Raw genomic sequence first — 62500 nt, forward strand, 5'->3', positions numbered from 1 at the left:
ATATTTGATACACATGAAACTTGACATTCCTCAGTTTGTTGCACACAAAAATGAATATATCAATAAAAATGACAATCAGATTTTAGTAGGTTAGGAAGAGGACCACGGTCTGATGGCCGTGTTTAAAGTTGGAAAGGAAGGACAGTGTGTAAAGAAAATAAGGGGAAGACATCCCCCATGTGTATTCATTGGGAGTGGTTAAGCTAGCTAGCCAATTTTATTTTTCATATTTTTTTGTATAGCTCCATTGTAGTTCATTTTGCTTCTGGTTGTGGCTAAAGTGTCTGGGATCTTTGGCCACCATCCTCTGGGGTAGTGGGCTCTTCAAGTAATGTGTCTCAGGTTCGAATCGCCGTACGGTGAAGCCTAATGTTGAAAGGTTCTGTGTTGGTTTCTGTTGTGGACCTCTTCGATTGTTTTGAAAGTTCTGTAGTTTCTGTAGCTGGTTTTTCGATTGTACTGAGAGGGGTGTGTGGGTATATTATTATTGGTCTCACCAATGCTTTGTATAGGTGTCCTATAACTTTCTCTGGCATTGCTTTAAATCGCCTTGGTTTTGTTGCGGTGGATTTTTGCTTCTTTTAATCTGTCGCTCACATGAGTCAGTATGCCCCTCTGGATTATTTTCATTTCCAGCAGTTTGTCAGAATTGGGGTATTCAGTGGTCTCATCTCCTACTGTAACTGGTCTCGAGCTGAACTTGGTAATTGGGATCACCTCGAATTTGGGCTTATTGGTTTTATTTTGCATTGCTTTTCAATGATCCGGCTGATAGCTCTACTTGCTTCGCCATCATTTTGGCCGATTATCTTGGATAGGTTATGATTTGTGTTATGCCATCCGTCTATATTATGTAGTCGCTGTTTGCTGTTGTGTACACCGTATATAGTGTCGGTGAAAGACACGATCCCTGAGGTACACCACTCTTAAGATGGGATTGATGGTTTTTGTGTTCTTTTAGTCCGATTCTCACTGTGCGCCCTGTTCTGAATCCGCAGTAGAGTCTTCCTAGTTCTTCTGGAAGCTGTAATCAGACTATTTTGAGCTTCAGTCCATCATGCCATATCTTGTCGAACGGCATGCTAACGTCATGAAGTACTACTGTACATAGGCGACGTGCTGACTTTGCATTTGCTACCTGTTCACACATTCTTGCAGTGGCTGTGGTTGTTCCACTGTGTTATCGGAATCCATATTGCCTGGAGTTGTATAGTTCTTCCTCTGGAAATTGCAGTCTTAGCCTTACGTTGATTATTTTTAGAGTATGTCTGCTGGTACTTCGATTAGTGAGATCGGTCTGAAATGTTCTAAATTATTTGGTGCTTTTCCCGGTCTTGGAATCAGGGTAGTTGTAGCATTTTTGAATTGTATTAGGAAGAGTCCTGTGGCTGGACTAGCCGTGAAGATGTGGACTACTCTATCGACCATGGGGTTTGGAAGGTGCGCGAGTATATTTTTGTTGTTTTTACTCTCTCTCTCGGGGGTTTGTTCTTGAATCCTTTGATAACTGCTTTCACTTCGTTGACTGTGATCTGTTCTGTGAGGTGGTGGTCGATTGCCAATCGGGTGAGATCTACGCGGTCGTGTGGTTGTACTACAGCAAGTGCTTATGTTTTGCTATTTCCCTTTTACAATCTCCTCTTCTAATTATGCGCCATATTCTAAGTTTTCTTCATTTATGATATTGAATATTTTTGCATGTATCTGCGATGCAGCCGTCCCTCGTGTCTTACGTCGAATATCTTCTTGTTTTGCTCATCAAATAGTAAGAGTAGTGTGTGGTTACTGGTGCTCATCAGTCTTTTTAATACTTACCCAGAATGTTTCTGGATCTTTGTGTTTCCCTGTCGTTTCCTTTACTTGTGTTCCCCGTTTCTGTTCTTATAATTGTTTGGTTTCCTGAAACATATCATCTTGTTGTTTCTTATACTCGGATTGTTTTCCGAGTTCCATATTCCACCTTATTTGATTAACAAGTTGTTTTATATTGTTTTATTAAGTTTGGAATAGAAGTAGCGCATGGTTAATGTGAGGGTGTGGAATTGTTCAGTAATAGGTGATTGGTATGCTACGACCTATTTCCTTCTGTATATTCTCATACCATTCTGTCACCGCATCGTCTATGTTGTAATGAGAAGTAGCGCATGGCTAATGTGAGGGTGTGGAATTGTTCTGTGATAGGTGATTGGTATGCGACGATCTATTTCCTTCTGTATATTCTCATACCATTCTGTCACCGCATCGTCTATATCAGGGGTTCTCAGCCTTACTTGGCCCATTCACCCCTTTCACCATTTGTCAGAATGTCATTCCCCCCCTCCTTTCCAAGATTGTCTGTTTCAAAAGGTGCATTCTAAATAATATGCAAATATTACTAAAAACCCTTTTATTTTTTCCAAATTAGTATATATTTTTACCAAATTAGTATAAATCCAGCCCAGGTGACAGGCCAGATAGGCCAAAACCTATCATTACTTTCCTCACCCCGTAAGCTGACTGTGGTCACAAATCACCCCCAGAAATCCCAAAATTCCCCCCTGGGGGTGAATTTCACCCCTACTGAGAACCCCTGGTCTATATTATTGTAATGAGAGTTCCTGAGATCGGGTCCTTGTATTGTCTTGAAGTTCTCTTTGAATGAGTTTCAGTCTGCATTTTTTTTAAACCGAATCTTGGTGGTGTAGCGAACATGACTGTGTTGTGTGATTACGTCATTATGATTAGAAGGTGGTCGCTAGTGCTCATTATTTGGTCCGCGTGTTATGTGCATGTTCATGACTGCTGCGTTATTTGTAAGTACCAAGTATGGTGTTGTGGCGCTGTTCTGGGCCTGGATGTCCTATCTTCCCTCTCCGTAAGGTTTGACATAGCGCCTTACCGACCTTGTTGTGGTTGGCGTGTCCAACTAATGCATGGCGAGCAATTCATGTCGCCCATGATGTAGATGGGTTTTCTGTGCCTGGGCAATTGGTTTCAGGGAGGTAAGGTCGTCTTGATGGTAGGTACATGGTGCATATTATAATGGAGACTTCTACTTATCTCAATATACACTTCTAGGATAGAGTCCTCAAAGTCTATGAGTGTCCTGTGTTGTAGGCCTGATCTTACAGCAATGGCTACTCCACCATTTATTTCATCACTCATGTCTTACTGTTACACTTTGTACCCATATATCTTCATTCCATTGTTATTCTTAATCCCAGTACTGTTCAGGAGTATGACGATAGGATTTATTTGGTTCATAAAGCCATGGTGCATTTTGAAATACTTGTAGCTTCGTAACTATTCATTATAAGATTAATCTGTGAAAAGAATAAGATAGTTTGATGTTTATAGGTTTTCTGTTCTGAAGGTTTTTTTTATTATCTTTCATTATGCATCTTATTATTTCTTCTATTAAATTTTTCTCTCAATTTCTGAAACTTTAAAATTAGTTATTTTTCAGAAATGCTGATGACCCATGTCTTCACTAGAAGAGAGAGTAAACTGTATTCTTTGGTTAGCTGAGCTGAAATGTACTGTCACTATCCAAAGAAGGTTTATGACCCATTATAATAAAGATACACCACTCACGAAATGCATAGCCGGATGGATGGAGAAATTCAACGAAACATATTCTGTTATTGATAAACTTCGTTCTGGTAGACAATGTGTTGATGAAGGAACTATAGCATCTGTACAACAAAAAATTGTAAGAAGTCAAAGAGTCTAAGACGAACATATTTGGAGATGGGGTTCCCAAAATCTAGTGTGCATAAAATTCTGCAAAAAAAAAAAAAAAAATGGAAGCGTACAAAATACAATTGCATCAAATATTGTTAGAAGAGAATTATATCATACACGACTTTCTGTAATCAATTCGATGAAAGGGTTAACATTGATTATGCATTTTTGACTAATTTTCTTTTCTTTGGTGAAGCAACATTGCACATTAGTGGAAAGGCCAATAAGCAGAACTGTCGTATCTGGAAAACTGAAAAACCAAGTGAAAATGCTGAACATGAGATTCTCCCAAAGCCTCTTAATGTTTGGTGTACTCTGGGAAAGAATCGAATTACAGGACCATTCTTTATGGAAAGATGGTGATAACTTCTAGTAGATAAGTTCCGGTGTCAACACCATGGACACATCACTTCCACATCTCTGCCTAAGCCTCGCGTATTGGAGTTGATCAGCGACCGAGTTCGTTGCCGCTCGTCGTGAGGTTGGGCAGTGTGAGACTGAGGCCAGGAATTTGTCTAGCCTCCGCGCTGACTCCCTTTATATCCTTTATCTCTCTTGGGGGACATTTGAAAAGTCTGAGGCCAGCTCAAGTGAAGCTTTCCGCCTGGATCGTCTTCCGTGGGAGCATCTGCTAATAGACCTTATTTCTCAGGTCCTACCAAACCTGAGGTGGTATCTCCTTTTGGAATCACCTCTTTCTTTTCGTACTATTTAGAAATGTTACAAAATTACAATATTTCCAAGCTTGAATACCTAAAATTGAGAGAAAATGCAGTTTTCAATAAGAGAGTGCAGCTTGTCACTTTTTGTGAAAGTTGGGCAGTTTGTAAATGAAAAATTCCTTCACAGATGGAATGGAAAAGGTAGCCAATTAGAGAATTACTTGACCTCCATGTACACCAGATTTGTCTTCATATATCTTCTTTTTGAGGGGCCATGTGAAACGTATTGTTTCCTCAACTAAGCCTCGATCTTTAGAGGACCTGCAAGCAATAATTGATGCGAAGCTATTACTGAAAACCAGTAATGATGTTGGACAGAGTTGAAAATTAAAAGACAAAAAAAAAATCCAAGTCCCTCTTCCTTCTTAATATTTTTATATGTTGATTTCATCATGTGTAATCTGGAAGCTATAAATATTTTAAAGTGCACCTTGACTTTAGCGACACCCTGTATTTACTACTTTGAAACCGCCCCTGGCATATGTTTACTCAAAGTCACATGACTTTTTTTCAACGAGATACAATGTTTTGATTTTGTTTAAATTTACCTGGCTTCACGAAATTAAATATTTATAGTTTGGTATGTTAATATTAATAATGCTGGACATTACAGAATTATTATGATATTTCATGCCACATTCAAGACAACAAATAACGTAGAACAACAGTAGAGTTGCGAGGTCCGACAAGTGTTGTCGCTGGATTAATGTGAAACTTGAGAAATAAGTGAGGTTACGTTGACTTAGGTTACTACAGACATGGAGAAACCACTGGAAAAATGTCTGGATGAGGTGTAAGTCTTCTTATTCAATTAGTTTCACAAACGTTAATACGTATTTATGGAGGCCTAAAATGATAGTTGCAACTATTTCAATGAATTGGGTTCTTTTTTGGTACTAAAGTTTACGTGGCTAACGCATTTTTTTGCCATATAAATGTGGGTTCCTAATATTTTTATAGTAAATATGTTATATTATGATCGTAATACTCTATATCCTGCATGTAACAATTATCAACAGTGAAAATTGCCATGTCATTTTTTAATAAAATGAAAGAATAGTTACAGTATTCTAAGTTAAAGTTTTCACATTCTTTATTTGGTCATAACAGAAAGATTGGTTCATGAGGTACTTGAGAATTGCCAATTGGGATGTGGTATATTTAGCATACAGTTGTTTTAATAGACCAGTTTCCTTTCCTATTTCCATTGTATGGACTATGGTCACTGCAGAGCACATCAAGTAACTTGATATTTCTTTCCCAGTCATAACATGGAAAATGGCTTTTTCATGTCATGAACTATCAGGGTCAATCACAGTAGGGTACCATTTGAGCCAGAAATGGTGATGACATTATCATTAGGGCCAGATTGACCTACCTGTAGGCCAGTATAAACTCATCAGTGGGTCCCCAAATTGATAGAAACCTAACATGTTTCAGTATCCAATACATATATGTGTGTGTGTATGTACGTATATATTACTGTAATTTAAAACTGAATTTAATAGAGTATTACTACTTTTTGCTAATTTATTGATTTATTTTTTTCGTTCTTGTATGACATTTTAGGCTCAATGTGCCCCTAGACCCAGTTACCTATGGACCATAGGCCAATTGCTATGCCTATTGGTAAATCCAACCCTGATTATAGTCATTGTTATGGACATTTCTATAATTGTCAGGTATTGTTTGTCCACCAATGCCGTAGTGCCCTTGTTGGATCAGTGTTTACACAAGGCATTGTAACTTGGCCTGTGTTTGTAAAAACCCCTTCTTAACCTTGCCTAACCTAACTTTAGTGGATTCAGTAAAGTAAGTGTAGACGCAGTAAGTCTTCTAATAAATCAATTCTGCACTGATTTTCATGCATAGTTTCGGTAAAATTTTACTTTCGACCTTTGTTGGAATACAGCAATGCAAAATTAAATTGTAATTTTGTAAATTAAAATGTATGAACGTAATATGCAATTTTGTGTGCGGAAATGAAAATAAAAATAGTTGCTAAAACAGATTTCATAATTAACGAAGTCGTGTACTACGAATGGTACGCCATGTTTGTTATGGTAGATTCCGACGTCGGAGAAATGAAAGGACGAAATATTTGTCTAAACTAAAGTAAACTAAACTAAATTAAACTAACCTAACCTAACCTAACCTAACCGGTAAAATTTTACTTTCGACCATTGGAGGAATATAGCCATACAAAAGCTGAGAGAGTGATTGAAAAGCCCGCCAACGTCTCTCACGACGATGACGACGAGGACCAGCCGGATGATATCTAATTTGCAGGTAATGATTTATTAAACACAGGTTAGGTTAGGTTAGTTTAGTTTAGTTAAGTTTAGACAAATTTATCGTCCTTTCATTTCTCCGACGTCGGAATCTACCATAACAAACATGGCGTACCATTCGTCGTACACGACTTCGTTACTTAGAAACCTGTTTTAGCAACTATTTTTATTTTCATTTCCGCACACAAAATTGCATATTACGTTCATACATTTTAATTTACAAAATTACTATTTAATTTTGTATTGCTATATTCCAACAAAGGTCGAAAGTAAAATTTTACCCTAGTTTCTTTATATCAAACTATTTGCCATAGCTAAAGAAACCATCTAAAAGAAAATTATCAGTACAGAAAGTAGCATCACCTTTAATAAAAAAAAATTCAATAAAGTAAATGTGAACTTGGTTTGACAAATATTTATTTGATAAAATCTGTGCAAATTATGAATAATGTAATAGTGGTTCATTATAGATAAAAATAAAAAGTTGAATTTGTACTTGACATACCTTGTCATACACTTTAAGTGTTTACTCGTATTTATATGTTTATTTATTTATTATATATATATATATAAGATTGAAGTAGAATGTAAAAATGCATGAAAAGATATGTTTATTATTCAATAAAAGCAAGCATGGGAGATTTACTATCCCAAGATACACTCAAAAATGGAATTGAAGTAATCTGATTTCAAGGGATGAAATAGAAAAAAATGCAGAAAGAATAATACAAAAGTTAAGCTTCTGAAATGTAGATATTTTTCAAAATTTCTCTCAAATAAAGGAGGTTCCTTTCAAATAGAAACTGGCCGGTGACAGGGACCATCTGCAAAATACCATAAAATGTATAGACTAAGAAAACACCTGTGACATTTTAGCTTACCATCTCCACCCTGGGGATGAAATCTCTTCAAAAGTAGACGATTCATGACTTGGGCAGGAAGCCATTGCTGGCTCTTGCCATGTGCTTAAACAGTTTTCCTAATGCGTTCTTAAAAGCATTAATTGTTTCAGTCAGTACTGCCTCCTTCAGCAGATTATTCCATTTGTCTACAACATTTGCAAGAAAAAGTATTTCCTTAGGTTAGATTTGGATCTCTGTAGATCTTGTATTGTTGTCCTCTATTTGGCCCTCTGTTCAGTATGAAGAAGTCTTCAATCTTTAAACCTTCCAGACCATTCATTATCTTGTGTACCTCTATCATGTCAGATTGCATCCTTCAGATCTTTCCTGTTATTGCCCCACCACTAATTTTTTTATTTATTTTTCTGTTGTCTTTGATTTTGTTTATCTTAGGTTAGGTTAACCTAACCTAACCTAACCTAACTCAACCCATCCTAACCTAACCTAAGATAAACAAAATCAAAGACAACAGAAAAATAGAAAATAAATAGTGGTGGGGCAATAACAGGAAAGTTCCCATCCTTCTTATTACTAAAGATAGGAATTCAGTTCTTTGGAGACTTTCTTCATAATCAACATGAACTATGGCTGGAATTGGTTTCATTATTCTTCACTGTATTCCTTCCAGCGGATCTGTCTTTTTTTGCTGCCAGGTTTGGATACTACTCAAGATATGGGCATACCAGAGATTTATAAAGGCATACAGTGTTGTTTGTATTCTTATCCTCTATTATTCTTTTGATGGTCCCCGCAATTTGATTTGCCTTTTTTACAATGCCTTTCTTGCTATCAACATTTGTAATCTCAATATTTCCCATAGTGTATGTCTGTTACCTGTGTCCTAGATGGAGGCATTTACATTTATCCAGGTTAAAATCCAGTTGTTAATTATTCAACATTATAACATGTACAATGTATGTATGATTATTATTATTCATTAAAAATAATTTATCTTTCAACCTTGCAGATCCCATGGTCCTGGTGTTTCGGGTGTATTGTGCACTGATAATCAAGGACTGTGCCTTGGAGGTAAGGCACATCTACATTCTCCTGTGCTGCCTCTGCAGCATATTTTTTCTCCTTTCAAAGAAGAATGACATACATATATTTATATACCAAGGGCTTTTTCCCCCTTACAAGGGAGGTAGCCAAAAAACAAAGGCATAAAAATCATTCCCACCCATTCCATCCCCAATACACTCCCCTCCACCCTCTACCCTCACTCTTATCTTGGCACCTCCTGGATGACGGGTCATCCCTGTGTCTTGTCCACTTCCCTGGGTCAGAAGCAGTGTCACAAGACAGCACATCCACAGCAAGGCTGCTTCATTAAATTGGCGACCTCCCTCTCCATCCCCTCATGCATAAAAGGAGAAGACAGGGAGAAATCTCTTTGGGCTGCATCAAATTTTGCTCACACACACTACCTCATCTTCCATATTCAACCATTCTCCATTCACCCGTCTTCTGTCCTCTCCCGTCCTTCCTCAACAGACATTCCCCTCTTCCCCAAAGCCCCCTTCACCCCATCCATCCATCTCATGTTCATGACAATGACAATTAATTTTTGTTCTCGCCCTGCTTCCCTCCATGAATCTTGCCTGTATTCCTTCATGACTTCATCTTATAGGTGTGTTTTCAAGAATAGAAGTGGTAGTGTTGCCACTGAAATACCCTTTGGAATTTGACTATGCAACTGTAATTTGCTTGCAATACAATCTGTACTTTTTCTGTGCAATCATAATTGTGATGCTCCTGGGTATTAATTGTAACAGAATAATATTTTTTTTTTTTTTTTTTTTTTTTTTTTTTTTTTTCTTCTCCCAAATGAAATAACATCATTGTACCACCATCTAGAAGTGACTGCATTGTCAAATTTAGGAGGAGTATTGGAAGCTCGCTAGCCGAACTAATTAAGGCATTGCCTGTGGCATAAATCGAGGTGATGGCAGTTCAAACCCTGCCACCGACAAAGTTGAACCAAGGACATGGTTCATTAAATTTCATGCTACAAAGTCCTCTGTAAGGAGCACTGTTCTAACCTTCTGATAGGGGGGATTTTGTGGTGGTGACTCTGGTTCATAGGTATGTAGTTTGTCCTAGTGCTGTCATTGTCTTGTATGGGGCCAGAATGAACAGATAAGTGCCAGTTTGAGCAAGATGGGCTTACGAGTACTTGCTCCAGAAGAGGTCATGTAGGGGCCTGTAGGGTGCTGAACAAAAATTCTTGCCACAGCAGCAAGAATACATGTTTTTTGTCACTAACAACTTTCTCCATGCATCATGGCATCATCCATATACAACCATGGGGTGGAATGGATGGGGGATGGGGGGTGAGGGAGTATGTGTGAAAAATAATTTGACATAGCCTGAAGGGATTTCACCCCATCTTCTTTGCATGAGAGGACGGAGAGGGGGGTCGCCAATTTAATGAAATGGCCGTGCTGTGGATGTGCTGTGTCTTGTGACACTGCTTCTGAGCCAGGGCAGTGGACAGGATGCAGGGATGACCCATCATCCAGGAGGTGCCAAGATGTGAGGGAGGGAAGAGGGTGGAGGGGAGTGGAGTATGTAGGGGATGGAATGGGTGGGAGTGGTTTCTATGCCTTTTTCTTTTTGGCTACCTCCCATGTAAGTGGGAAAAAAGCCTTTGGTATATGTATGGTATATATAGTATTTAACAAGTTTTAGTAGTAATTGAATAAAAGTAACTAATGTAAACCATAATTTGTTGGTCAGTTCGAGGCAAAGCAAACTGCAGTGCATCAGGGGTGGCTGCTGCAATTGCCGATAAAGCTTCCAAGTTGGAACCAGAATCCACCATCCAGCCAGTCATAGTACTTGAGAATGACTCGAGGTAAGAGTATTTTGATTTTGATTTGTGTAGTTCAAAAGATCAATCAATCTGTTACTCCTGGTCTCTAGCAGAAGAACTGTGGCCTTCAGGTAATTGGGAACAGCCTCCGTGTGGGACCATAATTCACTCGGGGAAGATATTTTGTGTTGTCTGGATGTTGTTAGTCTTCAAAAGAAGAAATAATGGAGTAATGTCTTGTGCGAATGCAGAACTGCTTCGATGTCGGTTCCTCCTGTGTAATTTGGGGGATTAACCTGAAGACTGCCAATTCTTGTAGACTATTTCTAAGGGGGTTGTTGATGGGCCTTAGAAATTGAGAACAAGGAGATGATCTGTTTTGACACATAGAAGACTGTTGAAATGATAAAAAGTATTCTATCCCAAGTACCTATTTTAGAAATACAGAGCTATTTTATCCTCGCTAAAAGCCAAATGATTTTATCCAGCTTTGTGGTGTTTCCCAATTGACTCGATATAGAACTTTGACCAGTACCCATTGATTTTAATCAGCTTAGGGGCAACAGTGATAATTGCCTTGAGTGTCTATCCATCTATAGGTTTCTTCCCCCTAACACCTAATACCTGCCTACCACCCATCCCACACTCATTTGTATCCTTTTTAAAAGATCTCATAGCCCCTTGTGGATGAAAGGTCATCCCTGCCCCCACACACTACTTGGGTAAAAAATAATGCAAAAACAGACACCACAACCTTAGTAGGGCCCAACAGCTTAAGCAGGTTTACCCCCACAACTTCATTTACATGGCTACCCTCTCCCCTTACCCCCTTTAGCTTCACAGACTGGAAAGCCACAGCCTTGCAGTAGCTGGCAATGGTTCTCGGGGCCCTCCCGTAGATCTCTCCAAGAAATGTTGGACTCTTATCTGTGTTGTATTATGGTGGGACTGTTTCTGTGATACCAGTTTGTAGGAATAGTTTAGCAGTTGCAAGATGTCTGCTTTCTTGATATGGGAGGATGGAAAAAGTAGAGTGGATGGAGAGAGAGATCCTGGGGTTTGTCTGAAGATGAAGTGTCTTACCTTGGGGTTGCACTTCCAGATGAAGGTGAGGGTGTTGATGGACTTTGGAGGCAGTGAGTGGTTCTTGTTGTCGACATTTGTCTTGTTGGACTGCCACCTACCGGCACTCATTATTACTCCCAGCCTTGGGATAACTTTTTAAGGACATGTGTGTTCTTACTGGAATTATAGAGAAGTTTTCTTTTCTTTTTTACAGTCAGTGCTTGATACACCGGTCTAGCAACCTCACTTTAGTGGTATACAAAAGTGCAGATGCTTCGTAAGAAACTAGACACTAAGTGGAGATGAAAATTAACATGTTCATTCATTGGGACACATGATTAAGGGTACATGATGATGAGCTACCAAAGATTTTGCTTCTTCTGTGAGATCTAGATCTAATTGCAAATGCGAATGACCTTCTTCATTTTAGAATTAAGGTGTTGAGAATAAAGGAAGTGATTGTTTTTCTTTGCTTTCATTACCCTTGCTAACCATTTCCACTTAGTCCTCATCACACTGGGCTTCCACGAGGCCTCATCACACTGGGCTTCCACGGGTTTCACCAACACTGACCGTTGAGTTCCTTATAGTAAAAACGACTTCAGTTACAATATTTCAATTTTCAAATCCCCAAATATCAAATTATCTTTGTCATATATAGCAAAGCTGAATAATGAAGTGGGATTGTAAACTTTTATGAATGTTAGATGTACTATTGAAATGTTCCTTGAGAAGTCTAGACTTTTGTATGCAACATTGTATTCTAGTTATGCAAACTGAGTTTGTAGGAAAAATAGCCCAGCGTGATAGCCCCTTTAGTGATATCAATTGAGAGGTTTAGTGTGATGGATTGATTGGTTATGAATTTCTGAAGTTCCTCCAGACTTGAACAAAATTGTTGGGAATTAGTCATGGATGCTCGCTGGCCAAGTGAGTTAGCGTCATTACTTGGGGGCAAATGACTGGAGTGGAGGCAGTTTGATTGCTGACAGCATCAAGTTCGTAGTGGTGATAATGATTTAGTTTAATGTCGCAAACTCCCCCACCAGGAGGCTAGGATGGTGACCCTTACAGAGGACTTTGTACATACATACATACATATACCAAGGCTTTTTCCCCCTTACTAGGGAGGTAGCCAAAAAGGAAAAGGCATAAAATCATTCCCACTCATTCCATCCCTGAAAACACTCCACACCCCTCCACCCTCCCTCCCATCTTAGCACCTCCTAGATGACGGGTCATCCCTGCACCCTGTCCACTGCCCTGGGTCAGAAGCAGTGTCGCAAGACACAGCACATCCACAGCAAGGCCGCTTCATTAAATCAGCGACCCCCCCTCTCCGTCCCCCCATATAAAGGAGAGGACTTTGTAGCATAGAATTTAATGAACCATGCCCTTGGTCCAACTCGCTAGTGGCAGGGTTTGAACTACTGTCACCTCAACCTCTGCCGCAAGTAGCGATGCTTTAACCTGCTTGGCCAGCGAGCATCTAAGTTTGTCTATCCATTTATCTATATACTGAGGGGCTTTTTCCCCCTTACGAGGGAGGTAACCAAATCAAAAGGCACATACCCACTCCCATCCACCACCCTTGCCTTCCTCTCATCCTAGCTCCTTGTGGATGATGGGTCATTCCTGTGTCCTGCCCAATGCCTTGTAAACTAGTCTATATACCAAGGGCTTTTCCCCTCTTACAAGGAAGGTAGTCAAGTCTAAAGCACGTACCCAATTTTGTAGTACTACGTTAAATTGCCTACTTCAAAAAGTCCTCCATGAGGAATTGCTGTCACGGCTTCCTGTGAAGAGGGGAGTTTCACAATGTTGACCAGATCAATGGTTAAAAAGGGACCAATGATGCGTACCTGATTGCACGTGGTGGCTGCACCTCCAAAAAATGGGATGGGGATAGGACTAGGCATTCTTCTCCTTGTAGCCCGAAAGGGGACATTCCTAAAAAAGGTAAAGGCATAAGAGGGTCTAAGAGTTTTCCAACCAGTGCCCTAAGGTTTGGATCTTTTAATGTGCATGGATGTGGTACAGATGAGAGTAAAAGGGAAGAGATAGGCAGTATGTTTGTGAGAAGAAAGATGGATGTGTTGGCTTTGAGTGAAACCAAGTTGAGAGGGAGGAGCAAGTGTGAGCTTGGGAGTGTAGTTGGGAGGTTCTCAGGAGTGAAAAGAGGATGAGGGAGAGAAGGGATGGCTATACTAGTAAGTGAAGAGATAGGTAAACATGTAGTGGAGTGGAAGGAGGTTTCTTAAAGGTTAATGTGGATGACGGTGAAACTGGGAAGGGAGATGTGGGTTTTTGTAAGTGCATATGGGCATGGTAGTGAGAAGAGTGTAGAGGAAAGGGAGGATTTTTGGATGGATTTAAATAAGTGTTTAGGGAGAAAATGTCAAGGTAGTGGTATGGGGAGACCTTAATGCTAGGGTAGGAAATGAACCAATAGACGGAGTGGTTAGGAAGTGTGGAGTTCCAGGAAAAAATCATAGTGGAGAGTTGATGGTGAAGATGTGTCTAGAGAGTTGATAATACAGTGTTTAGGCAGAAAGTCAAGCATAGGTACACATGGGAGAGGATTGGTGGATGGAAGGGTGGTAGATAGTGTTAATGGACTATATAGTGGTAGCCAGGAATATAGTATGAAGAGCTTTGGATGTACATTTTCTAAGGGGAGAGAGTTGGAGAATATCAGATAATTTTTTGGTGGAAGGTAAGTTGAGAGTGGAGGATAGATGGAGAAAGGAAATAGACAGAAGGTAGGGAGATGCTTAGAGTGAAATACTTAAACAAGAAAGAAAAGGAGTACAATAAGAAGCTGAGAGAGGAGTGGGAGGGAGTGAAGGATAGAGTAGAACTAGGAGTGGAGGAGGAATGGGGATGGTTCAAGAAGGGAGTCACAAAGTGTGCATAGATAGTGTGTGGAACAAGGAGGATGGGATGAAATAGAAGGGTAGTGAGTGATGGGATGAGGAAGCAAAGAAGGTTATAGAAGAGAAGAAGTGAACTTTCACATATTTGTTACAAAATAGGACAAGAGAATCACATGAGAGGTACAAAGAAAAGAGAAGTAAAACACAAGATAAAGGAGGGACAGGATAGCAGGTGTGAAATGGGGTAAGAGTATGACAGAAAATTTTGAAAGTAATAACAAATTTGGAAAAAATTAAGAGAGGAAGAGGTGAATCAAGTAGAGAAGAAAAGGTAAAAGATGCAAATGGAGAGATGAAGATGAAGGAGAAGGCAGTAAGAGGAAGATGGACAGAGTATTTTAGGTAGTTGCTAAATGTGAAGGAGGATAGGGAGGGAAAGGTAGTTGCAGTGGGAAGCGCTAAGAAAATGACCATGATGAGTGAGGAAAAATGAGAAGAAATAAGGAAAGGTGAAGAGAAGGCAGTTGTTAAGATGATGAGAGTAGGTAAGGCACCTGGGTTGGATGGATGTCATGCAGAATGTCTAAAAAAAAAAAAGGAGGTACAGTGATGGTGGACTGGCTGGTGAGGTTATTTAATGCTTGTTTATGAGATGGCAGAGGACTAGAGGAGTGCCTGTATAGTTCCAGTTAACAAGGAAATAGGGGACAAGTGTGAGTGTAGTAGTTTCAGAGGGATCAGCTTGTTGAGTGTAGTTGGGTAGGCTTATGGTAGGGTCTTGGTTGAGAGGAAGAGAGGGAGTAATTGGTGGGGAAGTGTGAGTTTAGGACAGATAGGGGTTGCATAGATCAGATTTTTGTGCCAAGACAGATATGTGAGAAAGCCTTAGGAATAGGTAAGGATGTTTTTTGGGCTTTTATGGATCTGGAAAAGGCTTATGGTGGTAGACAGGAAGGCACTGTGGGAGGTATTGTAGATATATGGGATAGGAGGAAAGCTTTTAAGAGCAGTGAGGAGTTTTTATGAGAGTAGTAGAGCCTGTGTTAGGATTAGAAATTGAGAGAGTAAGTGGTTTGCAGTAAAGGTGGGACTTCATCAGGTATGTGTTATGTTGCCTTGACTGTTCAGTTTATACATGGATAGGGTGATGTGAGAGGTAAATGCAAGGGTAGTGGGTCAGGGATTGGAGATGGTTAAAGAAAATGGAGAAAAGTGGAAGATAAGCCAGTTGTTGTTTGCTGATGACACTACGCTTGTAGCAAGATTAGAGGAGGGATTGAGGAAGTTGGTGACAGAGTTTGGAAAGGTGTGCGAAAGAAGGAAGTTGAAGATAAATGTGGGTAAAAGTAAGGTGATGAGATGTACAAGTGGAGAAAGTGGTAGCAGACTGGAAGTGAGTATTAAGGGAGAGAGATTAGAGGAAGTGGATAGTTTTTGATACTTGGGTGCAAATGTGGCAGAAAAGGGAGGAGTGGATGTGGAGGTAGAATGTAGATTGAGAGAAGCGAGTAAATGCCTTGGGGGATTAAAAAGTGTAATGAGAAATAGACATTTGGGAATGGATACTAAGAGGTGATTGTGCCAACAGCACTATCTGGGGCAGTAACATAGAACATAAGAGAGGAGGAGTTTGAATGTGAGATGAGGTGCCTGAAAAGTATGATAGGGGTTATTAGGCTGGATAGAGTAAGAAATGAGGTGAGGAGAACAGGGGTGGAAAGGGAGTTGGGAGATAGGGTTGTTGAAAGAGTATTGGGATGGTTTAGACACGGAAAGAAGAGTGAAGAAAGACTTGTAAAAGAGGTGTGGAAGGAGTGAACATGAGGAGGTGACCTAGGATGAGATGGATAGATGGGGTAAAAGGGGCATTGGGAAAGAGAGGAATGTCTGTTGAGGAAGGACGGGAGAGGACAGAAGATAGGGGTGAATGGAAAATGGTTGTGTATGGATGATGCTGTGATGCATGAGGGAGAGTGGGTGGGGGATGGGGGCGAGGGAGTATGAGTGAAAAATAGATTTATGCAACCCGAAGGGATTTCTCCCTGTCTTCACCATTTCTGCATAAGGGGACAGAGAGGAAGATCGCCGATTTAATGAAGCGGCTTTGCTGTGGATGTGGTGTGTCTTGCGACACTGAACAAGATGCAGGGATGACCCATAATCCAGGAGGTACCAAAATAAGAGGGAAGGGGGTGGATGGGAGTGGAGTACTCGTATATTGGGGATGGGAGTGGATTTTGTGTTTATTTTATTTATCTATTTTTTTCATTTTTTATTATTTATTTATTTATTATTATTATTTTTTTTGCTATCTCCCTTGTAAAGGAGAAAAAGCCTTTGGTGTATATTTTTTCACTGTACAGTATTACCTTTAGCTGAATAAAATGTGCCAGTCAGGAACTTCCTGACAGGAAGTGTCCAGCCTTAATCCAGTAGGCTTTTCATTACAAAGATGCAATAGATATGAATAAAAACTCCTGCCGGCAGATAGAATAATTGGGAAAGCGTCATCCATTTTGAAATGAGTTGTCAGACTTATGATTTAAATTGTTTTACCTTCCACCAGGCGATTTTGATCAACCAAAGAAACCCCCTGTGCACAGTGAGAAAGAGTTGAGTTTGTCGTAGGGGAAACTGGTGACACATTAACAAGGTACAGAAGCCTTATTGGGAGATTGGTGTAACCCTGTTCAACACTGCTAGCTACCGTTATCTACATCAACTGCCTCCATCCTGTGGATTTGGCGATAGAATTGACGCAAATCCATTTCTAATAGATCCCTTCCTCGAGTTAAGACATCGCATTCGTTCCCACTGAACTCAGCATGTTGTTAGTTCCCCGCGACATTTTATGTTGTGGTTGTCATACACATTCCACGTATTGAGATTATAATCAAAAAACGTCACTGGAAAATAAGGTAAAATTCCAGAAACACGCAGGCACCGACATTCATGAAACTTACGTTGTTCAATACCTCTTAACCAAACAGTTCCACAGGAAAAATACACATTAAAAAATAGGTGTTAGAACAAAACCGGAAATTATTCTATTTCTTCATAAGACTAGGCCAGCTTCGTATTTCAAAACTGCTTATCTCTTCGTCATTTTAGTGGCACGCATATACAATATGGCGTGGGAGGGTTCTTATCAGTCGTGGAATAACGATAGTAGTGGAGAGGTCTTGCTGGTTTTCTCAGAGGCGTTCTGTCTGTCTCATTTGTTTCATTGTGAAATACTGGAAATTGCTCGCAGAACGAAGCATTATAATTTGCCGAAATAATTTCATACCGACAGTGTAAATTTGCAGTATGGTTATTAAACGTATCGGTGTGAAGACCCAATGAAAGTAGTGGATGTTTTAGATAAATAGAAAAAAAACTCGTACAATTTTGTAGAAATTTTAATAGACACTTTCCGAATACACCAGTACAATGTTGTGTAAACAAGACCCAGAATTAAGAATATCAAATGTCAGGAAGGTGTTCATCTTCCTGGTTGTTGTTTTTGAATCCATTCTTTTCGGCGGCGCGGTATTTGGCTGGCCGCAGTTGGTACACGTTTTGAAAGTCGAAGGTGTTTATAGCGACTTGTGTCAACATCTACCCAGCAATCTCTCCCACCAGCCCCACGACGTTCCGAGGGTCAATTTCACCAGCATCTTCAACAATTCTCGATGTCACATAAATGATACTTATGAAATATCTCAAACACACGCGGTAAGTTTTGTATATCGGTGTTTTGGTGGCTGTATTTCATATTTTAAATTGTTTCCAGAAGGGGTAGATTTGGCGGGGAAGTAGGCAATTCTGAATGTCGTTACTAGTAACTTCGTCAAAAAATTAACCTTTGATAAAGAATATGAAACTATGGATTATGTCAAGTAGTATATTTTCAAGAGGTAATTGTGCATTGTCAAATATACATTTGAAAATTGGAAGTGCAGATAGGCTTATTAATTTTCACTTGATATTCTGAAGTTACGCAACAAATACTTAGTTGAGATATAAACGTGTATGATAATGCATTGTAACACCCATCCCATGCAAGTGATTTTTTTTTAATTATAAGAACAATAGAGAAGACTGTAAGAGAACATAAGACCTATACTTGGCAATTCTATGCCCTTGCCACCCGTCAGCACTATCCATGTTATTTTTCATCTCTCAAAACAACCAATTGTTTCAGCGCGATCGTTACATGGTTACTAAGTCTATTCCATTCGTTAATTAACCACTGTTCATTCATTTTCCTTCAGTGACCAAGACGCCACGATCCTTATATTCCTTGTCTAACACTTCTGGTCACTTAAGTGTTTGTACGCAAAGCTTGACAAATATAGTCGCAGCTTCTTGTATTCTGTCCATGTTTAGACTTATACTCTGCGGAAACATCATCAATACATGTTCCAATTTAGAGCTGATTGTTAATTCAATGAAATATTCGTCAGTTTGTATCTGTGATTCATCATGGTTTCGGACCAAGAAAGGGAATTGTGATCGACAGTACTCTCCAGGTAGAAGTTTAGTTTCTCAGACATTCCCTGCACCAACATCTATCAACCCTAAATTACCACAAATAGCAGCGTTATCGATGAACATGATTCACACTTATCGACATTTAATCTTGAATGCATCAAATTTCCTTCAACATAACTATTGATTTATTCATCTATATATTGTTATTATTAATTTATTTTTAAGTATATTTATTTACTGTTATAATTTGTTATATTTATTTTTTCTCGTGTGTACTTCCTGGGATGCAGCGCACAGTAGGCTATATTTGTACTCGACAGAAGTGATCAGTTGAGCTGGTAAGGGACTGAATGGCAAACGTTGGCGTGCATCGCCTTATCTCGTGTTCGGATTGGTAGATAACGTAATCTAGCGCCATAGCGTTTGGGATACAGGGCGCCATCGAGACGGAACAGGCGGTGTGATATGGATAGAAGTGCCGATTGTCGACGAAATAAATAAGACGGGTTATTGTTTTATTTCATTTATTTACTTTTATTTTGTCCCATGTTTGTTTATTTATTTTACTCATCTATTTTTGCTATACACACACACACACACACACACACACACACGGCCCGGTGGCGGATTGGAACACGGCCCGGTGGCGGATTGGTAAAGCACTGGCCTCACAAGCCGGAGAACCGGGGTTCGATTCCCCGGTCGGGCGGAGACAAGTTGGGTTTGTCTCCTTTCACGTGTAGCCCCTGTTCACCTAGCAGCGAGTAGGTACGGGACGTTAGTCAAGGAGTTGTGACCTTGCATTCCCGGTGTGTGGAGTGTGAGTGGTCTCAGACCTACCCAGAGATCTGCTAATAATGAGCTCTGAGCTCACTGCCGTAGGGTGGTGTCTGGCTGTCTCGAAAAGAGGCTGCAGCAGATCCGAGGTGAATACACACACACACACACACACACACACACATATATATATATATATATATATATATATATATATAATTTATTTATTTTCTTATTTTTAGCTATTTATTATTTATTTATGTATCTATTTATTTATCTATTTATTTTTGCTGGGCTACCTCTCCGAACCTCAATCTTCGGCGGGCGTTTTGTATTCAAACCTCGTGCTATACTACACGTAGCAAGCGACAAATGCGTCATTGTTCTACGCAAGCACATTGTCAGGCAACACAGTTTGCTCTCTCACCCTTCTCGTGCTAAACGCTATCTATATATATCGGTGTTTCCCAACCTTGTTTTGGCTATGCCCCACCAAATCACCTCTAGAATCCTGATGCCCCCCCCCCCCAATGTGGTGATTGGTGGTGTTTAATTTGGGAATAAGAAAAAAAAATCCTCACGGGCATTTTGGGTGAGTCCGTTTGGAGGGTGATTCAATGTATGAGTGTGTGTGGCTTTGGCCACGCCCACTCATACATTCACTAGATGTGCATACCTATGTGATATACGTATATAATTCTTATTTAAAAATTAACTCCGTTTCAGGTGAAGAAGCTTAAAACACCAATACTTTGATTGAATGTTTAAACTTTTATTTTTACTTAGAATTTAAATTTTGTTAAAGCATAGACATAAACAAAATTTAAAACAGCATGGCATCCATGGAAAAGAAAAATGAAATAAACAAACTACAATTAAAGTTCTGAGCAACAAATTGGCAGTGCAATCGGGGGTAATTTGAAAATCGAAGACAGAATGACGAATGAAATAAATGTGTGATTGCTACATTTTTATTTATTGGAATGTCACGGCAATAGATCACAAGAACATAGACTTTGATTACCTTCCCCATCTATCACTCTCATATATATATATATATATTTTTTTTTTTTAACTTGTGGGAGGAACTCGTTAGGCTTCGCACAACAGGTATAAATTTTGTGATCATGATTTATTGTAGCGAACCCTCCGAAGAAGGTCATAGAGACCGAAACGTTAGGACAATAAACGTATTCTAGGCTCATCTTCGTTTGCCCTTCCCCATCTATCACTCTCATATATATATATATATATATATATATATATATATATATATATATATATATATATATATATATATATATATATATATATATATATGCCGCATGAGTAGCACTCGTGTTGCATAATTAGGGATAATTACATTGGATTGGGTTTGGTCAGGTCACGCTATCACGGGCGTTCAATGTAAAACCCAAGAAACCCGGTTTCAGTCGGGTTTCTATCGGTGGCGGAATAGAAACCTCCAGGAAATCTCTCAATTCTTATCGATTGGCACAGAAACCCGTAGAATAATCAAATGTTATGTCTAATTTACTGTGGTGGAATTTTGAGAGGTTGAAAGTTGTGCAAATGTTTTGGGTTCCTCGCCAGTATTGTATACCGGTTAGACTCATTCGAGTGGTGGCAGCAACGTCGCCGTGACCAACATGTGTGTACAGTAAGGGCGCACTTATAGGCGCATTTAGATCTACTTCCGGGCATGTCAACTGAATAATTCCAACTATGTTTAAGCCGCCAAATAAAAATAGCACATGCAAAGAATCTATAGGGCTAAGCTACATAAACATGATAAATATATGATGGTACAGTAATTTGTCGGAGTCGTTATGCATTATCTTTTTGTACTGTGGCAGCATTCTGCTCTTTCAAGTCTAGTACCATGATCTTTAAATCTATTAAGACAAATAGACTTGTTTTCCTCCTGCCAATTTCGTAACCACGAGGAGGCGGAAGTCGAGACCGTCGTAAACCGAGGACCCCCTGTAATAGCAAGGAAATAAATTGACAGCAATCAGAATAAGAACATAAGAATGAAGGAGACTGCAAGAGACCACAAGGCCTACACTAGGCAGTTCCATGTCCATTACCATCTATCATTCCCATCCATAAAGTTATCTAACCTTCTCTTGAAATAGAGATTGTCAGGAGCATCATTATGGCAAATGGGTTAATCAAGATCGTCTTTATCCTTTTGTCATGTGTTCTGCTTTGGGCTGAACTGTTGTCGTACACATAGCCTTAGTCTTCTCTCATGAATATGAGAGCTGTGGTTTGATCCATCAAGTTTGAAAGTTTTATTCAATTCTGGTGACCCCCAGTGTGTTATGAGATTACATACATACAGATTACATACAGATTGCATACTACGTAAACATGTTTCTGACATGAGTGTATATACAGATCACATAATACAGAAACATATTTCTGACAGCACACATAAAACTACACATGCATAGAAATCACACACACACTAAAAAATAACTTATGATGGACAATTTCTCCTGTGACTTTAGCTAGTTTTGGTTGGTAGGGTGCACAAAAAATATGGGAGTGTATGTTAAGCAAGTAGTTACTAGAAAGTATCTTTAAAGAAAAAAAAATATTTTTATGAATTTAGCTCATTTTAGCAACATTTGGGTGTTTGGTGATGACAGCCATGTGACCTTTGTGTTTGCAGCTAAGCCTCTTAAGTCATAAGCCCCTCCCCCCCCACGCACACCATTGCCCAGATCGGAAGAAATGCATCAAGACATGGCCTGACAGCCTAAGCTGGTTTACCCCCACTGATGTATTTACATGGTGACCCTCCCTCCTCACTTCATGCATAGATAGAGAAGTTGAGGAGAAATATGTAATCTCATGTACCCTATACTGTACATCCTAATAATCTTTTATCTCCTGGAGATGACTTTAACAATGAACAAAATCCCTGAAATGATCTGTTGAGACAGAGTTGTTGTTCTTCTTCCCTAGATTGTTTGGCCAGGCAGTCCTGTTGAGCCTGGTTTGAGAACCCCACTTGTAAGCCGTTGTACATAAATAACTTCTTACGAGACCGTAGACTAACAGAAGAGCTTCGTTTCAGGTTGGTGTGGAGCGGTGCAAGGCACAGGACGAGAGGTTTGCTCTTATCTATGCTGTGGCAGTGGCTGCCCATGGCATTCCCAGCATCCTGGTAGGCCTCCTCCTTCACTATGTGGGACTCTGGGTCACAAGGATAATGGCAGGGTATGTATGTCATTGTTTTTGCCTCCAGTTCCTTGAGGAGCTGTGAGTCGTGTTTTTGTGATAGTATAAGTCAGTCAGTCTGTAGCCTTAGGTCTCTTAGGTCACTGGCATTGACCTCCAGTCAGGCTCATAAGTCACTCAGGGAAGATATGTTGTAATATTGTGTTGCTGTCTAGAGACTGCTAGTGTGGGGCATGGTGAATTGAAATACAGTAAACCCTTAGTATAAAGGACAATATGGGGATGAGGGGTCTGTCGTTATATCCGAAGATCTGTTATAACCGAGGATCTGTTATATCTGATGGAAATACCAGACAGATCTGTTATATCCTGAAGTTTGTCTGGTATTAGAAATTAGTAGGATTAGGAATTACAGTAAACCCTCGATATAACAGACGATATGGGGACAGGGTTGTCATTATATCCAAAAATCTGTTATAACTGAGGATCCTTCACTATGACGGATAAAAATCTGTTATAGCGAGGGTTTGTCCGGTCAGATTTTTTGTCCATTATATCTGTTATCCGGTATATTGAGATCCGTTATATCGAGGGTTTACTATAGTCTGTATTTAGTTAATTGTAGTATACAGGAAAGGAGCTACACTTATGGGCTCCCATCTTCTATTCTCCATTTTATCTATATCCTCCGTGTGGTGGTTGCATGTAGGGCAGTTTGGATCTGTGGCCTGGCCTTTTGTGTGTTGGTGCTGTTGTAATGGGATAGATAGTAAATGGGACAAAATTGTCATATCTTTTGGAAATGAGTGGGAAAAGTTACCAGTATTCAGAAATTTTTGCCTTCAGAGGAGCATATCACAAGAAATGGATAAAAAAATTCTTTCTCTTATCTTGTCATTATTTCAGTGATTTTTGTCAAGGGAACCATACATTTATGTGGTTCATTCATGGCAGAGGGGCCATCATTGGATATTTGCTTCTTGTCATGTGAGATGGACATTTGAGGAATCATCTTTCCGCTGAGAGAGATGAGGACGGAAAGGGTGGTGGACGGAAGTGGAATGGGTGGGAGTAGATATGTGCCTTTGACTTGGCCTTTGACTTGGCCTTATAAGGGAGGAAAAAAAATCTTTCTTTCTTTTCTTTTTCTTTTTCTTTCTTAAAATAGATTTTTTTTTGAGGAAGGTTGTTGGAAGATCTCTCAGACTAAATTCATTCATACTTTCAACAGAATCATGCTTAGTGTGGGCTTCATCTGTCTTGGATTTGTCACACCAGGTAAGTGGAAGCAAGACCCCTAGGGTACCGTAAAGATCTTGAATGGAAGATTATATAAGACACACTTAATATCTACATTATCATGCACACACATCAACAAGGACAGTTGAAAGATTTTTTATTTTATTTTATTTCTTTTTTAACCCAGGGAGGTATCCAAGGCAAAAGGCATATACCCATTCCCACTCATTTGGGTGGGAATAATGCAGTGAATGGCAAGGGAAGATGAAAAACAAACACAGCATACAGATGACTATACACTGTTATTAACAAATGCTCAGAATTTATAGTAACCTGCAATCAGGTTTTGGTTTAGATGTATACTCAGTATATAGATGAGGGGGGCTGTATGTCATTATTGGTAGGAAGAACAAGAAAACATGGTATGAAGTTCCCAAAAAATTAAATGGAAAAATATGGAAAAAAATTAATCTTTCAATAAAGAACAGCCAGAAGGGAAGGTACAAGTAATTAGTTCTTTAATTTTGATTTAGTGTAAGTAAATGTGACAGGATACAATAATTTGGTCTTTCTTGTAAAGCTTACTTTTGTAAGTAAATAAACTAAGGAAAATATAATTTTTTGGATGAGAAAGATAAGTATAGAGATAGGCTAAAAGATAAGGAAGTGTGCAAACTCTCAGAAACAAAAGGTACGAGGAAATCTCCAAGGCCTATTAGGCTCTCAAATTGGGTACATAAGGGGCAAACAAGATTCATATCCTTATTGTGTGTTCATCAGCATAAGGGAGTCTCAGGGATAGAATCTTGACAGAAATTTATTGATGCTGGTAGCGGATATTGCTGGTTTTGTGGATACTGGAGGGTTTTAGTGGCGGTGGAACAATACAATTTTTTTTAACAATTCCAAGTGGAGTATGTAGTGGATAGAATGGGTGGGAGTAGTTCCTATGCCTTTTTCTTTTGGCTACCTCCTGTGTAAAGGGGAAAAAAGCCTTTAGTATATGTATGTATGTATGTAAGTCTTGATACTGCTCTAAATTTCCTATTGCAATACAAGTCCAGTTCCAATACCTGCAATGCATATAATTCATGATTATTTTCAAGCCCTGCAGTTAGTTTAGAAAACAAATATTTCATGAACAAAGTACATTTATTGATAATTAATTGGAATTGGAACTTTAGTGCAGTATTGGAATCTTTAAAAAAAAATTATTGTCCTATCTAGTTTTTATAAATGAGATCTTGATACTTTGAATAGTACATACATATAGTGCATACATACATACATATACCAAGGCTTTTTCCCCCTTACAAGGAAGGTAACCAAAAAGAAAAAGGCATTAAACCATTCTCACCCATTCCATCCCTAAATACATTCCACTCCCCTCCACCCTCCCTCTTGTCATACATATAGTAATGGAGTATTTCTTGTCCATAAAACATAGCCGCAGCTCACTGGCTCTTCCCTGCCATGGTGTTCCTTGCCCTGGGTGGCAACCAGCTCCGCCTGAGTATGCTCCAGTTCGGTGACCTGTTCCCCGCCTTCCGCTCGACAGCCATCTCTCTTCTGACAGGGCTCTACGCTGCTTCTGCCGGGCTCTTCCTTGTCTTCCAGGTGTGTCTGGAGAGCTGAGTTGAAATATCATGCACACACAATCACTCCCCACTCCCCTCCCATCCCCTGCTCCCTCCCTTCTTTGCTTGACATAGAGAAGAAAGAAGACACGAGAAAATCCCATTGGCATGCATAAGTTGAATCATCCATACACAGCCAATCTCCATCCATCCCTATCCCCTGCCTTCTCACTTCCTTTCTCAACAGACATTCCTCTCTTGCTCAAAGCTCCTTTCACCCCGTCCATTCACCTCATCCTTGGTCATCCCCTAATGTTCACTCTATCCCTCTCTGCCTTCCACACCTCTTACTAATCTTTCTTCACTCAATTTTTTAATGTGTCCAAACCATCCCTATACTCTTTTATCAGCCCCATCTGCTATCTCTTTTTCCAACCCCACTCTCCTCCTCACCTCATCATTTCTCACTCTATCCAGCCTTGTAACCCCTGCCACACTTCTCAGATATTTCATCACATACATATACATTGTTATAGCCAACCGTGAATCAAACCACTTTTAAATCGCCCGCCTACTACTCACTGCTTCGAACATGACTCATGGCCAGTATACGTTGCATGAACATATGAGTTCGAACCTTGACATGAAACTTTGGCCCCACCTTCCTCGGGTATAAAAAGAGCCTCCCCGGTTGTCCACCCTCGCACACTCTCACACAACCCCAGGTCTCACCTCTTCGACCCTGTATATTGGTGCATTGCTGTTTTGTTCGCAAGTATTTTAGTAGGCCAAATTCTTGGACTTGTATATCTTTATGTTATGTGTTTTCTGTGTATTGAACTTTTATTTGTCTTGTATGTATTTGTCTATGTTAAATGTCCCAGTGTACGTTGAGTGTATGTTCGTAAATGATCAGTAAAACTTTATTTTTTTCTTTATGTGTAAATATAGTTAGTTAAGTTTCGTGCAGATGTCTATCTTACCTCAACCATAATCCTTATAATTCTTACTTACATTCAGTCTCAAATAGAGCTTTTCCTCGGAACGTATTTTACCTATACGTTCCACGTTATTGTTGTGGGTTTGCTTCTCAACTGGAACTCGACTTACCCCTAGATTCAACTGAAGTTCCAGTCATTACGGTAACTCAGGCCAAACCAAGCAAGCAACCCATGACAACATACATATACCAAAGGCTTTTTCCCCCTTACACGGGGGGTAGCCAAAAAGAAAAGGCATAGAAATCACTCCCACCCATTTCATTTCCCATATATTCCACTCCCCTCCACCCTCCTCCCTCTCTCCTATCTTGGCACCTCCTGGATGACGGGTCATCCCTGCATCCTGTCCACTGCCCTGGGTCAGAAGCAGTGTCGCAAGACACAGCACATCCACAGCAAGGCTGCTTCATAAATTTGGCGACCCCCCTCTCCGTCCCCTCATGCAGAAAAGGAGAAGACGGGGAGAAATCCCTTCGGGCTGCGTCAATTTTTTTCTCATACATACTTCCTCACCCCACATCCCTCATCCACTCCCACCTCATGCATCACAGCCTCATCTATACACAACCCTTCTCCATTCACCCCTATCTTCTGTCCTCTCCCATCCTTCCTCCACAGACATTCCTCTCTTTTGTAAAGCCCCTTTCACCCCATCCATCCATCTCATCCTAGGACGCCCCCTCATATTCACTCCTTCCACCCATGCCTTCCACACTTCTTTTACTAATCTTTCTTCACTCATTTTTTCCATGTGTCCAAACCATCCTAATACTCTTTCATCAACCCTATCTCCCAGCTCCCTTTCCACCCCTGAAGTTAATGTATTTCATCACAAATACATTTAAACTTTCTGCCTCTCATTCTAGGTTTCCACCCCTAACAGTGTCATAGGCTCAATCACACTTTCATATAATCTTCTCTTTGTATCCATTCCCAGATACCTATATATATGTAGACAGGCACGTGAATACCTTAATTCTACATGTGCATCTTATTGTCATGTCTGATGCCTGTCCCGTCACTAACCAAGTTCTTTCCATGTCCGTACAGTACAGTGAGAGCAAGAGTGTTCCACGAGCTCATGTATGCTGGATCCTTGCCGCTGTAGTCCTTGTTAGTATTCTTTGCACCTTCACCATGCCAACCTGCCATATTCCCGATCAAGATGACCATCAGAATGGTAAGCAACCCAGTTTGTATGTCTTAGCATAATCATTTCCTTACCAGAGTGGTACCAGATATGAATAAAGTATGGTGGTACATACATATCAAAAGGAGTTTTCCCCTCAATAAGGGGGTGGCTGAATCAGAGCATACACTTACTCTACATTACAGCCATCCCACAGTTATTCAGATCTCTTCACTGCCCTTGTCAGATACCCATTATGAGTCTCAGGACAAAAGATGCCTGAATGAAATTATGTGGCAACAGGCAGGAGAATAAACAGTTTATTACCCTGGATAGGTTAGAAATCCAAAATGAACTACACGTGCATTCACAAGACGAGAATTCACTAGATAGAGAGCCAGTGGATTCACAGTGATATTTTACAAGAAATTGATGATGAAGAGCATAATTCTGATGCTTAGAATAAAATTTAAATTATCATAAGTACCTTATTTATTTTAACTTTGAAGAGATTTTCTTAACTAATGTAAATGAATAGCTGTTATTGATCAAATTTTATCAAATGTTCTAATTTTTTTCTTCATATTAATATTTCTTTTGTCAAGGTTGTTACTCAAACTCCAGATATAACTTGATCTGAAGTGAATCGAATCTCTTGTCAGGTTAAGAAAGACTAACTGTAATAGACTATTATCAAGATACTTTTTTCATAGAAAGGCATACCTTTGGAATAGGGAAGCAGTTCATTTCATTATTACTTTACTTCAGAAGACCTTGGTAGTGGTATTTATAGAGATATACAACTCAAAGGTAAATCTTTTGGATTACAAATAAAACAGATTTAATTCCATTGTATGTTACCTTCATACCTTTTCAGAACTTGACCATCTGTATGAAATCCCAGAGGAGGTTCCTCCGCTGAAAGGGAGTCTGTTTACGCTGTCAAATGGTCTCGGTCACTACTGGTTCATCATTGTTATGTTTGCTGTGTACAACTTCCAGCAGCTCTTCAGTTTGTGGGTTTACCGTAAGGAAATGTCTTTTCCATACATACTTTCGTAGGGCCTAAGAAAACCTGTGTTCACAAGAGAATCAGTGGGGAGCTCCTACCTGATTGGGTACTAGCCATACATACATACTAAGAGCTTTTTCCCCCTTACTAGGGAGGTAGCCAAGTTAAAGGCATGTATCTACTCCCACCCATTCAGGCGCAGATACAAGGGGAGGGCCGAGCCCCCCCCCCCCACGCCCCGAGTATGATACACTCATCTCGAATTTGATTCTCTTTGGATAAACACTTTTTAGTGCGACTTTATGATTTGAATTATATATGTGAATTATATATGATTTTACAAACTTGGGTGCAAGTGTAGCAGGAAAAGGTGGAGTGAAGGTGGACATAGAATGGAGATTGAGAGAAGCAATTAAATGCCTTGGAGGACTAAAAAGTATAATGAGAAATAGACATTTGGGAATGGATGCAAAGAGGAGACTGTATGGAGTGATTGTGCTGACAGCACTGTCTGGGGCAGAAACATGGAACATAAGAGAAGAAGAGAGGAGTTTGAATGTGTTTGAGATGAGGTGTCTGAGAAGTATGGCGGGGGTTACTAGGCTAGATAGAGTGAGAAATGAGGAGGTGAGGAGGAGAACAGGGGTGAAAAAGGATTTGGGAGAGAGGGTTGATGAAAGAATATTAGGATGGTTTGGACACATGGAAAGAATGAGTGAAGAAAGACTAGTAAAAGAGGTATGGAAGGCAGATGTGGAGGGAGTGAACATGAGGGGACGTCCTAGGATGAGGTGGATGGATGGGGTGAAGGGGGCTTTGGGGAAGAGGGGAATGTCTGTTGAGGAAGGAAGGGAGAGGACGGAAGACAGAGGTGAGTGGAGAATGGTTGTATATGGATGATGTTGTGACTGCATGAGGAGGAATGGGCGGGGGGTAGTATGTGTGAGTAAATTTTGACGCAGCCCGAAGGGATTTCTCCCCGTCCTCTCCTTATATACAAAGGGGGACGGAGAGGGGGGGTCGCCGATTAAATGAAGCGGCCTTGCTGTGGATGTACTGTGTCTTGCGACACTGCTTCTGACCCAGGGCGGTGGGCGGGGTGCAGGGATGACCCGTCATCCAGGAGATGCTCAGATGAGAGGAAGGGTGGGAGGGGTGTGGAGTGTATTTGGGGATGAAATGGGTGGGAGTGTTTTTATGCCTTTCCCTTTTTGGCTACCTCCCTTGGAAGGGGGAAAAAGCCTTGGTATATGTATGTATGTATGTACAAACAATTACGAGCAAAACAGACTTAGGTTTCTGGACCAATCTCCAAGCCAACAGCATTATTCTTGGGGTTAAAATATCGGTGTGTTTCAAGTATTGGTTATCGCCTATCGATTCGGGCCCCCCCAAATAACATTCCTGGATCCGCGCCAGCTCCCATTCCTCTCCCCTCCACCACCCTTTCCTTCCTCTCATCTTACCTCCTCATGGATAATTTTCCATATAGATGCATTAATACTTGGAATAGTTTAGAAGGTGACATACCCCAAACTGGAACAATACATGGATTCAAATCTAAATATAATTGGAAATCAAGGACATAGGTTTAGTTGGAACTCTACATGAATTTAAGGCAAGGTAGGATAAATCTGGAGAGTAGGAGATGGGGATCAGTGAGTACTGCTCCTTTCCTGTATGCTACAATTAGGTAAATACACACAGACACACACAATAGAATAGTTTCCCACACAGAGTGATCAATGTCTAGAACAAATTGAACAGTGAAACAGTGAATGCCAGAACTATACGCAATTTCAAGAATAAACTGGACATGGAGAGATGCAAAAACGGGTCACAACGAGCATAGCTCCTGTCCTGTAAAATACATACATACATACATATACCAAGGCTTTTTCCCCCTTACAAGGGAGGTAGCCAAAAAGGGAAAGGCATAAAATCATTTCCACCCATTCCATCCCTGAATACACTCCACTCCCCTCCACCCTCCCTCTGTCCATGATTTTGAGGCTAGGAATGATAAATTGGACAGTAGAAGACATGACTCAATGAGTGATGCTCCATTCCTGTATACTACAATTAGGTGAATATAGTCAGGGAAAACACAAACACATGTATATATGTATACATTTATATTCGTTTAATTGACTGTTTATTCTAAAGCATTGTATCCATCTACTATTCCAGATTCATCATGCAGTGTAAAGGAGGCTGGTTTTTACACCGTGTTGTTTACCTACAGCACCTTCCTGACGGTTTTCATTGCTCCGCTGAGTGGAATGTTGATTGACTGCCTGCTGAGAAGAGTCTACAAAGGCAAGTGTTGTAATGCCATGCATGTTTACCTACATACATATACCAAGGCTTTTTCCCCCTTTCAAGGGAGGTAGCCAAAAAGGGAAAGGCATAAAAACACTCCCACCCATTTCATCCCTAAATACACTCCACACCCCTCCCACCCTCCCTCTCATCTGAGCACCTCCTGGATGACGGGTCATCCCTGCACCTTGCCCACCGCCCTGGGTCAGAAGCAGTGTTGCAAGACACAGCACATCCACAGCAAGGCCGCTTCATTTAATCGGCGACCCCCCTCTCCGTCCCCCCTTGCATATAAGGAGAGGACGGGGAGAAATCCCTTCGGGCTGCGTCAAAATTTACTCACACATACTACCTCACCCCCACCCCCCGCCCATTCCTCATGCAATCACAACATCATCCATATACAACCATTCTCCACTCACCTCTGTCTTCCGTCCTCTCCCTTCCTTCCTCAACAGACATTCCCCTCTTCCCCAAAGCCCCCTTTACCCCATCCATCCACCTCATCCTAGGACGTCCCCTCATGTTCACTCCTTCCACATCTGCCTTCCATACCTCTTTTACTAGTCTTTCTTCACTCATTCTTTCCATGTGTCCAAACCATCCTAATATTCTTTCATCAACCCTATCTCTCAGCTCCTTTTTCACCCCTGTTCTCCTCCTCACCTCCTCATTTCTCACTCTATCCAGCCTAGTAACCCCCACCATACTTCTCAGACACCTCATCTCAAACACATTCAAACTCCTTCTCTCTTCTTCTCTTATGTTCCACGTTTCTGCCCCATACAGTGCTGTTGGCACAATCACTCCTTCATACAGTCTCCTCTTCGCATCCATTCCTAAATGTCTATTCCTCATTACACTCTTTAATCCACCAAGGCATTTACTCGCTTCTCTCAATCTACATTCTACCTCCACCTTCACTCCACCTTTTCCTGCTACACTTGCACCCAAGTATCTAAAACTATCCACTTCCTCCAGTCGCTCTCCCTTAATGTTCACTTCCAGTCTACTGCCACTTTCACCCCTTGTACATCTCATCACCTTACTTTTACCCACATTTGTCTTTAGCTTTCTTCTATCACATACTCTCCCAAACTCTGCCACCAGCTTCCTCAATCCCTCCTCCGACCCTGCCACAAGCGCAGTGTCGTCCGCAAACAACAGCTGGCTCACCTCCCACTTTTCTCCATTTTCTTTAACCATCTCCAATCCCTGACCCACTACCCTAGCATTCACCTCTCGCACCACCCCATCCATGTATAAGTTGAACAGCCAGGGCGACATAACGCATCCTTGACGAAGTCCCACCTTTACTTCAAACCACTCACTCTCTCCATTTTTAATCCTGACACAAGCTCTACTACTCTCATAAAAACTCTTGACAGCTCCCAAAAGCTTTCCTCCTATCCCATAAATCTGCATAACCTCCCACAGTGCCTTTCTGTCTACCCTATCATAAGCCTTTTTCCTAAGCACAATATTTCTGTCTCATTCTCTCTCTCTTTCTCTTTCTCTTTTTGAGGTGAATTTAAAAGGTGAGAAGCTGGAGGAAGTGGGGAGCTTTAAGTATTTAGGGTCACATGTAGCAGGGAATGGAGAAGTGGGAGTGGAGGTAATCTGTAGAGTGAAGGAAGCAAGTAAATATCTTATGGGAATGACATGTGTCATGAGAAATAGGTATCTGGAGATGAACACAAAGAGAAGACTGTATGGAGGAGTGATTGTACTCATGATGCTATGTAGAGCAGAGACTTGTGATTTCAAGAAGACATAAAAGAAGTATCTGGACATGTTGGTGATGAAATGTTTAAGAAGTATGATGGGGGTTATGAAGATGATGGATAAAGTGAGAAATGTGGAGGAAGGGTGGAGAGTTGGGGTTGAATGAGAGCTGGTAGATAGGGTTGGTCAGAGAATGCTTTGATGATTTGGACACATGGAATGAATGAGTGAAAGTAGACCAGCAAAAGAAAGTATAGAAAGTAAAGAACTTGTGAGGAAGACCGAGAATGAAGTACATTGATGAGATAGAAAAGACATTGGATGCAAGAGGAATGTCTGTTGAACAAAGAAAAAGGAGGTCAAGAGATAGGTATTAAAGTTATGGGGGTAAATCAGCTTTGGTTGGTAAGTCTTGTTCTGGAAATGCTGTGTCTTGCTGCATTGCCTCTGGTCTGAGCAGTGGGCAGGAGACAGGGATGACCTTTTATCCATGAAAAGCTAAGATGGGAGGGACAACAAATGGGTTTCAAGATAGGTGTGGTTATGTGTAGGATGGTTGTATGTTTTGCCTAGGCCATCATTCTGCCATATAAGGCATAAAGGGCCATTCGGTATATGTATATATATTTCTGATAGATTTACCAACTATCTAAGTTGAAAATGGTTTGATATTGCAGATGAAAGCACGCCATCCCGTCACATCCGTGAAATACGATGTTGTTTTTTCCCACTCCTCCTGACCACCGTGCTTGTCCTCGGCATGTACATCTGCATCCTCTTCTTCCACCCAGCATCTGTCATTGTGGGCATCGTTTGCGCAGGGATTGCGAAACCCTTCGTGTCTGCTGTCTTTACGACATATGTCAGAATAAGGTACTCTTCAGATTGATGTGATATTTGTCTGTCTATATCTCAAAGGCCTCTTCCCCCTTATTAGGGAGGTAGCCAGCCAAGGTATGCACTCACCCCCTTACACCCTTTTAGCTCTGTTGCCACCATCACATTCGGTTTCCTTCTCTCCTTAATTACTGGTTTTATTTCTGTAAAGTGTTCCTTCTGCGGTATTATATTTTTTCATTCACATTTTTGCACCTTCACTAGAGTAAGTATGTCATTCATCATATCTTTCTGTAGTAAGAAGTAATGTTTCTCAATGGGATGAAGTAAACATAAATTTTCTTCTTTGTTTCTTCACTACTTCTACAACTTAATTTGATTAAGTACACCAGAGGACTCCCACCTGAGATCCCCAATCCACTCACCAAGCCAAGTCTGCTCTGACATCACTACTTAATTCATCCAATAACTTTGACCATTACAAATAAATGCCTCCCTGTAAGGGCATGACTTTTCCTCCGTGCACCAAATATTTCTCTCCCTCTCCACTCTTTTCTCAAATCAGAAAGACTGTTACACTGTCTCAAACAATACTGCTTATGCAAGCAATCTTGTCATGAAGCAGTCTGGCTTAGTGTTTACTTTTCGTCATATCAATGCCAATATTGATACCCTAACTGGTGTTTACAAACTTTAGACGGTGGGCAAGATTATGCAACTCTGCAACTCCATTGCAGCTATTGTTTTCAAAACATCTAACTCATAAAAATGAATTTCTTGCCACCTACCCCTCTATCTTCCTACTTGTCTACTACTTTCATCTACCAGTCTCTTACACACCCCTCTCCTATCCATTCCTCAATCACCCAATTATTCAGTTTATCTCTTGGGAAAAAATAAAAGGTAATGTTGGTCCAATATAAATTCAACATACTGTCATCTAATATCAGAGTTATCAAGGATTGTAAGGATGAGTTCTTCATATACCTGATTGTATAGTTTGGGGGGAAGACCAATTTATTTATTCTGAGTCATTGGATTTTGTCTGTTACCTCCAAAATCAATTAAAGAGAGTCTATTAAATAAGAGTGTATGTCCACTTCATCACCTATTACCTGGGGTTTCTTTTATGGGGTTCCATCATTGTCTCATCATTGATCAGACTTAGCTTTAAATTTGTTTATGGTTTTAGAGTGTATCTTCTTTTAGACTGTTCCAGAAGTTGACATATCTGAGTGGAAAACTTTATACATGTCCTTCAAACGTGTCGTCTTTTTATTAGGTTGGGCTGTCACTAAATTACTTTAATTGGCTGAAAGGAAGACTTACCACAAAGTGGGTTCACGATTGGGTAAGTCCATCTTTTGTCCTAAGATGGTCTCTCAGAGGAATGAAATTGACAGGGTGTCAACTCAACCACAGAAATGGGTTTATTCTTTTTGTAAGAGCTAAATTTTAATGAGGGGTGGTACGAGGTTCCACTCTTATCTCTAAATCTCTAAAGAATAAACACAAGACAGATGAAAACTTCCCTCACTTTGAAGTAATGTGAGTGAAGTGGATCAGATGAGTGAGAGGAGGGAGGTGGATTATGAAGGAACAAGGTGAGGGACAAAGGATGCAAAAGGACAAAGGATATATAAGCTGTTGTTTTCATTTTGTATGTATTCTGCATTGCATCAGACCCAGGACAGTGGGGGAGATACAGGGATGGGAGTGGAATGGGTGGTAATGGGTATATGCCTATTGACTTTGGTAACCTCCCTGGTAAGGGGAAAAGCCCTTGGTATAAAGATAGAATGTATTCTGATGAAGTTCTTGGGAGAACAAAATGTTAGGGTATAAAAATTGTTTACCTCACCACCCTGACACTCAGTGGAGCATTTGTTGTTGTTGTTGTTCCCAAGACTGTCTGGCCGAGCAGCCCCGTCTCCAAGAGGAGCACCATGCCTAGAATGGCATTTTCCCACAAATCCCTTGTAAAGTACATGTTGTGTTGTTGGCATGTATGACTGTGTACAATGCATACATACATATACCAAGGCTTTTTCCCCCGTACAAGGGAGGTAGCCAAAAAGGAAAAGGCATAAAATCACTCCCACCCATTTCATCCCTGAATACACTCCACACCCCTCCATCCTGCCTCTCATCTTAGCACCTCCCGGATGACGGGTCAACCCTGCACCTTGTCCACTGCCCTGGGTCAGAATGCAGTCTTCCATAATGTGTTGTTTAGTATGGGGTGAAGTGATACATTCTAGACAGTTATCTGCGATGTGGTCATCCATTCTTCTCAGTAACTTAAAAGGGCTGGATGGTGGCCACACCACAGCCTGGCCAGTTGGACTCTGTCTTCTTGGGAGAGAGAGGATTCAGAAAGATTGATATTGAGGGGAGCATGAATTGAATGTATATGTATATTTTCTATCTACAACAGATTTCCCCTTGTTGAAGGCTGCCAACTCAGCCACTGAGGTGGATCTTGATTGCTCTTTGTCTCGTGAAGGAGGAACTATGTTAATCTTATTTTATTTCTTGTACTCAGGTTTCCTGGTGAGCATTTCAATCTTCTGATGGGACTCTACTACAGTGTCATGACTCCCTTCCTCTTCCTGCATTACCCACACCTCCTGTGGTCCCTGCAGATGTACATTCCAGTAAGTATTATATAACATTATTTTGTTTTATTTTGGATCTCTTTATTTGCCTATCCATATCATTTATTTGTTTGATGATATGGTTTAAGGTCACAAATGAACCCCTATTGGGAGGCTAGGACTGTGCCCCTTACTGAAAACTTTGTGGCGTGGAAGTTAATGAATCATGCCCTTTTTTAGCAGAACTCAAACCACCATCCATAATATTTCTCTCCTCCCAACTCTCTCTCTCAGGGAAAAGAGTTCAGCTTGGGAGGAGGTGATTAGTGGAGTTCCACAGGGATCAGTATTGGCTCCAATAATGTTTGCTATTTATGTGAATGACATGGATGAAGATGTGGAATGTTACATGAGCTTCTTTGTAGATGATGCTAAATTGATGAGGAAAGTGAATACTGAAACAGATTGTGAATCACTGCAGAGAGACCTGAACAAGGTTTGGAAATGGAGTCAGAAGTGGGAAGTAGACTTTAACATCAAGAAATGTAGCATAATGGAATTCAGAAAAAGTAAAAAAAGAATATCAGGACAATATAAAATTGGAACAAAGGAAGTAAAGAAAGTGACATGTCCCCTGATAACAGTTAAACAAAATTGTTGTAAATTTGTACAACTTGCTAAGATCAATAAAGGTGGCCTTTACCTATTTGGATGAAGAAATGGTAAAAAAAAGTACTAGTCATTCTAATAAGGCCTAGACTGGAGTATGATGTGATGCTATGGTCACCCAGTACCAAAAAGAATATAAAGAAAATTGAACGAATCTAGAGAGCAACTACGAAGATGGCCCCAAAACTTTCAAACCTGTCACTAACACCCGTACTGTAATGTAAGTTTTGTAGTACAGTACATGTACCTTTTCTTGTAAATAACAATTATTTTAACTTTATTTAGATTAACCAATTATGCCTCTTGACTTTGGCTACCTTCCTTGTAAGGGGGAAAAAGCCCTTGGTATATGTATGTATGTAGATGTACCAACTACCATTATGTTCCACTGAAGAACATTTTTAATATTACATCACAATTTTTCTCATTTTATGTGTTTTTTTAATTTTATTTAGATGTACTAGCTATTAGTTCATTAATGTGTAGAACTCTTGTATCAAAAGTATAAGTTGTGTTTTTCTGGTAACCCTATCTCAGATAGCTCAAGACACAACCCAACATTAAGAATATATATATATATATATACCATCTCAGCATTTCTATATTTTTATAATATGAATTAAATACACTAGAAAATATATCCAAAGATACTCAGTAGTGATTGTTATATTTGCATATGGAAAACAGCAGTGCAGTTGAAAAGACTTGAACATGATTGTACATATTACAAACAACATTATAACATTATTTTACAAGAGATCTCTGGGCTGAATGTGTGACTGTTGCCAGCTCCCTGAAGGTTGTGGGTAACCAGTAACATAGACCATTAAGGTAAGGTAAGGTAGTTAAGGTTCCGTAGACACATAAATGACTAATGCACTACTTTGTAGAACACTAACGTTTGTACCCGTTTTGATGCAGGCCCACATGTTGGTGCTGGGACTGTTGGCCTTAACACTCCTCAACCCACTCCACCTACTTCTTGAGCCTCTCATCGAAAGTCCCAAAAGACCTCTTAAGGATCGGACACTTCGTACTCCTCTGATGTTTACTCACCGTGTGAAAGTATTACAAAACACCGATTTTCATCAACTATGATATGCTCTAAAGAGTTCACTCAGCCCTCAATTTAATGGACCTCCATTTAATGAATTTTGAATGCAATGGAAAAAAAAAGTTATTTGAAATAAATTTCTGAGTACTTCACTACAATTATGGGATATGAAGAACCCATTATCACATTAAATTTGTTGAATTTACCATATGTATCAAACCATTAGATCGAGGAATGGGGGTGATCATAGCCTCTAATCAATTTTCAAGCCACATAGTTCTAAGATCAGAATTAGTCGCATTTATTTTTTATATGAAAGCTCACCTAGGATTAAGACATGGAGGAATAGATCAACACGGGTACATCCTTAATAGTGGTTTCTTGTGTAAGGAAAGAGACCAGAGTAGCTAAATCTGTAATCGTGTTTTCTCATGTTAGGAAAGAGACTGGAATTCAAGGTTTAAATTTTGAAGATCAGTTTATTAGAAGGTTTCTTGTTGTTGTGTCATTTAGAGAAATCCTACTGTTACACTCAAAACCGATTTGTTGTCTCATTGTCTGAGACAGGGCCAATCTTGGATGTATGTGTTAATGAATAAATGCTGTGTTAACCAAGCCTGTTAACCACCTGACCAGACTCCCTGATATCCAACCCTCTGAATCCTCTCTCCCACGAAAAGACAAGGAGTCCACCTGGCCAGACTGAGATACAGCCACCACCCAGCCCTTTTAAGCTACCAGAAGAGACTGGATGACTACATTGTGGACAAATGCCTAGGATGTAACACTTCACCCCATACTATTCAACACGTCATGGAAGACTGCATTATACATAATTATGCACACAAACAACACAACATACACTCAAAAGTGGGAAGTGAACTTCAATATCAAGAAGTGTAGCATAATGGAGTTTGGAAAAAGCAAAAACAGAATTTAAAAAAATTACAAAATTGGCGAGGAAGAAATAAAAAAGTGCACTCGGAAAGGGACCTTGGAGTATTAATCAGCAAAGACATGACACCAGATAAACATATAAACAAAATAGTTGGTGAAACCTACAACCTATTAAGGTCAATGAAAGTAGCATTTGACTACTTGGATGAAGAAATTATAAAAAAAATATTAGTTACATTAATTAGACCAAAGCTGGAATATGCAGTGACACTGTGGACACCCAGTACTAAAAAGAATATAAGGAAACTAGAATGAATACAGAGAGCAACAACAAAGTTGGCACCAACTCTTTCCAATTTAACATACGAACAAAGATTATCAAAATTGTAACTACCAGCACTAGAGCAGAGAAGAGAAGGAGTTGATCTACTGACTATATATAGAATCATGAAAGGAATGGAAATCCTTGACAGGAATTATTTACTAAAAAATGACAATGGAAAAACAAGAGGTCATGAAAAGAAACTCAAAAAGGATAACTATAGAAGAGATCGGAAAAAGAATAGCTTCCCACAGTGTTGGATATATGGAATAACTTAGATAAAGAAACTGTGTGTGCAAATACTATTCAAGATTAAAAAAAAAAAATTGATGCTGAAAGATACCAAGACGGGTCACTACGAGCATAGCTCCCTTCCTTTGTAGTACAACTAGGTAAATACAACTAGGTATATAAAGGATTTGTGGGAAAACCCCATTTCAGCCGTGACATTCCTTGGGGAGACAGGACTGCTCAGACAGACAGTCTAGGGAACAACAACAACAACCTGACAAAAACATGAAGTTTCCATGAATATGTTGTTTACTAAAAGGCAGTATTATGTAATAAACTCTTTTATTATCTTTGAATATACACACAATACATGTACATATATACACTCTTATACACAAACACAGGTGTATGGACAACCATATACATACACACATTCCCCAGTACCCCATAATATATGACTGACAATCATTTACAGTATCAGGTCATTTTTGCATCATTTATCATTGCTGTTTTGACAAAGATAAGAGATGACCATACCAGAAAGGTCACATACTAGATTCCATCATAGAAGGTTCTAGCAAGGGCTCTGTGACAGCACCTTTGACTTACTAAAGAGTGGAAAGTGTTCTTATAAGAGTAGAAACAGTCTCAAAATACCGGTAATTAAAGCAGTGATTCTCAACCTTTTTTACTCTCAAAATTTGTGAGGCTCTCCTTCATTTCTCTCCTTGCCAAGAAACGATTGAGGAAAAAAAAAAGTAAAATAAGATAATGATAGAATGTTGATGAAGAGCAACCCTTTGGCTTATTACAAAGTTGACAATCATAATTATCTTATATTCAGTCAATTTTTTGTGATTCTTCATGTCACATAGAAATGTATGATTTGTAACAGCAGGCCATGAACCCCCCTCCCCCCATAGCATTCAGGTTGAGAACCACTAAATTAGAATAAAGTTTCTTAGTATGATGACACTTTATTGTGGGTTAATTGAGATAATCTCTAACCCATTGAAGAAAATATTTCTTTTCTAACAAAATAAAGTTGTTGTTGTTGTTGTTGTCGTTCCCTAGACTGTCTGTCCGAGCAGTCCCGTCTCCCCAAGGAAGGCCACAGCCGAGACTGGGTTTTCCCACAAATCCTTTATAGAGTGTATGTTGTGTTGTTTGCGTGCATGATTGTGTATAATGCAGTCTTCCATTATGTGTTGTATGGTATGGGGTGAAGTGTTACATCCTGGGCAGCTGTTCACAACACGGTCGTCCAGCCTCCTCTGGTAGCTTAGAAGTGCTGGGTGGTGACCGCATCGCAGTCTGGCCAAGTGGACTCTGTCCTTACGTGGGAGAGAGGATTCAGAAGGGTGGATATCAGGGGGTCTGGCATGCAGCAGTGTGTTGTCTTTCAGTGTGTTAATGGAGCGGTGAGTGATATGATTATGAATATGTTTCCGGAGGCTGGTATTTGGTGGTTGTGGAGGAAGAGAAGAGAGTATCTTTGTGTAATAAAGGTCTTTGGGTGTAGTTTTAATGTTTCTTGGTGTGTGTGGGTGTTCTGCTATGTAGTGTAACGGGTGTGATGTGTTTGTGGTGGCTGCAGCAAGTGTTTGTGTGCCTCTCATGTCGAGGTGTTCCTTGACTTTGAGGACTTTTGTTTCATGGTGTAAATGGTCTGTAGGTGATGTATTTGTGCAGCCTGTAATTGTTTTTAGGGCTTTGTTTTGTATGATTTGAAGGGTGTTGTGGTGTGTCTCACTGAGATTAGGAGCCCATGCAGGACTCGCATAATTCATCACTGAGCGTATACATTGTTTGTATATTGTTATATTAGTTTCTTTGTTTTGTCCAAATGTTGTTCCAGTCCTGGAGCTGCAACGTCTACGTCGTGGGACCACCCCCCAACCCCAAGAGTTGGGGGCCAAACAGCAGCATTTACCCCTGGCCATCAGCTCTACGCAGATGGCACCGATCCCCAAGGAGGAGCTACAAAATAAAGTTATTTGGCATTGATCAGAATAAAATTTGTATCTGCAGTGATATTCCTCGATACTTTAATTGAAGAAGTCAAGCCCTTTGAGGAGGGCTGTCTCCAAAGGGAATAGGATCTGGTATTTGCCACAATAAATTCTTCAAGTGCAATCTCACTCCTCAGTGGACAAGAAAAAAAAAACACTAAAAGGACATCAGGTTCACATAAAATGCAACTACTAGACTAATCAAAACAGTCACCAACAATATAGAGAGACATGTATAACAGCAGAAAATAGAACAATATTAACTATAAAAAGTGTAAAATAACAATGAAATTTTGTCAACGATTATTATTCTTTTATGACACAAAAATTTTATTCTTTTAATGTGGTAAGCATATATAACAACCAAAATTATGATGGTTCTAGGAAATATAAAGATTTTTTAATAGATAGGCTTTTCATAGTAACTTATACAGGGTATTTAAATCCTTTGACATCTGTTGGTAATATGACATCCACTCATATCAAACAACATAACTTGTCATAAACTGAATTCAGAATCACAAGATTTCTTTTCTGCAACAGCATAGAAAATAGATGTTTTGATGACATACAAATTCTGGCTCCTCTTGGGAGCAACTTTGGGTGTATGGACAAGGTGGTTTCATTATACAAATAGTGGGTGGAGTCACCTCCTTGATACAGGTCTTCAAACTCCATTGACTTCCTCAAACTGACACTCAGTCTGTGGACCAAGCCCAAGTATTTTGCCTCTCAACTTGAGCCATATTTCCATATTTTGTTTGTGCACATATGGACAGCTGACAGACAGTAACTACTTCCTACGTACCATTGATATAGAAGTTGACCAACAGTAATACAGTGCAGACAAAAGTTCATTTCTTTCAGGGTAGATGCATAGTAGGACTCAGGAACCAATGTCAAGCTTGGAATTCTGTTGAGCTTACGGCATATATACTCAGTCTTTGATATAACAAACCCCTGTTTAATGGATTTTGGAGGCAATGGACAAGATACAATGGCTAAGAATGAATTTCTGGGACCCTCCACAATATAACAGCATATGAATAACCCATCTTCACAGTCCTTGGTAAATTACAGTAAATACATTGAATTTATTATATTTATTGGACTGATGCCTGCCCCATTTTAAATCAGGGTATAGGTATATATCTAAAAAAAAAAAAAAAAAAAAAAAAAAAAAAAAAAAAAAAAAAAAAAAAAAAATGCTCCAAATCCCCATTGTCAGGAGTTGGCTCATGAATCATATTAATTTAGACAAATGTTTCTGTCATAAGTTTGGAAAACCACTTAACCATGTTTCCTGAGCCATATGACCTGTGATAACATGTAGGTGGGTAAACAAACTCCACATTTATCAACAACATTGTCATGAGAATCATACAACAAATATATACATTTAAAATTAAATGTGTTCATTTTGGTAAATGAGTAAACTTCATTAAAAGGGTTACAAAAAATTCCTGCCTCCCCTTGGAGGTGTGGCCTCAAGTTGCTAGTACCAATGGAGAAATGAAGCAGGAAACAGAACATAAACTGTCGGATGCAAGAAGGATGGACAAAGTTCTTAAGAAATCTTTTGAGTTGATAGATATCACTTGAAACAAAAATGGAGATTGGTGGGTAATAATAATAATTGTTATGTCAAGTTTTAGTGACTGGAAATCTAGTCCCACTCAGCTGGGAGCTCTCGTAGATCTCTCTGGGGTGGTAATGTTAGACTGTAGTCTGTGTTGTATCACTTTAGAATTGTTCCATGTCATCGGGTTAAAGCATTAGGAGAAAGGGAGCAATTGTCTGTTGCTGTTAGGTTCATACAGGTCCTTAAAAGCCTAAAAAGTTATGAATTTTTGTATTATAAAAATCCAGAACTGAAAAGTCCTTCAATTCTTAAAAAAAGTTCAAAAGTCATGAATGCTATGTTTTGCCATCAAAATAAAATTATGTCACGCATTTTTTGTTTAATCAATTGGCAATAAAAACAATTCCCTCAGCAACTGTGGTGGTTCTGGCAATCGACAAGATGTTGTTCTTTAGGTCCACTGCCCTTGAATGACATTTTCTGGTCATTTTTGCAAATACTGGGCTATGTAAAATATCCAGGAATTTCTGTTCATAGGTCCTGAAAAGTCCTTAAAAAGTCGTGAAAAAAATAACCTGACAAATAGTACCCTGTGTTGTCAGGTCCTCTTGCAAGAAAAAGAGGAATAAATACAGTTGAAGCTGACAGAGATCGTAAGTTGAGTCCAGGAACAGAGTGCCAACCCCTTGGGGCTGTACCTCTAGAAATTCCAAGGTTCTCAACCTATTTTCACGCATACCCCATACCTATGAATTGCTATTGTCTAGTTTCCTGGAGATGACTTCAACACTAAATTTAATCTCTTTGCATCCATGAACTGCTTGTGACTTTTGGCTGGTGGCTCCACTTGTGGACCACCATGCTCCACCAGGGGTCCATGGACCACAGGTTGAGAACAACTGTTCTAGACAAAGGTGAGGGTGTTGTTGAATGTTTTTAAAAATGGGGAGCAGAGAGAGTATTCTCTCTAATATCTGTATTGTTGGACCACGACATGCAGCTACCTGTCATTAATCTAATGAAGAGTAATTACCTGAAGGCCACAGGTCTTCTGCAAGAGGGACCAGGGGCAGTGGATTAATTGATGATTGATTGGAGAATAGCAGAAACTACTGCAGCATGGAAGTGATATATGGAAAGAGGAAAGAAAATGTGTGCGTGTGTGTATTAAGTGTTACATGTCAAGGTATTTGGGCATTTGTGTAACGTATGACAACACTGGGATGCTCACTTTGATTTAGACAGTCCCACACTAGTGCAACACAAACTAAAGTCTAACACTTCACCCAAGAGAGATCTATGGAAAGGTCCAAGGACTGTTGCTGTGGGGCTATTATAGGGACCCTACACCATCTAGAAAGCTGATGACTGCCACTGGCCAGATCCTTGGGTGTCTAACTTGATGTCTTAGGCTCAGTCTAGGGATAGAGTGCCAACCTACAGGGCTACACCCCAAATGGGAAGTGAGTATTTCCATCACTCGCAGACCCTTGACACCATGTGTAGGCACCATCAGTTACCACTCTGAATCTGTTAAATTGCTAGTCAGTTTTATGACCCAGAAGGCCTATAGGTATCCATATCTGCCTCACAACCTTTCCACCTTATGCACTATCTTAACCATACTCCTCATTTCATGTGAATCCTACCCCCAAGCTGCTTGAAGCAATACAGTAAACCCTCACAATACTGAACCTCATTACACAGAATTTTGACTATATTGACCTACTGACTATTCATCTGATATAATGAACAAGGTTGGTGATTGTGGTGTTAGGTTCAGTATGAATGGCGGGCACATGGAAAATTTAAATATGTATGTATATACAGTACATAGGTTTGGCTGTAATAACCAAACCTTTCCCTAATTAGTTCGATATATTGAGAGTTTACTGTACATTACCATATCACTCCAACCTCAAGTGGTGTCAATTGAAGAAGATAGTTCTTGATAACATTCTTAAAGAATGAAACTGTTGGAGATATATACATGCTGTTGTTGTGTTTGCTTCAGAAAGTGGAACGTCCTTACAGTGTCGGAGTAGACTGTTTCATGATCGATTTCTTCCAGTCCATGTTTGTACCGTGGGTTTCTTTACCTCAAGAAGGGTGTTCCACCGTTTAAGAACCTTTTAATTTTCACTCTCCTTCTTAAATATGCCTTTCTTTCCCTCTACAACTACATAACCACCATTGTCAGGGTGTTAACAAAAATAGAAAAAAAAAACACATAAACTATAAAGAAAAAAGGGAAGAATGTAACTTTGTGGCTTTATTGCATTTAAGTTCAGATCATGCACTGTGACTTGTTTATTTGTCTCCATTTTGACATATACACAAATTCACAACACTTGTGCACTGTCATTATCATTTCTTTCTGCTGTAGATCAAACACTACATTAACACACAGTAGGATATAGAGCTCAATAACTTTTCTTTGCACTGTAGTTCACACCACACACAACAGTCTGTATTTGGGTTTTGGTAAAGTGCGAATCAGTGGGTTGACTAATCTGGCGGGGGAAGTGCACTGTCTTTTGATTGAAAGCTTATGTTGATGCATACCTGAGTCATCAAGGCCACTTTCTCTACATAATTAGAAGTCAAAATAAAGATTTTATTTTTTGCACACGAAAGGTCCTTAAGGTCACATATATAGTGATGAAAATATGAAAGGAACATAGGTACAACATTTATTTACATTTCAGTTTCCAAATTGTGTTTATTTTCTACATTAAGAATAGTCTTGAAAATGTCATATACTGTGCTATTGTAGTATATGATATAGTACTGTATAGATGTAGTCTTAGAAATATTAAGAAAATATATATATATGTGGTATCTGTTTGACTGATTTAAGTGATGCAGGATGTGATTTTAATTATCATGAAGGGGAACTGTCATGAAGATGAACAGCACCTTTCCTCCAACTCCGCAGCTTCAGCTACATGAGCAATAACATTCCCATAGTTCCCCAAACTCATTTCCATCACTGCATACATGCCCTGTAACTCCTTTCACGCATCACTTGCAGTATTGTCATCAGTGTCATGGTTTCTTGTCACGGTAAAATCTGGTCCTTCGAGGTCATCTGGGCTTAACCCACCTGCCTCAACATCACAGTGCTTTGTCTCCGGGGTTATGTTGGACCCCCGGACCACGTCTGGGATCGCCTCATTCTGTCCCTGAGGGTTGCTTTGGTCCTCAGGTTCTGAGGCATCTGTCTTCTCCTCCTGAGGATCATCCTGGACCTTCACTTCTGGTCCCCCAGTGGAGGTGTCCACTCGTACTATGTTAGGATCCTCCCGGTTTCTCGTCTCGGGACCGTAGGTGACTTTAAGCCTCACCACCTGAGGTGAGTCCTCACCCAACGACTCTGGCAGACTGAAGGTTGGCTTGGCACGCTCCTTCTGCACCTGTGCCACAGGCTTGACTTCGGTGGGGCATGTCTCTGGTACGTCGTCATTCTCGGAGATTGAATTGAGAGGCAAAGAATTGCTAGATATTGTCCGAGTGCCAGGAGCAGTTGAGGAGAAGGTTGTGAGGGGCATGGCTGTTGTTAGGGGTCCATCAGGAGCTGGAGCAAGTGTTCCGTTACTTCCTGCTTGCCTGAAATGATATCAGTGTTAATAGTAGCAGAGTGTTAATGATAATATTTAGTATTGATAATTATGACAGTGATAAAGATCATATCTTCATTGTCATCATATTCTCTGTTTTATGAAGCTAATGTTGTTGTTGTTGTTGTCGTTCCCTAGACTGTCTGTCCGAGCAGTCCCGTCTCCCCAAGGAATGCCACTGCCGAAACTGGGTTTTCCCACAAATCCTTTATAGAGTGTATGTTGTGTTGTTTGCGTGCATGATTGTGTATAATGCAGTCCTCCTTTATGTGTTGTATGGTATGGGGTGAAGTGTTACATCCTCTCTATCAATGATTTCTATGCCTTTCATGATTCTGTAAATAGCTATCAAATCTCCTCTCTCTCTTCTTTGCTCTAGTGTCTGTAGTTCAAGTTTTGTTAGTCTCTCTTCATATGATAGTTTTGAGAGTGTTGGTGCCAATTTTGTAATTGCCCTTTCTATTCTTTCAAGTTTTTTTTATACATTTTTTTGTACTTGGTGACCACATCATTGCTGCATATTCCAATCTTGGTCTTATCAGAGTGATTAGTATTTTCTTCACCATTTCTTCATCCAGGTATGTAAATGACACTATGATTGTTCTTATTAAATTATAAGTTTCTCCAAAAATCTTATTTATATGTTTCTCAGGTGACATATCATTCATAACAACGACTCCCAGGTCCTTCTCATTTTCAACTTTTTATATTCCTTCTTCTCCCAATTTATATGATCCTGTTATTCTGTTTTTGCTTTTTCCAAATTCCATTATACTACACTTTTTAGTGTTGAACTCCATCTCCCACTTCCTACTCCATTCCCATACTTTATTTAGATCACTCTGTAGTGACTCACAATCTTCTTCCGTGTTCACTTTTTTTAATAGTTTTGCATCATCTGCAAAGAAGCTCATATAACTTTCAATTTCTTCATCCATATCATTAATATATATAGCAAACATTATTGGGGCCAGAACTGTTCCTTGTGGAACACCGCTTATTACTTCATCCCAATTTGAGTGTTTGTCTCTTATCACTACTCTCATTTTTCTTTCTTGCAAAAAGTCTTCCATCCATTTAAGCAGTTTGCCCTGTATTCCTCCTTCAGTTTCTAATTTCTTAGGCAACTTCTTATGTGGTACTTTGTCAAAAGCTTTTTTTAGGTCTAGAAATGCACAATCAGCCCATCCATCTCTTTCTTGTATTATATCTATTAGCCTTGAATAGAAACATATTACATTGGTGACGCATGATTGTCCTTGTCTGAATCCAAATTGCCTTGGATTTAGCATGCTGTTTTTTTCTAAATATTTTACCCATCTACTTTTGACAATTCTTTCACAAATTTTTGCTATCATACTTGTTAGAGAGACTGGTCTATAGTCAGTAGGGTCTTCTTTATTTCCCCCTTTATATATAGGTACTATATTTGCTTTTTTCCAATCTTCTGGAACTTTTCCTTCTTTCAAGGAACTGTTTATTATGCTTTGTATTTTGTCTGCCAGTTCATTCCTGCATTCTTTCAATATCCAGTTTGGTATTGTGTGTGTGTGTGTATATATATATATATATACTGTATATATAATTTTTTTTTCCCTCCACTTTTCTCTCTCTCTTTTTCAGCTGTCTCACTATGGTGGTGTCGAACTCATCTACATTGAGGTGGGACAATTTTCCTAAACCCTATAAAGATGATAATAATAATAGTAATAATAATAACAATTGATGCCTCAGGTTTCCTGACTGGACTCCTGCAACTCTCGATGTTCACTTACTTGATGCTAGATTGGTTGACAATAGTTTGTGTTGTCCGCTGGGATGCACTGCTCTGGCTCCCTCTGCCATCACTGGAGTAGGAGCTCGGAACGTGCTGAGGCGTGGGTGTCCTGGCTGCCTGGCCTGTCCTGCGGTTTGGTTGCATAAGGTCCTTGAAGCAGAACATTCTTGACCCGTAGCGTTGTTGCAACTGTGAGGAAGTAAATAGATGATAAGACCAATCATTTGTTAACCCATTCAACTCCGATGACAAGATGTCTTGTCATTTGGTCAAATAAAACAAAAAATCATAAAACACCAAAATGTTTGATGAAACACCAGAAAAATATGACGTCAATCCTCGCTTCGCTCGCAGCGAAGCGAGGACTGACGTCATATTTTTCTGGTGTTTGATCAAACATTTTGGTGTTTTATGATTTTTTGTTTTATTTGACCAAATGACAAGACATCTTGTCATCGGAGTTGAATGGGTTAAGTCTGTCCGTTCCCTCTTGCAGGAGACCCACATTCCTGAAGAAGGTGGGTATGGTCATTGGTTTACCCTGTAGATCAATCATTGGGGAGATTTTGTGGAGTTGGTCATTTCAGGACATTGTAAAATAGTGTTCTGTGTCCTCATTGTGGTAATTAGGTAAATAAATGAACAAATAGATACAAAATGATTAAGTATATAAACTTTTACATCAGTAATAAGTGATTATTACCATGTATACATCATTATCATGGAGATAATTCCTGTTTTATATATTTAATTTGTTATCGTTATTATCATCATTTTATTAATTTTTTTCTTGTCAAATGCATTTGCAAATTTTTATGTTCTGAGAAGGGTACATGAGCATTTGTTGTAAAATTATCTTTGGCACCCACAACACACACTGCTGGGAGAACATCACAACTTGCCATCAGATGTCATCTTGGTTTAGTACAAGACCCCATTGCAACACTTATACTGTACATGCTCCTTTAACCCCATGTAAGAGGGTATCAGAATTGAATTACACACAAATAAAACCATTCAACCATCCCTCCCATCTCAGTATGTCCGGAAGAAAAGGTCGCCCTGTCTCCTGGCACACTGCTAAGGTTGAGAGCAATGCAGTAAGGCACAGCTCTTCGATAGCAAGGTCCAGCAACTGTAACTGGTATATCCCTGCTGGTTCATCATATGGTGACCCCCCTCCCTCCCTCCCTCCTTATCCATGCAGAATTATTTACGAAGCAGAAGCGGGGAACATCCTATTGGGCCACACTATCCCTTCATCTATTCACTACTTCTGTCCACTAATTCAATAGGTATTCCACATGCATCCAAAGCCCCCCCCCCCCCACCCACTTCACCCTATCCATCCATCTCATTCATAGTCTTCATCTCAAGCTCACTCTGCCCACTTTTGCCTTCCATGGTCTCTGCAGATCATTCCTTACCTTCCGTAAAATGTTGCGTTTGCAGATGAAGATAAGGAATATGATGAATCCTTGCAGAGCATTGGTTATGTCAGTAGGGATCCTGTCATGAAAATGCAAAGATAATTATAGTAATAGTATAGTGATGATGTTATCATACATACAGTAGTTGTTGTTGTCATTCCCTCGACCAGTGGTTCCCAAACTTTTTCAATTTGTTACCCAATATAACATGCCACATTAAGCATGTTACCCCTTTGACAAAACGTAGTCAACATTGACATATATGGCTAAATTGAAATACTAGAGATACTTTGGTTTATTTAATTATTATATTTGAACTTTGTGCATCTCTAATGATAACTGCCAAAGATTTAGACAACATCAGTGGGATGGATGGAGTTGCATGCTTTGAAGCTAGTTGAGGAATTCTTGGCTTCTTGATTTTCAGAATTCTTATTTTTATTTTTTTTGCCACCCCTCCATTACCCCCGAAAATTTGTTAAATTACCATCAGTTTGGGAACCACTGCACTAGACTGCCTGCTCGATCAACAAACCCCATCTCCCTGAGGAATGCTATAGCTGGAATGGGTATTCCCCGCAAATCCTTTATGGAATGCATGATTCTGTACAAAGCAGTCTTCCATAATGTGTTCTATGTGTTACAAATTATGTATACATAGGTAACAATCCCCCCCTCATAAGGGAGTGGTAATATCAGTACAGGAAATAGAAAACTTAAGTCAATATCTGTTATTACCTATGTAATGATTTTATCCTCCACAATCCCATGAACCACACTTACCATACATAGCAGCCACCGACTTGGTAGGAAATGACCTCCGTCACCCATGTAATCCCCATAACAGCGAAGAGCTTCACGTATAACCATAATCTGTAAAGAAAAAATATATTCATGTGTATGTATTTACAGTGACTGTATGTTTTACTTATGACCTTGTTGATATTTCTGTCAAATGACAAAATATCTATGTCCAACATTCCCTGTCCTTTCCCTTTCTTTTGTTATTTAGTTGATTAATTTCCAATTAAGTTTCTTTTCTCCGTGCATTTGTATCACAGCAGTTTGCAGAACTCCTCCTCTTTTGTTCTTCTTACGATCTTTGCATCATCTACAAACATGGTGGTGCAGGTTTATGTACCTTCTATTATGCCCTTTATGTTTATCAAGAACTTTATAGGTGCCAGAATTGATGATGTGGGATTCCACCAGTCATGTCCCTCTCATCTTTTACTATTGTTCTCATGTACAGCACCTAATCAATATGATGGAGCTGATTACACTGATTTCAGATTTCATTCACAGCCACAGCCATTCTAGCATACCAAAGACACGTCACATGCAGGACTTCTCACCATACATGCAACCTTACCAAGCCGGATGAAGCAACCGTGATGAGGTACAAAGGTTGTATTGTCCCTCAAGGGATAGGCCAGTCATGAAGTGGACCATGAAGGCTTAACTAAATAACCGTACCTCCAGGGAACCCTGTATTCACTTGAGGAGTGTACTTTCGAGTCCCAAAGGTTGTATTGTCCTTGAGGGGATAGGCCAGTCATGAAGTGGACCATGAAGGCTTAACTATATAACCATACCTTCAGGAAACCCTGTATTCACTTGAGGATCTTACTTTGGAGTCTTCTCATGTGCTCCAATTTCTGCAAAATTCGATCATGTGGTACCTTGTCAATTGTCATCTCTAGATCCAAGTACTGTAATTTCTGATCCCACTGATTTCTAATACCGGACAAACTTCGGGTTATAACGGACCTGTCCGGTATTTCCATCGGATACAATGGATCCTCGGTTATAACGGATCTTCGGATATAACGACAGACCCCTGTCCCCATATCGTCCGTTATATCGAGGTTTTACTGTAATTTCTATTACCGGACAAACTTCGGGATATAACGGATCTATCCGGTATTTCCATCGGATATAACGGATCCTCGGTTATAATCGATCTTCGGATATAACGGCAGACCTCTGTCTTCATATCGTCTGTTATATCGAGGGTTTACTGTATGCAAAGTCCACCAAACTCTCGCCAGCAGCACATCAAAAGGATCTTCTCTTCAAATCTATTTTAACTATTCTTTCACACAGTTTAGCTGCTAGTCAGCAACAATTGTAGTTGTGTGTGTGTGTGTGTGTGAATCACCACGGTCTTGGATCACGTGTTGGACTCGTGATCAATTATCCAACAGGATTAGAGTTTAGGGGTCGTGTGTGTGCATGTGTGTGTATTTATATAGTTGTATTTACTTAGATGTTGCATATGTGGTTGAAGTTGTATTCATAGGGTGAAGTGTGTGTGTGTAATTCACATCATGCTTGGATCACGTGTTGGATTCGTGATCGAGAGCTAATACCCTCCTAGATGAGAGTTCAGGCCTCATAAGGGGCCCGAATCTATAGGTAATGCTATGACCTTACACACACACACACACACACACACACAACTCGTGGCGCAGTGGATACAGTTCCCGGCTGCCACTACGGAAGTCCGGGTTGGAATCCCGCCCAGGGCTGAAATAATTTCAGTATCGCTGCGCTGCGGGTTGTTACTCCAACTCTCGCGGTCGGGGAGTTGGGTGTGTGTGTACGTGTAAGGTCACAGCATTACCCATAGATTGGTCATATGCGAGCTCTGAGCTCTCTCCCGGGAGAGAAATAGCTGTCGATCACGAGTCCAACACGTGATCCAAGACCATGGCGAATCACACACACACACACACACACACACACACACACACACACACACACACACACACACACACACACACACACACACACACTTCAACGAATGGACGGCTTAGAAGACGTTCTGAAGAAAAGTGAAGTCTGTGGATCCCAACGCAAAGAGAAGTGCCTAGTGTTTTTGCAGGGTGGGGGGGAAATTGCTCGTGGAGTAGTGGGAACGTAGGGAAAGAGGAAAAGGGGAGGGATTACTGAGGGAAATGGAAGGAAATGAGGAGGGAGTAGACTTTGACCAGCCAGACAAGCGGAAGGTAAACAAAAGACTTAGCGAGGATCAAATGTCTAATAAAAATGTAAAGATTAGAAGTATAGAGAGGAGCAATACAGAAGAAAGTGACGAGAATATGTTCCAGGGATTTAAAGAGGGTGGGGGGGACACAACCCCCCCCCCCCCCCCCCCCCGACTGATAAGACTAGAGGAGAGAGTTGATAAGGTGATCGAGGACTTGGAGCGTAAGTTAGGTAACGTAGACTCCATTTTTCAAAGAATTGAAAGGTTGGAACAACTAGAGAAGGCTAACAGAAACTTAACTGAAGAAATAGAGGACCTAAAAAGACAGTTAGGAAATGTAAAGGAGGAGAATGAGAAATTGAAGAAGAATAGTAATGAAAACAGAGAGAAACTAGCTACAGAAGCTAAAAATTGGAGAATAACTCAAGAAGGGAATAAGGTTTCATTCACTGACATAGTCAAACAGCAATTGAAAGAACATAATGAAGACTCAGTTATTAAAGTGATGAGACAGAAGGAGAATATAGTAAGAGAATTAGCTGACAAAAAGAAATGTATAATTATATTAGGAATGGAAGAGAAACATAACCCAGATAGAACTGCAAGAATCAAGGAGGAAAATGAAAGAGTAAGCAGTTTATTAAAATTAGTCCAGGAAGATGAACCAGAAATTATAAAGGAAATTGAGGAAAAATTCAGACTCGGAAAATATAGTACAGATAAGACCAGACCAATTAAGATTAAATTCAGGTCACAAACAACAGCAGAGAAAATTCTATCCAAGACAGGGAAACTAGCAACAAATGATCAATATAAAAAGGTATGGATAAAAAGAGAAATGAATAAGGAGGAAAGAGAGGCAGAAAAGCAGAAAAGAATTGAAGCTAAGGCAAAAAACGAGGAAAGAACGGAGTCAGAGAAAGAGAGATTCTATTGGAGAGTAGTGAACATGAAAATAAAGCAGTTCGACATACTAAAGAAAAACATAAGGGAAACAGAGAATACAATGGAAGTGGCAGAAAACTAAGAGTGTCTTACACAAATATAGATGGATTGATAACAGGATTGAATGAACTGAATGATTATTTGAAAGAAAAAGAACCGGACATAATGGGAATTGTAGAAACAAAATTAAAAGGCCCACTACCACCCAACAGTGTAGGACATGATACATACAATTATTGGATTAGAAACAGAGAGAAAAAACAAGGGGGTGGAGTTATGTTCCTGACTAAGAAGGATATAAACGTGAAAGGTGTCATATATGGAAAGAATACAGTAGAGATGATTATGATAGAAGTGGAAGACCGAGATAAGAAGAGCAGAAAATTTGTGATCAATTATGTGCCTCCGAAAACAGCCTCATGGGAGGAGAGTGAACATAAAAGTATGTTAGAGGACACAAAGATAGCATTAACTAAAATAATGGAAGACGGAGGAAGAATAGTTATGATGGGCGACTTTAATTGCAAAGAAATCTGCTGGGAAGAAATGACAGTAAAGAGTGGTGATGACTCATGGGGAAATGCTCTACTTGAGATGATTACTGACCATTCAATGACACAATGGATACAAGAGAACACTAGGTATAGAAATGAAGAAGAACCATCGAGGCTAGACTTAATAATTACATCTGAACCTAGAATAGTGGACAAGATTGAATATAAAACACCAATAGGTAAAAGTGACCACATATTGATTGAACTGGAACTTAATGAAGAAAAATATATGAAAAGAAATGAACAATATAGAAAAGGAAGAATGATGTATGAAAAAACAAACTTTGATAAAATAAGAGAATTCTTCCAACAAGAAAACTGGGAAGAAATATACAAAGAAGAAACAACAGTGGAAGAGAAATGGAATATTTTGACAAAAATTTACAAAAAAGGAGTGGAAAAGTATGTCCCAAGACAAAAACAAGAAAAAGAATATGTAAAATGCTGGTACAACAAAAGTTGTAGGGAGTTAAAGGACAAAAGAGACAAAGCCTGGAACAGATGGAAAAAAGACAGAAGACCTGAAAAATGGAAAATATATACTGGTTATAGAAATGAATATGTACAAAAGTGCAGAGAGAAAAAAAGAAAATATGAAAAAGATGTTATAGAAAAGTGTAAAGATCAACCAAAACTATTCTACAGATTTGTAAACAATAAACTGAAAAACAAACAAGACTTAGAGAAATTAAGACAAGGAGGAGTTGAATACACTGAGGAAATGGAAATGGCAGAAATTATGAACAAACATTTTAAATCAGTGTTTACAAGGGAAAATATACAACCTGAAGAGATTGAGTGGAAGGAAAAAGTCCCCCCTATGGAAGAAATAGAAGTAACAAAGAATGAAATATTGACACACTTGGGTAATTTTGATGTCAGAAAATCGCATGGGCCAGATGAAATAGCAAACTGGATTCTGAAAGAATGCAGGAATGAACTGGCAGACAAAATACATAGCATAATAAGCAGTTCCTTAAAAGAAGGAAAAGTTCCAGAAGATTGGAAAAAAGCAAATATAGTACCTATATATAAAGGAGGAAATAAAGAAGAACCTACCAACTATAGACCAGTCTCTCTAACAAGTACAATAGCAAAAATATGTGAAAGAATTATCAAAAGTAGATGGGTAAAATACTTGGAAAAAAACAACGTACTAAATCCAAGGCAATTTGGATTCAGACAAGGACGATCATGCGTCACCAATTTAATATGTTTCTATTCAAGGCTAATAGATATAATACAAGAAAGAGATGGATGGGCTGATTGTGCATTTCTAGACCTAAAAAAAGCTTTTGACAAAGTACCACATAAGAAGTTGCTTAAGAAATTAGAATATGAAGGAGGAATACAAGGTAAATTGCTAAATTGGATGGAAGACTTTTTGCAAGAAAGAAAAATGAGAGTAGTGATAAGAGATCAGCACTCAAAATGGAATGAAGTAATAAGCGGTGTCCCGCAGGGAACAGTTCTGGCCCCAATAATGTTTGCTATATATATTAATGATATGGATGAAGGAATTGAAAGCTATATGAGCTTCTTTGCAGATGATGCAAAATTACTGAAAAGAGTGAAAACTGAAGAAGATTGTGAATCACTACAGAGAGATCTAAATAAAGTACAAGAATGGAGTAGGAAGTGGGAGATGGAGTTCAATACAAAAAAGTGTAGTATAATGGAATTTGGAAAAAGCAAAAACAGAATAACAGGATCATATAATTTGGGAAAAGAAGGAATAAAAAAAGTAGAAAATGAGAAGGACCTGGGAGTCATTGTTATGAATAATACATCGCCTGAGAAACATATAAATAAGATTTTTGGAGAAACTTATAATTTAATAAGAACAATCAAAGTGGCATTTACATACCTGGATGAAGAAATGGTGAGGAAAATCCTAATCACCCTGATAAGACCAAGATTGGAATATGCAGCAACGATATGGTCACCAAGTACAAAAAAATGTATAAAAAAACTTGAAAGAATACAAAGAGCAATTACAAAACTGGCACCAACACTCTCAAAACTATCATATGAAGAGAGACTACAAAAACTTAAACTACAGACACTAGAGCAAAGAAGAGAGAGAGGAGATTTGATAGCTATTTACAGAATCATGAAAGGCATAGAAATTACTGATAGAGAGAATCTGATAAAATGGGATGACAGAAATACAAGAGGACACGGAAAGAAAATAAAAAAAGACAGCTATAGAAGAGATTTTAAAAAGAACAGCTTTCCTCACAGAGCAATAGACAGTTGGAACAAGTTAGATGAGAAAGTGGTGTGTGCAAAAACAATACATGAATTTAAAAATAGTTTAGATAAAATGAGATATGAAGACGGGACCCCACGAGCATAGCTCCCCTTCCCGTAAAATACAACTAGGTAAATACAACTAGGTAAATACACACACTCACACTCACACTCATTTCCTTGCCCACCAGAGTTGGAGTGCCAGTTTGCAGTGCAGCGATGCTGAGATTTTTGTTATCCCTGTGGACTCGAACTCAGATCGCTGAATTAAGGGTCGATGACGGTACCACTGCACCATTGAGCCGTGTTTGGTGTGTGCATGTGTGTTACTACCATCAGGCTAACGACGGTTTTAGCGTACATTACAGGTGTAACACTTGTGTACAATGGCAGAGTGCACACCTGGTCAGTAGTACAAAAGTACAAGCGACACATGGAACATACATTCTGTGAGAAATGTGTTGATACTTGATATGCGTTGACAAAAAAAAAAAAAAAAAAAAAAAAAAGCATTGCCAGGTTATTTTTCCTCATCTCTGTGTCTGGTGGCGTCATTTGAAGAATTCTGTTCCCGCGTTCGCTTAGTTGTAGGTTCGAGTCCCGCGCTCTTCTCCGATTCCCAACAGTGGCTGTTTGTTACCTGCCCCACCTCTCCAGGCGTATCATAGGTTAGCAAAGGTGGCGTCTGCTTCGGCCGCAGTTACTGCTTAGCGCCTCCTGGCGAGCCTAGCGCGCTACTTCCCACCACCTGTGCCTGACTCCCTCCCTAGCAGCTAAATCAAATGAGCTGGCGTCACTAACCAGAAGAAAATGTGTAAAGTGCGTCACTGTAGATAGGTTTGTCCTCCGCTGAATGAAATCACTTGGCGTTAAAGGGGATATCACACTGGGCAATTTTTCCTTCGACAAACTACCTCCAACTTCCATTTGAATAACTAGAACATGACGTCGCTTACGGAAATCTAGACTTCGCTAAGGACGTTTCATCAGTATGTCTAACATTTGTATAGGTTTGAAGCTTCTTAGTTCATAATTCAGCTTTTCTATGATATAGGACGGAAAGATGTAATTTGATATTTGGAGATTTGAAAATTCAAATATTGTCGCCGAAGTCGTTTTTACTCCAACGAACTCTCAACGGTCGCCGCTGTCGAAGCCCGTGGAAGCCCAGTGGTTGGATTAGGAAGGCGAAGAAGAACAACCATATGGCATTCGGAGTTCCCATGATATGGCGTGAGTCAAGAAACCATACAACAGACTCTATAAAGGATTTGTGGGAAAACCCAGTTTCGGCAGTAGCATTCCTTGGGGAGACGGGACTGGTCGGACAGACAGTCTAGGGAACGACAACAACAACAACAACCCCCCCAAGGGGAAGCCCAGTGTGATAACCCCTTTTCGCCAGAACAAAAGCATTTGAGTGGATTAGCGTCATAACAAAGGAAATTTGAAACGTCGTATCGAACAACTAAAAAATTGGATGCAAATTGTCACGTCCATTTATATATATATATATATATATAATATATATATATGTATATATATATGTATATATATATATGTATATATATATGTGTATATATATATATGTGTGTATATATATATATATATACATATATATATACATATATATATATATGTACATCACTTAGACAAAATGTTGTAGCACATTTGTAAACAATAATCACGAAGAACCCACAGTCGGAATAAAAGGAAACTTTAGAAGAAAGTGTAACTTCTATATTTCGGCTAATAGCTATAGCCCTCTTCAGGAAAGTACCTTCAAGAAAGTACTTTCCTGAAGAGGGCTGTAGCTATTAGCCGAAATATAGAAGTTACACTTTCTTCTAAAGTTTCTTTTTATTCCGACTGTGGGTTCTTCGTGATTAATATGTATATATATATAAATATATTTATATACATATATATGTATATATATATGCACATATATATATTGATATATATATATATATATAGTTCACCCAGCCCTCTCCTTCTCTTCCATACGGCGGGAAGGTCACCATGTAAATGAATCTGTGGAGGTAAACCAGCCTAGGCTCTCGGGACCTGCCCTCCAAGTGCTGTGCCTCGCTGCAATGGTTCTGATCCGAGCATTGGGCGGGAGACAGGGATAACTTATAGTCTACGAGGAGATACGATATAGGAGGAGGAACAAATGGGTGGAATCTTGTCTGGCTACCCTCCTTATAAGGTGGAAGAGGCGATAATCACAAAGTGGTAGGACCGGACACTTTAGGTCCTCTTCACACGAGCGGTTTCAACCGCGGCGGTTCAATTACAGTTCAAGTCGGTAGAGGCAGTCTCACACAACTTTGCAGATTTCCCCTGGACTGTGCGGCACCGCCGCTGTTTCCGCGCGGTTCAAACCGCTAGTGTGAATAAGGCCTTACAATATACGTATTAGTTGACAGGTTTTATATAACTGTATTCATGTAATTTAATGCCTTTGACTCTCTCTCTCTCTCTCTCTCTCTCTCTCTCTCTCTCTCTCTCTCTTTCTCACACACACACACACATACACACACACACACATACACACACACACACACACACACACACACACACACACTGACATACGAACAAAGATTGTCCAAAACTGGAACTACCAACCCTGGAACAAAGAAGAGAAAGAGGAGATCTGCTGGCCATTTACAGAATCATGAAAGGCATGGAAGTCCTCAACAGAGAAGATTTATTAAAGTGGGATAAAAGAAAAACAAGAGGACATGAAAAGAAACTCAAAAAGGATAGTTATAGAAGATATCTGAAAAAATATATTTTCCCACACAGAGTGGTGGATGTCTGGAACAAATTGGACGAAACAACAGTGCGTGCAAAAACTATACAAGAATTTAAGAACAAACTAGATATTGAAAGATACAAAGACGGGCCACTACGAGCATAGCTCTCTTCCCGTATAATACAACTAGGTAAATACGACTAGGTAAAAGGTAAACACACACACACACACACACACACACACACACACACACACACACACACACACACACACACACACACACACACACACAGACGCTAACCCAGCGGTCCGAATTCGATTCCCGCCCAGGGTTGAAATAATTTCAGTATCGCTGCGCTGCGAGCCGTTACTCCAACTCTCGTGAGCGGGGAGTTGGATGAGTGTGTGCGTGTGAAGTCACAGCATTACTCATAGATCGGTCATATATGAGCTATGAGGTCTCTTCCGGGAGGGTAGTATCTATCGATCACGAGTCCAACACGTGACCCAAGAACAGGGTGGTGAATCATATCACACACACACACACACACACACACACACACACACACACACACACACACACACACACACACACACACACACACACACACACACACACACACACAAAGGGCGACCATTGTCACACAGCAATCAGTTGGATTTTGAGCGATAGTTAGCCGGCCATATCCGTCTAGATATGATCTTACTGATAACAAGATAAGCCCTGCGCTATGGAGCACTTGGTTCCCTCTCGCCTCGTGGCCACACCATTTCCGGGTCTGTCTCAACTGGACTGGGCTGTCCGAACATACAGGGCAAAGGTGGCGGCATTGAGAAAGAGATAGCGAAGGAGAAAGAGACACAAAGAGAAAGATAGCGAAGGAGAAGAGAGAGAGAGAATGTGTATCTACCTAGTATAGTGTACAGGTTTGGAGTTATACTCATGGGGCGCCGTCTCTTTACCTCCGCTCATCAAACTTGCATTAAATGCGTTTATGTCATTGGTATTACCCCTCCCGGATGAGAGCTAAGAGCTTGAATGTTTTGATTTTACACCCACACACACCCAACTCCTTGCCCACCAGAGTTGGAGTGCCGGCTGGTAGTTTTTTATTTTTTTTATTTTTTTTTTTTTTTATTAAACTGTTAGGGACAACTCGGATCGCTGTGTGTGTATTTACCTATTTGTATTTTACGGGAAGAGAGCTATGCTCGTAGTGACCCCGCTTTTGTACCTTTCAGCATCCAGTTTGATCTCAAATTCTTGTATAGATTTTGCACTCACTGTTTCCTCATTCAGTTTGTTCCAGATATCTATCACTCTGTGTAGGAAATCTATCACTGTGTGTGTGTGTGTGTGTGTGTGTGTGCGTGTGTGTGTGTTCATAATGTAGGGATAAAACTTTCTCATATGTATCCATTCACACTTATCCTCTTGTCTGTTAAGAGTAGAATGTTTACTATGTGGGAGAATGGTTGTGTATGGATGATGCTGTGATGCATGAAAGGGAGTGGGTTACGTGTGAATGATATTTTGACGCAGCCCGAAGGGATTTCTCCCCGTCTTCTCTTTTCCTGCTTGTAGGGACGGAGAGGGGGGTGGGTCGCCGATTAAATGAAGCGGCCTTGCTGTAGATGTGCTGTGTCTTGCTACATTGCTTCTGACCCAGGGCAGTGGGCGAGATGCAGGGATGACCCGTCATCCAGGAGGAGCCAAGATAAGAGGGAGAGTGGGAGGTGAATGGGAGTGGAGTATGTGGGGATGGAATGGGTGGGAGTGGATTTTAGGGCTTTGATTTTTGGCTACCTCCCTTGTACTGTAAGGGGGAAAAACCTTGGTATATGTATGTATATACAGTGTATATATATATATATACATATATATATATATATGTGTGTATATATATATATATATATATATGTATGTATGTATGTATGTATGTATGTATACGCAATAAAAACACTAAAAACGTGTGTTCACAAATGCGGGACTAGCGGCTACCAGGGAAGATAAACTAAGGAAGCAGAGCGCTTTCGTGTACTTACATCTTCAGTGCTTCTAATACAACAAAGAAGGAAATACAATGTAAATTCTTCATTGTACTAGAAGCACGAAGGGTGTAAATATACGAAAGCGCTCTGGTTCGTTAGTTTATATATACCTGTGGTTGCTCGTGTGTGTGTATATATATATATATATATATATATCTATATATATATATGATAATTTTTATGACAGTCGCATACAGGATTCGAACCCACTGCTTTCGGCCACCCGTAAGATTACCTTCACAGAGGATTCGAATCCTACATGCGACTGTCATAAAAATTATCAGATTAATGTCGCTGTCACTAGCGAATTTCTCTTATATACAGTTATATATATATATATATATATATATATATATATATATATATATATATATATATACATATATATACATATATACAAGAAGACATCCGTAGTGTTGCCCCATTTCAGACAAGGCCAAGGTTCGGTTTTCAGGTTCTGTGGGCCACCTAAGCTGGAATTTCCTTTAAAAAATGAATAAATAAAAAAAGGAGAAGATCCGGAGACTTGGACCGAACCCAATTGTTTGTAACTTCTGCGCATAAGAGAAAGAAAACGACGGATGTCTACACAACTTGTATACATATAGATACACATGCGCACAGATACACACACACACACACACACACACACACACACACACACACACACACACACACACACACACACACACACACACACACGCACATACGTACACACACACACACACACACACACACACACACACACACACACACACACACACACACACAAGTGGCTTTTACTTACTTGGATGAAGAAATAGTAAAGAAAATACTAGTCACACTGGAGTACGCAGCGACACTATGATCACCCAGTACCAAAAAGAATATAAGGAAATTGAGAGAATCCTGAGAGCAACTACGAAGATGGCCCCAACACAATCTAAACTGTCATATGAAGAGAGATTGCCAAAATTGGAATTACCAACTCTGGAACAAAGAAGAGAAAGAGGTGACTTGTTGACCGTCTATAGAATCATGAGAGGTATGGAAATCTTTGATGGAGAAGACTTACTAAATTGGGCTAAAAGA

At 39.7% G+C, this 62500-nt stretch overlaps 3 protein-coding genes across 5 annotated transcripts in view; 2 read left to right on the plus strand and 1 right to left on the minus strand.

The window, feature by feature from the left end:
• The first annotated feature begins 5073 nt into the window (after positions 1-5073).
• Lamtor5 (Late endosomal/lysosomal adaptor, MAPK and MTOR activator 5) lies at positions 5074-11982 on the plus strand. The gene is made up of 4 exons (XM_076205024.1): positions 5074-5238; positions 8606-8667; positions 10378-10495; positions 11733-11982. The coding sequence occupies exons 1-4, from the start codon at positions 5204-5206 to the stop codon at positions 11797-11799; spliced, it is 282 nt and encodes a 93-aa protein (XP_076061139.1). The 5' UTR covers positions 5074-5203; the 3' UTR covers positions 11800-11982.
• A 5534-nt stretch (positions 11983-17516) lies between these two features.
• On the plus strand, positions 17517-38638 carry LOC143036978 (equilibrative nucleobase transporter 1-like). The gene is made up of 10 exons (XM_076205067.1): positions 17517-18111; positions 22736-22878; positions 24071-24117; positions 25526-25695; positions 27707-27836; positions 28663-28812; positions 30988-31116; positions 33522-33717; positions 36227-36338; positions 37869-38638. Exons 1-10 carry the CDS (start codon positions 17827-17829, stop codon positions 38043-38045), a joined length of 1539 nt encoding a protein of 512 aa, XP_076061182.1. The 5' UTR covers positions 17517-17826; the 3' UTR covers positions 38046-38638.
• A 3200-nt stretch (positions 38639-41838) lies between these two features.
• The window catches only part of LOC143036967 (uncharacterized), a 94782-nt gene continuing 74120 nt past the window's right edge, over positions 41839-62500 (minus strand). For all 3 annotated transcript variants that reach the window (XM_076205053.1, XM_076205036.1, XM_076205045.1), the window contains exons 6-9: positions 50656-50745; positions 49870-49951; positions 48441-48631; positions 41839-46654 (exon numbers count right to left, since the gene is read on the minus strand). In XM_076205053.1, coding sequence (XP_076061168.1) covers positions 46063-46654; positions 48441-48631; positions 49870-49951; positions 50656-50745 — 955 coding nt within the window. In that variant the 3' untranslated portion in view covers positions 41839-46062. The remainder of the gene's footprint in view (positions 46655-48440; positions 48632-49869; positions 49952-50655; positions 50746-62500) is intronic.

The sequence above is a fragment of the Oratosquilla oratoria genome, chromosome 2, assembly GCF_046742065.1.
Source record: "Oratosquilla oratoria isolate Oo_2021 chromosome 2, ASM4674206v1, whole genome shotgun sequence".
Taxonomy (NCBI): Eukaryota; Metazoa; Arthropoda; class Malacostraca; order Stomatopoda; family Squillidae; genus Oratosquilla; species Oratosquilla oratoria.

What these genes read in the sequence shown, in the direction of transcription:
- Lamtor5 (XM_076205024.1), top strand. Translation starts at nt 5,204, where the DNA reads ATGGAGAAACCACTGGAAAAATGTCTGGATGAGGT. An exon ending in GAAAAATGTCTGGATGAGGT is followed by an intron (nt 5,239 to 8,605) that starts GTAAGTCTTCTT and finishes TCAACCTTGCAG; the next exon opens with ATCCCATGGTCCTGGTGTTT. An exon ending in GTACTTGAGAATGACTCGAG is followed by an intron (nt 10,496 to 11,732) that starts GTAAGAGTATTT and finishes TCTTTTTTACAG; the next exon opens with TCAGTGCTTGATACACCGGT.
- LOC143036978 (XM_076205067.1), top strand. Translation starts at nt 17,827, where the DNA reads ATGTTGTGTAAACAAGACCCAGAATTAAGAATATCAAATGTCAGGAAG. An exon ending in GTCACAAGGATAATGGCAGG is followed by an intron (nt 22,879 to 24,070) that starts GTATGTATGTCA and finishes TACTTTCAACAG; the next exon opens with AATCATGCTTAGTGTGGGCT. An exon ending in CCCTGCAGATGTACATTCCA is followed by an intron (nt 36,339 to 37,868) that starts GTAAGTATTATA and finishes GTTTTGATGCAG; the next exon opens with GCCCACATGTTGGTGCTGGG.